The 70,878-nt window shown below is 30.8% G+C and overlaps 7 protein-coding genes across 11 annotated transcripts in view; 1 reads left to right on the top strand and 6 right to left on the bottom strand.

Moving 5' to 3' along the window:
* Positions 1 to 12,092: 12,092 nt before the first annotated feature.
* LOC137819272 (E3 ubiquitin-protein ligase MBR1) lies at positions 12,093 to 13,984 on the bottom strand. The gene is made up of 3 exons (XM_068623070.2): positions 12,623 to 13,984; positions 12,352 to 12,510; positions 12,093 to 12,255 (listed from the first exon to the last, which is right to left on the bottom strand). The coding sequence occupies exons 1-3, from the start codon at positions 12,908 to 12,910 to the stop codon at positions 12,121 to 12,123; spliced, it is 582 nt and encodes a 193-aa protein (XP_068479171.1). The 5' UTR covers positions 12,911 to 13,984; the 3' UTR covers positions 12,093 to 12,120.
* A 92-nt stretch (positions 13,985 to 14,076) lies between these two features.
* On the bottom strand, positions 14,077 to 16,181 carry LOC137819270 (UPF0481 protein At3g47200). Of its 3 annotated transcripts, none has more exons than XM_068623067.2 (2): positions 15,813 to 16,181; positions 14,077 to 15,664 (listed from the first exon to the last, which is right to left on the bottom strand). In XM_068623067.2, the coding sequence occupies exon 2, from the start codon at positions 15,528 to 15,530 to the stop codon at positions 14,145 to 14,147; it is 1,386 nt and encodes a 461-aa protein (XP_068479168.1). In that variant the 5' UTR covers positions 15,531 to 15,664; positions 15,813 to 16,181; the 3' UTR covers positions 14,077 to 14,144. The 3 variants fall into 3 exon arrangements, with proteins under 3 accessions (XP_068479168.1, XP_068479170.1, XP_068479169.1); XM_068623069.2 differs by having other exon boundaries at positions 14,077 to 15,627; positions 15,813 to 16,016; XM_068623068.2 differs by having other exon boundaries at positions 14,077 to 15,627; positions 15,742 to 15,910.
* Positions 16,182 to 20,167: 3,986 nt separating this feature from the next.
* Positions 20,168 to 22,071, bottom strand: LOC137819525 (UPF0481 protein At3g47200). The gene is made up of 2 exons (XM_068623403.2): positions 21,836 to 22,071; positions 20,168 to 21,664 (listed from the first exon to the last, which is right to left on the bottom strand). The coding sequence occupies exon 2, from the start codon at positions 21,643 to 21,645 to the stop codon at positions 20,263 to 20,265; it is 1,383 nt and encodes a 460-aa protein (XP_068479504.1). The 5' UTR covers positions 21,646 to 21,664; positions 21,836 to 22,071; the 3' UTR covers positions 20,168 to 20,262.
* A 2,470-nt stretch (positions 22,072 to 24,541) lies between these two features.
* LOC137819662 (oxygen-evolving enhancer protein 3, chloroplastic) lies at positions 24,542 to 27,390 on the bottom strand. The gene is made up of 3 exons (XM_068623563.2): positions 26,941 to 27,390; positions 25,303 to 25,598; positions 24,542 to 24,752 (listed from the first exon to the last, which is right to left on the bottom strand). Exons 1-3 carry the CDS (start codon positions 27,215 to 27,217, stop codon positions 24,654 to 24,656), a joined length of 672 nt encoding a protein of 223 aa, XP_068479664.1. The 5' UTR covers positions 27,218 to 27,390; the 3' UTR covers positions 24,542 to 24,653.
* Positions 27,391 to 30,088: 2,698 nt separating this feature from the next.
* SHOT1 (Mitochondrial transcription termination factor family protein) lies at positions 30,089 to 33,491 on the bottom strand. 2 transcript variants are annotated; one of them, XM_068622665.2, is made up of 2 exons: positions 31,468 to 33,485; positions 30,089 to 30,519 (listed from the first exon to the last, which is right to left on the bottom strand). In XM_068622665.2, exon 1 carries the CDS (start codon positions 33,423 to 33,425, stop codon positions 31,785 to 31,787), a length of 1,641 nt encoding a protein of 546 aa, XP_068478766.1. In that variant the 5' UTR covers positions 33,426 to 33,485; the 3' UTR covers positions 30,089 to 30,519; positions 31,468 to 31,784. The 2 variants fall into 2 exon arrangements, with proteins under 2 accessions (XP_068478766.1, XP_090152583.1); XM_090296457.1 differs by having other exon boundaries at positions 30,283 to 30,519; positions 31,483 to 33,491.
* A 30,356-nt stretch (positions 33,492 to 63,847) lies between these two features.
* HAT3 (homeobox-leucine zipper protein 3) lies at positions 63,848 to 67,283 on the top strand. The gene is made up of 4 exons (XM_068621603.2): positions 63,848 to 64,283; positions 64,597 to 64,937; positions 65,723 to 65,802; positions 66,414 to 67,283. Exons 1-4 carry the CDS (start codon positions 64,124 to 64,126, stop codon positions 66,748 to 66,750), a joined length of 918 nt encoding a protein of 305 aa, XP_068477704.2. The 5' UTR covers positions 63,848 to 64,123; the 3' UTR covers positions 66,751 to 67,283.
* A 1,880-nt stretch (positions 67,284 to 69,163) lies between these two features.
* LOC137818283 (actin-related protein 2/3 complex subunit 5A) overlaps positions 69,164 to 70,878 on the bottom strand; it is a 3,589-nt gene continuing 1,874 nt past the window's right edge. Inside the window, exon 4 of one of the 2 annotated variants that reach the window (XM_090296565.1) lies at positions 69,164 to 69,485. In XM_090296565.1, the coding sequence (XP_090152691.1) occupies positions 69,470 to 69,485 (16 nt within the window). In that variant the 3' untranslated portion in view covers positions 69,164 to 69,469. The remainder of the gene's footprint in view (positions 69,486 to 70,878) is intronic. The other variant, XM_068621604.1, reaches the window with a different exon arrangement.

Genomic DNA, 70,878 nt, shown 5'->3' with positions numbered 1-70,878 from the left:
GCTATCATTAATGTGAGTATGTGATGTCTTATCATGATAACTATTGAAGAGCAAATAGAATGTCTTAGCATACCCAAGAATGTGACAGTAAGGTTTGCAATGGACTAATGAGGAGACGAGGTGAAAGGGGAAATTATATTTGACTTATCCTTTTACACTCATAACAAAATATTAATATTTATAATTAAAAAAATAAAAAATGTCCTTAATAAAAATATAAGCAAAATATAAAATATTAAAATAATTTTTAAAATTAAAAAAATTAAAAATAATTAAAATATTAATATTTAATGGGGTGTAGGGTGGAGCAATGGATGTCAAAAAATCATTTTCTAAGGAGAAAGGGTAATAATATTTTGACACCTTGCTACATTTTACACCCACAACAAAATATTAATATTTATAATAAAAAAATTTAAAAAAATAAAAAAATGTCCTTAATAAAAATATAAGCAAAATGTAAAATGTTAAAATAATTAGACGGAAAAATGATACAATGACAACCTTGCTCCACTGTACAACTCTCTTTCTTTACTTAAAATTTCAACTTTTGTATGAAATGACAAAAATACCCTTTTTTTTATATCATAAATAAAGAGTTGTATAGTGAAGCAAGTTGTCCATATATCATTGCTCTTATTAGACATTCATATTGGTATGCTCAATTTGAAAAAATTGGACACATGTATGATCGTTAAATTTTATTTTTATATCCTCCTGCTGGGAAATGATTTTACCATAAATCATGCTAACTTGTTTTTATTTTTAAAAAATATATTTCAAAATTTTGTTATTTTAGTTATGCTTTTGTCTTGAATTTTTTTTTATAAAATATTCTTGTTTATTTTGAATTATCACATTGTAATATGAAAATACAAGATATCTAATAATTTTAAATGTAGTCTCACAGTGTTAGATTTGCGCTTTTTTAAATTTGTTATTTCCAAGATTGTAAGAAAAGAATCCTTTTAAAAAAAATAGTGTAATCACCTTTTTATATTTTTTTTTTTGTTTTCAATCTTTAAAGAACTCTAACATATGAGCATATACTTATAGTATAATATCATAAGTGGAATAAAAATAAGTTATACATATCAATAATTTAAAAGTATAATTTATACTAATTGGTGATAATAAATTTCTTTGCCAAACTTATGATAATAATATGAAAGATTGACTTAAAAATTGATTTATTTTTAAATACTTAAGTAAATAAATTTAATTGAATTTGTCTTTACAATTCTAGTTTAAGTGTTTGGTTGGAATTAACAATATTTAAATTTAAGTTAAATTGTATTTTAATATTTTTTAATAAGTGTCATTTTAATTAGGATCCAAAATGTGAGAGGATTGAAAATCATTTTTAAATTAATCCAGTATTAAAAGAGAATTAAGTAGAAATTTGAATAAGTATATTTAACTAAATAAGAGTTTTTTTGTTTGAAACTCAGTCTCATAATTTTCTAATAAATTTTATTTTAATTAATCTTCATTATCTTTTACACTACAAGAAAAATCATAAAATAGAAATCAATTTTAGAGACCAAAAATAATTAGTTGTTATAGTGACTAAATTAGAGACTATTTTAGGGACTAAATAAATTTTTGGTTTCTAAATTAGTTTTTATTATTGTTAAATGGTTTCTAAATTGGTATCTAATTAGCAACCAAAGTTTTTGCTACCAAATTTAGAATCTAAATAATTGGTAGTTAAAACCTTGGTAGCTAATTAGATACTAATTTAAAAACTATCTAACAATAATAGAAAAACTAATTTAGAAACCAATATTTTTTTTAGTTTCTAAAATAGTTTCTAATTTAGTTACTATTGCAACTAATTATTTTAGTTTCTAAAAGTTGGCTTCTATTTGATGATTTTTTTTAGTGTTATCTTTATTTTAAAATTAATATTCATCTTATATCTTTATTTCAATTCCTTTTTTATACAAAATTCTTACTCAAATGTAACGAAATAGACACATATATATTAAGTATTATAATAATTTTTTTATAAGAGAATTAAGGATTATAATTTAGAATTGCAGATTTATCTTCTATGTCTCAGTTGCATATTTTGGAATTACAATATTTCTTATAATTAGCGTATATAATTAATAGTTAATTCTTATTAGGCAACTGATTAAGCAACAAAAAATTGCCGCTATCCATAAAGGGTATGCTATTGGAGTGAACTCTGTGACTTAAAAGGTTAAGAGTTTAGAAGCAATTGTGAAATTCGTGCTTAAGCAACAAAACCATATTTGAATGAGGGGGATATAGAACATATAATGTCACGGGTTTTAAGGAAAGAAAATAGCACTAGTACAAAATATCACTATAACGACGCTATATAAAGACGGTTTAGTTAAACCCATCGTTAAAAAAAACGGTGTCAAACTTGTAATTATAAAGCAAACGGAAGCATTTATAACGACGGTTTTTGGGAGGACCTGTCGTTACTTTAAGGTTCAGCAGAAATAAGGACGGTTATGGAAAGGAAACGTCGTTGCTTTTTAAGGTTTCAAAAATTTCACGCATTCATTTTTTAGAGTTTCAAAATTTCGCGCACTCATTTGGCAGCAAACTTCATTTTCGCTCCTCCTTCACTCTTACACACTTCACTTTTTTCCCGTCTTCACTCCTTGCCACTACAATAACGTCTGTGCTCCTCACTCATTGTGCCGGTGGATTTTGTTCGTCACTGTAAACCCAGCGCCGCGACCCAACACCACCGACCAACTCCCATCTTCACTTTGCTACGCTCATCGCGCCCGCACCACGAACCAGTTGCCACCGCGCCACCAACTAACTCACCAACGCCGCATGCCGCACCAGTGACGTCGCGTGTTGCCCTAGTCGTCATCGTGCCGCCACGAATCAGTTGTCACTACATCACGAAGTAGCTCACCAACGTCGCGTGTTGCCTTAGCCGCAGCTGCGGCGCCACGAACAAGCTTCCACCGCGTCACGAACTAGCTCACCAATCGCGTCTCGCCAGACTCCTCCGCGTGCCGCACCAGCCGTGCCGCATGTTGCCCTAGCTGCCACCGCATCCCGCATCCTCCACCGTATGTTGCCCTAGTCGCCATTATCCAGCGCCCGCTTTAATTAGTGAGAAAGATTTATGATCGATTGAAGAAATGTAGAAATTTTGAGAGATTTCCTAAATCTAATTAGTTGTAATGATTTCAATTTCTACTATTTTGGTATACAATAAAAATACTTACAACATTTATATAAATATTGTGTTTTAAAGCAGTTTGAAAATGTTGCATATAGAGTAATTTTATAAATTAAGATGTATTTCATAAATTTTCACATTAAAAAAGTGTTGTCCAAAAATACTTACAACATTTATATAAATATTGTCTAAAAAGACAGACAAGTAAATAAGTGTTGCCTAACCATTATAAAAAAAACCGTTGCCTATTTTATCAATATGCAACACTGAAAATGTGTTACCTATCTATCAATATGCAACACTAAAAATGTGTTGCCTAAAAGACAAACAACATGTAAATAAGTGTTGCCTAAAACAAGATAGACAACATGTAAATAAGTGTTGTCTTTACCAATGACAACATTTAAAAAAATGTTGCCTAAACAATAGGCAACACTGAAAATGAATTGCCTAAACATTATGAGAAAAAGCGTTGCCTAAAATTTTTTCCGAAAAATGTTGCATATTCTACCAGTATAAGGCAACATTTGTAATAAGGCAACGACTGCAAAAAAACGTTGCCTACACCGAAGCTCATGGCTGCTTATTCCATGCCTGAAAAAGTGTTGTTAAAGCGTTGTCTAAAGTTAAGGCAACGGTTTTCCTACTTTAGGCAACGTTTTTTAGGCATTGTCCAAGATAAAAAAAAATAAATTGGTGTAGTGGCTCAAAGAATTGAGATTGGCGATTCTCTAAATAAAGGAAAAATTGAATAATTAAGATGAGTGGGTGAGATGGGCCTGTAGAGAATAAAGAGAAAACAAAGATGAAAAGAATGTTTGAAGCGTTTTCAATTTCAAGTGAGATGAATGTGACGGCACGGTCTAGTGTTTCTTAAGACTCATCAAAATAACAAACGTCAAAGACGTGAGAGCATCGACGAAAACAACACGTGGGGGGAAAATGAGACTCATTACCAAAAGGATCTAGAGAAGACAATAGTACAACTTACAATGGAAAACAAAGCAATGGGATGCACGAGCTCTATTTAAAGATTCTCTAAACAAAGGGAAAATTGAAGAAAGCGTTATGATGTGTACAACCTCAAATCATTTTCATAAAATGTTTATACAACAATTACAAACAAAATTTATCCTAAAATGCAATATATGAGTGTGATGTAACAAGATGTAATCATATACATATATTTTCCATTGAATTCATAATCAAAATTAAGAGTGTTGCACGCTCTTGTAACCTCTTATTCATCCAATCCAATCATCATAAAAACTCATTTTTTCCATTATATAAATTAGAAATTTAAATTAATTGAGTCATATACTTCTTTTACAAAGTCCTACATTATCGTCTCTGAGAATTACTTACTTCATACGCAAACTAGTTTTGAGACCTAGACGATATTAACTCAACTAGACGGTCTATGAATAAAGTTACAATTTTGATAACGGTCATAAAGTTAGAGTTCTGATGATAACAAACTTTTTTAAAAAAATTCATATACTTAAATATGTTAATGATAGTATTAATATTTGTTTTATGTATATGCATTTCTAAAATCTTAGTTGACGACTAGACATACAATATTTATGAAAGGATTAATTAAAACAATTCATCCCTTTATTATTGTGTTTTTCCTATCTTTTCTTTTCATTTTATAAAAGTTTTAATGCAAAACACATTAAACTTGTTAATTAGACATAGAAATGTTTTTCCGACCTTTTCACCATCCTTAAATTTGTAAAAATATTTATACCTTTAGTTTCTGTCTATATAAAAATTATATTTTTTCAATAATTTAAAGTTTTTTTTTTCTTTTATGGTATTAAACAAAATACTAATTAAAACTTAATTTTTTTATTTGGACGTACATCACACTGCCACCATTGAATAGCAACAAAAATAACAAAAAGTGAACTTTTGAAATTATGTCTTAAGCTTTTACTTGTATACTTAATATTTTTAATCATCTACCTCTTACTATCAATACATAGTTTAAAAAAATTTATTCTTAAATATTTGTTTGTTTAATGATGACTTTTTACGGCAAATGCACCGTGTTTTTCAGAAGTAATAATTGTTCCTAAGGACAGATATCGATCCCACAAGGAACAACGAATTATCAAGTAAAATATTCGCTAAATATAACAAGAAAACAATAAAAAAGTGTTGAATTGAGTGTGTTGGCAATGATCAATAAGAAAAAAACAAAGAATTAGTCGCTTTAATTGGAAAATTAGGGATTAGGTTCATCTCTCTCACTCACATGTATTTTGATTAGCATGTCAATATTAGGTTCTTTGATTGAAATTGATGCCCGTAGAAAATTCATTTATATTGATCTCTCGCATATAAAATTCTTAAGAATGTTTCCTAAATATCGATCTCTCGCATACTTATAAAAACAACTTAGAAATCACAATCAGACGTTAATGGCAATTAACATTTCAAGTCTATCTCTAACACTCAAATATGTTAAGTATTGATGTTTAGGTCTGAACCCTAAAAATACCTCTCGGTCAGATTTAAGATTCTCAATTTGTCACGGAAAGTTAAAAGTAAAACAACAATACCAATAATCAATCAAGAACTGAATATTAATATATAAGATATTACCTCAATACATCAGAGTTTGAGCAAATTACTTCCAATCCCAAATGATAAAATTAGCCACGCATACTTCTAGCACCTTCCATTCTTCCAATTGAGTTACAATTCACTCTATAGTGTTTTCCTCTCAATCTGGCACACTAGGGTTGAGCTTCTAGCCCTCTATTTATCCTAGTTTTCTAGGGTTAGGTTGCTTCCTATGTCGGGCTAATGGGCTAAATAATAAAATATAAAAAAAGGCTCAATCTTTCTTTGATTTTTTCCATTCTGAGACCTTCCAGCTTTCTCTTTTTGGCTCAAATTACTCTCTTTTACTCTAAATCTTCAATCCTCCTTGGAAATCTGCAATTAACACCAAATTTGGGAATAAAATACTCTTATTCAAATAAAGATTATAAAAAATATAAAAAGATATAAATTCATAAATTAGGGATTATTTTATATGTAAACTAGCAATAAATCATCATAAGTGTCTATATTTTAATATTAAATATTACTGAAATTAGACACTTATCACTCTCCCCAACTTAGAATTTTGCTGGTCCTCAAGCAAAGTAAATGAATATATTTGAATTTAAATATCAAACAGCTCAATTCACTAAACAACAAACAACAGATCAAATTAGAAACTTATGATGCTTCCAAATTCAAATATAGAAAAATATAGAGACAATCAACTTCTAGGATCAAATCAAAACAAACAAATGACAATTCATCAAGGAATATCTTCTCATATTCTCACAGGTAAGTGTTTCTCTCTATTTTCACTAAATCATAACAAATCACGATTGCTTTTCATTTCATCTTCAAATCACAAACATATTAGAAACATGAATCTTGAGGTCTTTTCCAGGGTTGTAATGAGGCTGGGCTTCCAAAAAATATTGGTTTTTCAAATAACAAAATGCACATCTTAAAGAAGAATAACATACCTACAATCCAATTTATAGAGAACATATATGTTATCTAATCACCGCTTTCTTTCAAGATCACATTTTTCCTCATTTTCTTTCTAACTTTTCATGATTTTCATGATGATTTTTTTTTCTTTTCTATTTCTTTTTCTTCTTCTATTTTTTTTTTCAATAATAGGAAAATATTATTTCTATTTTCAACTTTTTGAGCTTTCACAATCATAACCAACCATTCTCTTTTCTATATGTATTGCATCTATGTTCTCCTTCCTTAAACATGCAAAAGGGTAGGAAAATATATCATTAAAGGTTAAGGTGCAATATTAACAAAAATTTCTTGGCCCAAAGGGGATTTATAAAAAAAATGGAATTATAATATAAAGGTTGGCTTTTTGGCCCTGACTCCTAATTAACACAAACAAATGCCTCAATCATCTTCATGCTATTTTATGATGCAACAAAAATAAAAATTAAGCAACCACAACTGTCAATTCATCAGTAAAATTCTCAAAACTGTTTAAGGTTCACACACTCACTTGGTTTAATTGGTCTCATTCCTTTTTTTTCTTGTCATTATCTGTCATAATCAATCATCTTGTTAAATTTTCATGTATCATAATTTTAACTACATTTCAATAGGGATTCAATCATATTTTCTTTTCTAACATGTGTCTAATTCATCTCACTATTTAATATTTAAACACAAATTCTTTTTTTCACAATTCAAAATTAATATTCTAGTTCTTTTTTATTTGAAAAAATAAACTAGAAAATAAACAAATTAAAACTGAAATTTATTCAAGAAAGATAATTCAAAACCTAAAACTAAGAACTAACAAAAACAACAAATTTATTCAAAATACAAAATAAGCAATTAAAACAAACTAAACAAATAAGCAAATAAACAGAAAACAAAATAACCGAAAAATAAAATAAATAAAATAAGACAAAATTCAAATAACTGAAAAGAAAAGAGAATTAGAAAGATAAAACCATATTTTTGCTCAATCCTCTCTTCTTAAGAAGTCATCCAGCTTTTTGTTAAAATCTTTATCTACCGTTTTGTTAAACCCCTGAATAATAGAACCTGTCCCCAGGTCAAAATACATAACCTGCAAAATCATTAGGAGACATATAAGATTTTTTTTTTTATATTATTTAATTATTTAATTTTTTTGTTTAATGAAATGAACAAATGTAATAAAACAACATAAAACTAAAATGTGGACTGGGTTGCCTCCCAGTAAGCGCTCATTGACGCTTGTTTATTTCAAGATGGACAACTCTCTTTGTTGTATGCATTCTTCCTCGTTACAAGAACATCTTCAACCACACCATAAGGATCTTTGATGGATCTTTTTGCCCACTGCATCTTGGTGGGTTGAACCTCCAAATCGCCTAAATACAGTGCAGCCTTGTCCACAGATAAAGCACCTATAGACACAGGAAGATTAAAACCTCCTAAGTTCTTGGAATTTTGAAGCAAGTCCTTTTGAGTCATGACACTACATCTAGCCTCCAGCTCTCTATTTCTCTCTTCAATATAGCTCCTATTCTTCAGAAATCTCTCAAATGTTGAATCTTGCTTCAGATTTCCTGCAAAATAATTCCTAGGGAGCAATTTGTCAAAGAATTTTCTTTCTTTCTTTTTTTTAAAGGAGGATGAGGATATGATAATTCTTTTTCAAGAACACTTCTCTCCTTATTTTTAATTTTTTCTTCCTCACTTCTTTTCATTTCTCTCTCTAACTCCTCAGTCTCATCTTCTTTTTCAGCTATTACATTATTGCAATGCTCTTTTGGGTTGGTTTGGTTGTCAACTGAAAACTAGCCACTCTGTATTTCTTCAAATTGTTTGACCACTTTTCCCATTTGGATCTCTATATTCCTGATCGTTGCCATGCTATTTTCTTCCATTATCACAAGCTTTGTTAGGGCTTCTTCAACTTTACTCATTCTTTCAAGCATGGATGGATCCTCAACTTCAGGTGAATTGTTCAGATAAGAATAGTGACCATTAGGATGATCACCTCCACAAAAATCACACATGATTGATTGACTCTGGCTTTGAGATGAATGCACAACATATAATTGTTGCGGCAATTTAGTCATTTGTGCGGTTAGTTGCTCAATCTGTTGTGTCAAAATTTTATTTTGAGCCAAGAGTGCATTTTCTAACAACCCTTCCTTTTGAGTATTTTGTCTATCATGTTGGGATTGATAATCAATTGACGCCAATGCAGCAATAATCCTTGTCGCTGGTTCTACATCAAAAGCCATCATTGTGCTGCCAACTGCAGCATCTAGGAGCATCTTTGTGTCAGATCTGAGACCGGAGAGAAATATGCTCAATTGAGCAATATCTTCAAACCCATGATTTGGGCATTTTCTAAGTATCATTTTAAATCTTTCCCATGTCTCACAAAATGATTCATCTTCTCCTTGTCTGATCACAGAAATTTCAGACTTTGCTTTGATGTAGAGAGAAATTGGAAAAAATCTTTGCCGAAATTTTTCCTCTACATCTTTCCAACTAGTGAGACTCTGATTTGGAAGTGATCTGAGTCAATCCTTAGCCTTTCCTACCAATGACAAATAAAACAAGCGCATATAAACATTTTCAATATCACGTGATTGAAAGCCCATTGTTCCCACCAATTCATAAAATGTAGACAAATGTGAACATGGAGATAATGCTTTGGTCCTTGGTACATGACATAATCTCCAAGTGTCCTTTTAAGAGGTGGTGTTTGTTCTTCTGTCATATTGTTTTCATCCTAAAACATATTAGTGGAGAAAAAAAAAACAGAGTATATATATTTTTTTTAAAATATCAAAATAAAAATAAAAATAAATTTGAAGATAAAAATGAAAACAAATTAAAATAAATCTGCAAAAGAAAATAAAAATAACACAAAAACAAAATAAAATAAAACACTAAAATAACCCTAAGAGAAAAATAACAAAAATATACAGAAAAATAAATAAAAACTTACATAAAATAAAAACTAAAAACAAGAGAAAAGAAAATAAATAAATATAAAATATAAAAAAAAAACTTAAAAATACAATATACTAACGTACTTAAAATAACAAATAAATAATATGAATAAAATAAAATAAAATAAAATAAAAACAAAATAAAACAGAAGATTATAATTGTAAAAAACTAACCAACTTACTTAAAAGATACTACCTAACGTAAAAATAAAAACTAAAACTAGTAATGATAAATAATTAAAACAAATAAATAAAAACTACCTAAACCTAAATAAAACTACATAACTAAACCTAAAAAAACTAAAATAAAATCAAAAGAAAATAAAAAAAAATTAAAATAAATTAAAATAAAATAAAAATAAGATAAAAATAAAAATAAAAACAAACTAAAACAAATAACGTAAAGAAAATAAACAATTAAAAACAACAACTTTCTTTTTAAAAAAAGCAAATCTATTAAAATCAAATCAAATCTAAAATAAACAAAATCAAAACAAATCAAAACAATTAAAATATTTACAATATTTAGGAAATTATACTCAACAACTCAACCATGTTCCCCGGTAGCGACGCCAAAAACTTGATGACTTTTTACGGCAACTGCACCGCGTTTGTCAGAAGTAATAATTGTCCCTATGGATGGATATCAATATCAAAAGGAACAATGAATTATAACAAGAAAACAATAAAAAAAGTGTTGAATTGAGTGTGTTGGCAATGATCAATAAGAAAACAAACAAAGAATTTGTCGCTTCAATTGGAAAAATAGGGATTAGGTTCATCTCTCTCGCTCACATAATTTTGATTAACATGTCAATTAGGTTCTTTGATTGAAATTGATTCCCGTAGAAAATTCATTTATATCGATCTCTCGCATACTTATAAAAACAACTTAAAAATCACAATGAGACACGTTAATGGCAATTAACATTTAAAGTCTATGTCTAACACTCAAAGTTAAGTTAAGTATTGATGTTTAGGTCTGAACCCTAAAAATGTCTCTCGGTCATATTTAAAATTCTCAATTTGTCACGAAAAGTTAAAAGTAAAACAACAATACCAATAATCAATCGAGAACTGAATATTAATATATAAGATATCACATCAATACATAAGAGTTTGAGCAGATTACTCCTAATCCCAAAGCATAGAATTGGCCACGCATACTTCTAGCACCTACCATCCTTACAATTGGGTTACAATTCACTCTATGGTGTTTTCCTCTTAATCTGGCACACTAGGGTTGAGCCTCTGGCCCTCTATTTATCCTAGTTTTTTAGGTTAGGTTGCTTCCTATGTCGGGTTAATGGGCTAAATAATAAAACATAAAAAAAACAATCTTTCTTTGTATCTTTTTTCATTCTCGGACCTTCCAGCTTTCTCTTTTTTCTCAAATTATTCTCATTTACTCTAAATCTTCAATCCTCCTTGGAAATCTGCAATTAACACCAAATTTATTTGGAATAAAATACTCTTATTCAAATAAGGTTATAAATGTAAAAAGGTATAAATTCATAAATTAGGGATTATTTTATATGTAAACTAGCAATAAATCCTCATAAATGTCTATATTTTAATATGAAATATTACTGAAATTAGACACTTATCATTTAAGCTAATATTTTTAAACTTGATTTCTTTTAATATCAATATATTTAAAAAAAATTAATAGTTTAAAGTAATTTTAACTATGAAAAAAAAAATTAATGAAAAAAAATGTAAAAGTCTCACCCATATTCATCCATTGAGAATAACTTCCAACATTATTAGTAAAGTGGAAAGCTAATGTAATTCCGAAAATACTAGTTCTAATTCCAAATTATTATTTTTTTTAAAAATAGACCTTATAAAACTTATAAGACTTAAATTAATATCTAGATAGAAAGGGTAGACTAATGACTTTTTTAAAAAAAGTTTATTCTTATATATTTGTTTGTTTAAGTTAATATTCTTCAATATTTGTTTGTTTACGTATTTCTTTGTTTAAGTTAATATTCTAAAATATTTATTTGTTTAAATTAATATTTTTTGTATATTTGTTTTTTAAAATAATATTCTTAGATATTTGATTGTTTAAGTTAATATTCTTAAACATAATTTCTTTAAATGTCAATACTTTATTTTAGAAGTTAATATTTTAAAATAATATTATATTATAATTTAAATTCAATATATAGTTTATAAAAAAAACGTGAAAGCTTCTTTCCATATTGATCTACTAAAAATAACTTGAATTAAATATGTTAATGATAAATATTTTATTGTCCCATTTGGGAATGTAACCAGATGTGTATTAACTATTGTAACAATGAGTTTATTCAATATTGCACCAATGTTTGGTATGTACTACTTTATACACAACAAAATATGAAGGAGGAAAGAATGGTGCATGCATGAACAATGAATTTATTTTCGCTTCTATCCAATAACCAATACTTTTGATTTGCACAGGGGACAAACATTTTTCTCTTGTAACCATCTCCTTATACAATCTGCATGGTATTCATGTCCGCATTGAAGAATTCCAATCTCCTCTTTGTTCTTATATTCATCCTGTGAAATCATATCATGCATAAGTATTCCAATTAATAGCAGAAAGATGAAAACATGTTTCTAATAGTACATACTATAAAATAATGCATTTGATACCTGACATATTATGCAAAGATTAATTTCTTGTTCCTCAGAAGTTGAGCCCTCCAAATTATTAGGTAGTAGATAAGTTTTTGTCCGCATTTGTCTTGCAATAATTTCTTCTGACGAACCCCTCTTTACGTTGTCAATCCGTTGACCTAAAGTAAGAAGATCCTGTTGTGGAATTCCAAAAGAATTAGAAAATTAAAGTTTTCATAGTCACTTAGACCTCATAGTGAATCAACATTCATAGCAAAATACATCAGACGATACATAATAGACTTGCCTCATGTGACATGTTGTTAATGTCCAATTGCATATGAATATGATGGTAACGGAATGAAACAACTTCCGGAAGAAAGGCCATAGAAGAAAGATCATGTATGTTGTCTCTACGAGCATGAAAGTTGGAGTGAACTCTAGGAGGATGATTGTGCATGTTGTCTCTACGAGAATGAGAGTGAGCTCTGATCTCTTGCACTTGCACAGGCGGTGCATGATGATGGTAGTGTCGATTGGCAAATCTGTGACCCCTTCTACTTTCACTTGTAAAGTGATATCTTTGGCGATTCATTCTTGAATTCTCTAATGAACTTACATCAAAAGACCGAATTCATTCACCATGTCAAGAATTTAAAGAAAATAGCACATAATTGCATGGAATAAAAAAAACAAATATATTAAAAGCATATACAAATATGACCAAGAAAAAAAAAGTGTTCACGTGTGAATGTTAAAAGTAAGTCCAGAAAAAAAAAAACATCATCATCTGATCAATCATCTGATCAAACAAGATCAAACAAAATTGAAGAGAACAAAACCAAAACCTTACCTCGTTATCAAGTGACAGTTTTTCCTAAGTTTCCAAATCTGAATTCTCTTTTGAACAAAAGGCAGATGAAACCAGGATCTAAATAAGGAAATTTTCAAGTAGATCTACTGTAACATGAATTGCTTATGAAGAGTAATCATAGATGATAAAAGAAGGAAATCTTTACTCTAAAAGATATTTTAATTTTTAAAATCTAATTTTAGATATTTAGGTTATCTCATCTTGATATGATATTATTTGGAAATCTATTATATCAAGTTAAACAGAAAAATATCTTCTATTAAAGTTAATTTAATCTTTAAAATCTAATTTTATATATTTTAGCGTTCATTAGTTCTTCTATCATTAAAAATTTTATTTATCACATATACTAATTTTTATTATTAAATGAGTAGATTAAATGAGTAGGGATGAAATCCGGAAAGATATATTAGCTCTTTATATTATATTATTTATCTAAAGAAATCCACCTTCTGAGATTCTGTTTAATAAATTGATTTATGTGAAACTAATTTATATATACTTGAGATTCTGTTTAGTAAATTGATTTATGATAATTGATTTATGATACTTCTGTTTAGTAAATTGATTTATGTGAAACTAATTTATATATATTGAGATTCTGTTTAATAAATTGATTTATAAATTGACTTATGTGAAACTAATTTATATATAAGGTGATAATTATTCCTCACTTATTCCCTACACAAGAGGCCATCTATACAATGATTTAATATTTCGAATGAGAACTCACGATACTTTTAATATAATTAAGCGCAGTAGTGTTGTGGTCCATTGCCTCTCCATGCACTCCAACTGTTTGCATTTATAACATTTGCAGAAATCTAATCGGATTAATTGAGGAAAAAGAAATTGATCTCATAATTGGCACATATAAACTGCTAGTGAAAGAAAAACAAGCATACCTTTCAAACTCAGTAGTTAGCATTTGTGTGGCAAATTAATCATATCACTGTTAATATTTTGGTTGAAACACACCAATAACCCTTAGAAAGTTTACTACAGCAAACAAGAACACAGAAATTCCCACAATAGTTGAACTGAATCTCCAAGGATCACGGAAGTAGACAGATATTAACACACCCATGTAGTGTTTCCAACAGCAGTTGTAGTGTTCATTGAGTTTCCTTGTGATTTCGCCATAATAATTTGAAGTCGCCACAACATGCCTGCAAAGACCATTTATCATAGTTGCTAACTCATTGTGGCTTCCAAGTTCATGCACAATTATTTCCTTGTCCACCAAAAGTTCCACATCATCTTGAGTGTGAATTAAAGAGTCAATTAGAGTCACATAGTTGCATATGAAAGGCTGGTCTGAATAGTGGCACTGCTCCAAAGCAATGAGGTTCCTTAGTATACATTCTGTCACCTGGTCTACTTTCAAGTGGGGTATTTGCAATCGACATTTGAAACATTTGGTGAATGGTAAGCAACCAAAACACAGGAACCAGCTGAGGATTGGACATTTCTCAAACTTTATATCCAAATAGCTCCTACCTTCAACTGTTTCAAAACTAACACCTGCTTCATTCAACTTTGTTGCAGTCCTGAGAACACATTCTACAGCACAAGGAGTGAAATGTTGTGATGAATTCATATTAACCTGGATTTCTCTAGGAAGGTAGGTGTATCTGATCAAATCAGTGAAGTTAATGCAAGATTTACAATTCTTGATCATCTCCACCTTTTGACTGGACTTGTGTGGATAATAGTCTTCAAAGTAGTTAAAGGCAAGTTCAGTGAACTTGAGACAGTTTTCCTTGGTGCCACCATCTCCAAGGATGACCCTTGTGTACAATTCCTCCAACACAAACATGGGAAGCTGATTTTCTAACAGTGACAAGTCACGTTGAGTCATCTTGCAAATCCATGATGTGGTGAACATCAAATCATTCTTCTGCTCAGATTTGTTTGTTTTTCTCAAAAACAGTTCCATGATGAAGACCGAGTCTATAAGGATCATGTCCACAAAATTTTCATTCTTGTGGACTTCTGGCTTGGAGTAAGAGTTACCTATCTTTTCTTTGCTCTCTTCAAGGAAGACTTTATATTGTGACAAAGCTAAACACTGCTTGTGAGATAGACGTTTCCAGAAGGCATGAAAATACCTTTGCTTCAGTTTATCCTGCTTTAGCTCTGGCTTCTCACTGTGAAGAGGGCCTATTGAGATGAAATATGGAGTATAGGCTTCCACATTCAGTTTCAGGAGATGGGGAGGAACCTTGTAGATGCAACATTGATCATGCACCTCAGGCTCAGTCTGTTCAGGAATGTTAACTATGTGCTGAATCTGAGGTTTATTTTCAGGTAATGCAGTAAAACTAGTAGTAGAAGTCATTGAAACACAACTTAGCAAGAAAAAACCGAGGTTGTAGAAACCTTCAAACCTTGATTTTGGTCTGAACTCCTTGAATGCTTTCAGTTTTCAAAATGGCCTGCACTTCACATGCATTTGAGAAAAGATGGAAAAAACTGTAATTTGGTGAGAAAAACAACAAAAATTTGAACTTGAAACACACTTTCACATAAGAATCTAGACTTAAAAACACCTGTTTCACAATGATGCTAACACAAAAATCTTTTTCCACTGTCAAATGAGTCCTAGAGTTAAAACACAAACCTTGGTTGTTCTGGTAACCTGGAATAGAAAGTGTTTTACAGCTTGCAAGGCCTAAAAGTTAGAAAGATAAAACCTTCCTGTAACTTTCAGACTGTGCTACCTTGATATTTGAGCTATGATGCTGTGTTTGTCTGTTGGCACTAATGCATGTGCATTTGTTTTCAACAGGGTAGGAATTCTTACATAATGGGAATGTGTTTAATTATAGTAACTCAGATTAGTGCAACTTAATTATAACTAATGATGGCACAAGTGTGGTTGGTCCACCATAGATAGTTTTCATAACAAGTGGGTGGTCTTTCCTACTTGCTATTTTGTTACTATTTATTGACTAATTGAACAACTCTAGTTCACTTTGCACAATTAATTCATTCAAAAATTTACTAATACTCTTCTTAAACACAAAATCATCAAGTTAACAAGTTGAGTCATGTGTGGTTAACTTCCAAATTATACTTAAAAATGATGAACTGAGAGAGGCTTCTAGAGAAAATGAAATGCTCTGACAATATGCAGTGTTAGTTTGTTTTTATCTTTTTGGTAATTGGGTAAGGCTGATAAATAGGGTAATCTCTTGTCTCCATTTTCAAAGTAGATGACTTCCTTAGCTGGCCACAGAGTAGTAGGTAAGGGTACACTTTCTTTCTTTTAGGTCTCTAATATTGATATAATAATATATAAGAATATAAGAATTTGTAGGTATTATTATTATTATTATTTAAGTGAAAGAGTATCTTAAACTATCATATAATTTTAAAATTTGATGGACAACAAACAAATGATGATTTAAAAAAAATAAAAAACTACAGTCAAATTTCAAAGTTTAGAAAGATGTGCAAACATATGTTACCTTTATTTGAAATTAATGCATTTTATGTTCAATAAAAGTTAGTACATTATAAAGCAATTCCATAAAGCTGTTTTTGAAAAGGACAAGCAAAACAAAAAGGTAGAAAAGGATAAAATGTTATTAAAAATTATGAAACAAATATCAATAAATAAAAATTAATTTTAAAAAATATATAAATTATTATATTAATTAAATTAGATATTATTTTATAAGTTATTGATATTTAAATTAGTTTTATTATTAATAAATAATTTTTATATTAATATTTAATTAGTTATGAAAGTTTTAATTATTAATTATTTAATTTTAACGATAAAAACTAAAATTTTTAATAATTAATTAGATATTAATTTAAAAATTATTTATTAATAATAAAAAAATTAAATATTAATAATTTATTTATTTTTTAAAATAATATCTAATTTAATTAATATAATAATTAATTATTTTTTATTTTTAAAATTAATTTCTATTTAATAAAATTTAACCTGATATATGAAAGTTCATTTTGACATATAATTTTATTATTAAAAATAATAAAAATTTCATTAAAGTTGAAATTGCTATATTTCCCTATACCAATTTGAAGATTATAACATATTTTTATTATTAGAAACTAATTACATTTTATAATTACATACACAATAATTGTATGTCATTAGGGCCATGCATACCTCAATACGGTAGAAAAGTATACTATACTATATTTTATTGCTAATTTAAATTGATCTTAAAATTTTTAATCAATTTAGTTAAAATTTGATAGTAATAATTTGTTTCCTTGTAAAATGAATATTAATAAAAAAATTAAAATTATATAAAAATTATTAAAAAATAAATAAAAAATAAAAATAATTAATTTGTATATTGATCAAATTAAATATTATTTTAAAAAATAAAAAAATTATTGATATTGAAATTAATTTCTATTATTAATAAATAATTTTAAATTTAATATTTAATTAGTCAATAAAGTTTTAGTTACTAATTTTATAATTTAAATAATTAATAACTAATTAAATATTAATTTAAAAATTATTTATCAATAATAAAGACTAATTTAAAAATTAATATTTTTAATTTTTAAAATAATAATGTGATAACTAATCATATTTAGTCTTTAAAATTATTTCTGTTTAATAATTTATTAATAATAAATATAAAATTATAAAAAAAAATATTCTTTAAATCCGTGTAATGGTATGAAATGCTATCAATAAAAAATTTAAATAATATTTTTACTTTTATAAATTAATTACTTTATTTGATACATTTTAAATCTTAACCAATAATACTAAAAACATCCTCCTACTTTAATTGAAATTAATTTTAAAATGATTCCATTTATGTTTAATGTTATATTTAAAAATATAAATATATACTTCAAATATATTTATAAATAAAATAATTTTAAATATGTTTCAGTTTCAAATTAATTTTCCAATTCAGAATCAATTTTCCAATATATATTAATTTAAATATGTAAATATTTTAAAATCATATTAACTAATATATTAAAATAAATTAAAAATATTGCATTTATTTTCATACTCAAAATATATTATTTTATTTCTTTCTAAACTTTAAATATAAAAAATATCTACTATTCAAATAAAATTTACACAAATTCTTAAAAAACTAACCCAAAACATATCAATAATCTTTAATATAACACAATTTTAATATTTTTTCTTTCTATCGTATTAATCCAATTTACTACAAAATTTCGTACCACTTTTTATTTAAATTTATTAACTTTCTTTATATTCAAACAACTTTATTGTCCACTCCTTTTCTTTATCCGTTCTTTCATTTTTTTTTCAACCAAACTCTGATTCAAATAAAACATAAGAGATTGAGATTGTTTTAAAAAGAACATTCCATGATGATTTCAGTTAAATCTTTTAATAAATTATGAGTATCCAATAAAAAAATAGCAAGATTCGAGTTTCTTGGTAAGAAATTATTCGTATCATATATCAATTCTTTTTTAGAATAAACAATCGAGTACACATATATTTAGATCTTAAAAAAAACTACACATTACTAAGGTTATGATATCAACTAGTGCCTACCTACTGGCAATGAAAAATGAAACCAACTATTAATAAAAAAATTAAAAGGAAAAGAAAACTTAGACCTTTACATTATTGTTTTTAGAAATGATATTTTGATAACTCCACAATTAAATCCACCTATCCTTGTGAGAGATTTAAAGAGTAATTACTATCCTACCGGACCCAGAATTGATTGTGATTTCTTTTCTTTTATTTTTATTGTGTTCAGACTTCGATTCTTAGTCTAAGTATAATGGTAGAATATTCTTCTACGTTTAATTGAATATTTGATTTAATTGAATATTTGATATATTTGGTATGTGAGTACAATCAATAATCGTAGAAGATTCTCCGACATTCAATTCAATATTTGATATGTTTATTTATATAATATGTAATAGACTATATAATTAATGGATCTATTTAGTGTGTATAATCATAAAAATGGATTACCTTAAGTGTTTTAAGTTTATAATGAATTATATAATTAATATTTAATATGTATAATCTTGAAAACGGAATTAGTTTATTTGTCATGTATTCTTTCTTAATATTTTTACATTAGCCGGGTGGACAACCTCCAAGTGACCAGTGCAATACTAATTTACAATGTTTCAAAAAATTTCCATTTCATTATATGACTCACATTTTAGTAAAATATTATTTCTTTTTTTATTTTTAGTAATTATAATCTGAAGCAATTTATGGTTGGATTATAATTTTTTTTTATTATATTTTTATTCTTTCTGTTTTTATTCTTTGAAAAAAAATTATTAAAATGGTGCAATTCATTTTGAAAATTAGACAAATGCATAAAAAATTTAAAAAATAACATTTCTGAGTCAAAATTGTCAAAATACTGTAGACAATATTAATTAAATTAATTAATTTACTACTTTAATTAAAATTATTAATTGGATTGAAAATTTCAGTTTAAATAAATTTCGAAGAAATTGAATATTAGATTCACAACCTATGAAGCTCAGACACTTCCTTTAAATGGTGTGTCGATGTCGGATACTCATATCGGACACCGACACTCGTATGACACTTGTAGGACACGCATCCGTGAAGTGTCTAATTCAAAAAGTATTTGTTGGATTTCTGATAATTCTAGTACGATTCTAACACAATTTTAAAAATGAAAAATACATTAATTTTCTAAAAACTCAAACTTATTGTATAAATTTTTATTATGATTATAAAAATAAGAAACAAATCTTTTTAAACCAGTCATGAAAAACATTTTTCTGATCCAAATAATAATCCAGAACATACTTGTGCACATAAATATTTATTATCAATTTATATAATTCATAATTATATAATATATAGATTCGTATCCCCGTATCCTACATTTTAGATATTATACGTATCTTCGTGTCCGTATTTATGCTACATAGGTCACGACTAATAAAATTTCATTATTATTTTAGTAAGAGTGACACGTTTATTCCCTTACAAATTAATCCATTATTGGTTAAACAGGGTTACAATGAAATGAAGTGATTACATCACAGATTACATGGACAAAAAGAGTTCACTATTTTGGATTATAGAAACCAGTAACACGAAGAAAGTTAACAATGGCAAATAAGAAGATAACAACTCCTACAACAGTTGAGCTTAGTCTCCAAGGGTCACGGAAATACACAGACCTTAACATACCCATATGACGCTTCCAACCACTATTGTAGTGATCATTGAGTTTCCCTGTGGTTTTGCCAAAATAGTCGCAATCCACCACCACATGCTTGCAAAGACCATTTATCATAGTTGCCAACTCATTGTGGCACCCAAGTTCATGGACAATGATTTCCTTGTCCACCAACAACTCCACATCCTCTTTCGTGTGAATCAGTAAATCAATCAGAGAAACATAGTTGCACATGAATGGTTGGTCTGGATAGTGGCACTGCTCCAAGGCAATGAGGTTCCTCAGCACACATTCTGTTGTTTGAAGCACTTTTAACTGAGGAATTTGGAAACGAGCTTTCACACATGTGGAGAATGGTAGACAACCTAGGCAAAGAAACCAGCTCAAAACTTCAATCTTCTCGAACTTTATGTCTAACAAACTCTTACACTTCACTTTCTCAAAGCTAACTCCTGCTTCATTCAACTTTGTTGCAGTCTTAAGAACACATTCGTTTTTGCTGCAAGGAGTGAAATGTTTTGATGGCATCCACTCCTTGGCATTAACTTTTTCTGGAAGGTAGAAACGCCTTACCAAGTCAGTGAAGTGGCTGCAAGATGAGAAGTTCTTGACAATGTCTCGATTTTGATCAGTTGTTGTGTTGTGTGGATAGTAATCTTCAAAGTAGTTAAATGCAAGCTCAAGAAAGCTATGATCGGTTACCTCGTAAACCCTTCTGCATAAATCTTCCAAGACAAAAATTGGAAGCTGGTTTTCAAGGAGTAACAGGTCTCTCTGGATGCCTTTGCAAATCCATGGTGTGGAGAACATGTAATCATTTTTCTGTTCAGATTTCTTGGATTTTCTCAGAAAGAGCTCCATGATGAAGACTGAGTCTAGCAAGATCATGTTCACAAACTCCTCTTTGCTGAGGCTAGTTGGCTCTGAATACCTGTCTTTTATGGTTTCAATGTTTTCATTGAGGAAGGCTTTGTAATTGACCAAAGCCTTTTTGTTTGTGACACGTTCCCAGAAAGCTAGAAAATACCTTTGCTTCTGCTTATGCATTGGCTCTAGTTCTGGTTTTTTGTTGTGGTGAAAGGGGCCAATTGAGATCAAAACTGGTTCATAGGCTTCCCCTTCATTCAACTTTCTGAGATTTGGAGGAACCTTGTAAATACAACACAGATCATGCAGTGCAGGCTGAATGTCTTTAGGAATGTCAATTATGTGTTCTATCTGGGGATCTGTCTCAGGTACTGCAATGTAGGTAGCAGCAGAAGAATCCATTGAAACAACTTCCTTTTTCCTAGAACATTTCAATCAAGATGAAACTGGTCAACCTAAGATAAAATCACTACTTACAGACACAACCTTGATTAACAGTAACAAAGGAAATCAAAAGGGGTTGTTAAAGCCAAAATCTTTGTTCCATTTTGATAATTAATTATGTTAACAAAGGTGAAACATGGGTAATTACCTGTGAGGGAAAGTGACGGTTGATTCAGCAGCAAGGCTTAGTTCAGAAAATTTACTTTCTTCCAAAATGGTACCTTCAGATATGCATGAAACTCTCTTCCTAATGTGTCTGAATTTGTTTCATTACCAAAGCTTTTGGAGATTAATTTATACTTGCAATTTATTTTGTCTGCATCGAACTATGTTGCATTTTCTATTCGATCCTGCATGATGCGTTCTTAAAATTCCCACTACTCTGTCACATTTTCCCACTTGCTGTGATGAATTCATTTAATATTCATTCAATTTTCAACATTTTGTCGTTTCTCTCTAAAGACATTTTCAATACGAGAAAAATATTAATATTTTGAGAGCATAGTCTAATGTGTAAAGCTGTAGATCTAAACTGTTGCCAAATTTATGTCAAGATAGAACTATCATCACATATTTAGATTTCTGAGTAATCTCTCACCCATATTTTTCCAATGAATTTTGTTCTTAACACTGTTCTTACACGAAAGGATGTGGTTATGTAAAGTTCGAATAAATTCACAAAAAATTATTAACATAAAAAAATTAATGTTAATGATGAAAATAATTAGTTATTATATTAATTAAATTAGATATTATTTTATTAATTAAAAAAATTATTGGTATTTAAAGTAATTTTTATTATTAATAAAAAAATTATAAAGTAGTTTGTAAATTGTTATCTAATCATTAGATACTAAGGTTTTAACTACTAACTACGGTATATTTTAAATTAGTCTTTATATTTTTATTAATAATATATATTACTTTAAATATCAATAGTTTTTTGGATCGACTTGTTGATGAAAACCAAACAAAAATCCAAATACAAAAGATTCTCAAACTCAAGTTAACAAGAGCTAGAAAAAATTATAGAATGAGTATAGGCAAGAGAATACCCTCTATAAAATTCATTTGTATTTACAAATTTATGGGTTTATGTTAAAATATTCAACAAGATATTTAAAATAGATAAAATATATGATTGATTAATGATTTAATATCAGTTAAGTGAGTACACCTGATCTTAGTTAAATACACATTCCTCTCTTAAACCTTTGATGTGCCTTTTAAGGACAAAAATGTGATAGAGCTCCGAGTTTCAAAGCGAACAATATCTTATATGTAATGATTGATTCTAATGATATTATCTCAACGCATTTAAAGTCGGAATAAATTTGAATCTTTTTCAAGTGAGAAAGTGTTGAAGGTATATAATGATGAGTAACATGAAAGTTTTTATAAAAAAAAAAGTGTTGAAGGTATAATAAAAAACAAATATATATTTAATACCAATTGTAAATGTTTTAATATATATATTAAAAAAATTATTAAAGAGAAACTATAATTAGATATCAACTTAGAAACTAGTTTATAATTTTTTTATTAATAACAGAAACTACTTTATATACCAATAACTTTTTAGTCTATAAAATAGTATTTAATTTTATTAATATTTTTTTTATCAGCAGATTTTGGTAATATAGTAACTAATTATTTTTTTTCCAAAATTAGTTTTTATTTAATTATTTTCTCGTATTATATATATATATATATACTATTTTCCCATTCTATAGACTTTATTTTTTTTTATAAAACCAAAACAATCAAATGATTTGTGACCAATAATATAGTACATTTGCATCATAAAGGTAAGCAAGAAGTTTTACATTGAATAATATTTGTTAACAAAAATATACAACAAAGGTATATACTTAATATCATAAACTTTTGAATTAAATATATTGTTATAATTCATACGGAGTTTATTCATTCCTTAATAACAAAATCTCTTCAATGTTTATCCTCGTCATACTTCATAAGTATATTAGTGCCAAACGTGAGTTTGAAAAGACTCACTTGAGAGAAGTTTTTTTCTTCTTCATTGCATTTAATATCAAATTCACTTGTTTGTTTGAATTATGCTTAACTAACACTATATTTAAACCCAAGTCATTTTCCACAAGTTCTTGAAGTGCCTAGAAAAATGTTCCACATGATAAAGTTTTTGAGTTTAAAATCTTCTTGAGATTTTTTTTCCAACCTGTAAGTTTTACTTTATGCAGTCAATGCAAATTAATTTCTATATATTTATAAAATTTTGCAACTTTGATTTGGAGAAGTATGAGATCACTCATGACTTGAGATGAGAGTGTCATGCACGTCTCATGAATTAAATATATCACCATTAAGTTTGCATGATGGAGACTAAATGATTTTATATTCTGGGTTTCATTTTCAATTACAGACACAGTTACTAAATTAATGACAGCAACCTTAACTTTATTTTGCAATGATGTTATGTATATAATAAAGAAGAATGATATGATTTATAATTAAGAAGAGAACATGCATGGTTTTCTTTTCAAAGGTTCACATTTCAAAATAGAAAACAGCTCTTTTTCCAACATACTAATACCATTTCTTTCAACTTTATTTTGTTTATTATAGGTTTTGAATGGCACTCACCAATTCATAGGTTAGTTTGTTTGAGTAAGTAGAAATAATATGATGATTCTTTATTATATGTTAAACATCATCTAAGAAGGACACTTTGAGCTTGTTGTTTGGTTTCTTTTCATGTTACTTTCATGATTTTTCTCCAATTTTGTTGTGTTCCTTCAAATTCCTTGTGTTCATTCAAATGAAAACATGTTTATGATATTCATTTTTTTATATTGAATGTTAAATATGCTTATTTATAGAAAATTTTCCCTCATCATTTGATTTTCATGTAATACCAGTCAACAAAGTGTCTGAGAAAATCATGGACAAAGCAGCTTACAGAAGAAAGCAAGAAACTAATCACATTAACCAAGCTTGGCAAGGACATCATTCAGAGTAGAAATAGCAACAGCATAGTACTTCTCTGCTTCTGGGCTGCTCTTAATTTTTGCTGCATGATCCAGCTGTTAAACAAAAATTAACAACTCTAATTAGCACTCTAAAACTACCAAAATCCTAAACTGATAAGCACAAAATTATGTTTTTCATACCATTTTTTCTCAATTTGAATTAGAGTTTCACCTATTTCATGCAAACATTTATTGTGTAGATTATCTAGAAGAAATTCTACTGCACAACAACATCAAAAGTACACAAAGATTTGCATCTAAGTTCTGCCCAATTGATGAAGAACAACTATTGCAGAACAACATCAAAAGTACACAAAGATCTGCATCTAAGTTCTGCCCAATTGATGAAGAACAACTATTGCAGAACAACATCAAAAGCACACAAAGATTTGCATCTAAGTTCTGCCTAATTGATGAAGAACAACAGACTTAATTATCTCTTTTTTTTCTCCCTTTAGATACAATCATGCTATTTTCTTATCAGAATTAGAAATTCACCTCGGTATAGTACACATTGATGTTTAAAGAACACTTTACTATGTAAATTATTAAAGTAAAACTTCAAATCTGATTGGAAAAACATTTATAGTATTTTTCAACTTACATTGCTGATATCCTGGAAGAGCTTGCCAGTGAGTTCCTTGAGTGATTTCTTCTCATCCTTAGGCTTTGCAGCAATGACAGTGTTGAGATCAAACCGCAGATACTCAGCTCTGAGACGCAAATCATTCTGAACATATGGCCAAGCTTTCTTTTCTATTAACTTCTTCACAGCAACAATTTCCTTAGCTGATTCCTTTGCCCTTTGTGCAGCCTCAGTAGGAGACAGTGGTTGAAGGAAGAACCTTTCTTTCAGTGGCAGATCAAGGTCTCTTGCTTCATCAGAGTTCAATGTTCCAGCTGCCATATTCCATAACACAGCCACCATGGTTATAATTATCTTCAAACACCATTCTTCATGTCACTTTAAGTGCCCCATTTTTTGTTTTGTTTTCCTTGTCTTTGCCTCTAACCCTTTATCATGAATGAAATCTACTAAAATCAAACTCAATTCTACCTCAAACATTTCTACCCCATTTCCATTTATTCATCACTCATCATCCACTTTAAGTCTAATTTAATCTTACAAAACTGACTAGATTAAGAAAAGACAAAATAAATACTAGAAATATAGAAAAGAGAACAGAGAAACAGTTAAGAATTAGAAAAAAAAAATATTAGCTTAAACTTATTTTATGTTCAAAACTTAAACTTATTCTGCTGTGGTACATACCATCTCACATAACCCCATTTCTAATTTTTGCTTTGCCTCTAACCCTGTTTTCATAAAATGAAACTTCCTAAAAACCAAACTCAATTCTACCTCTAAATTTCCCTACCCAAATTTGCATTTTTCATTCATCCTTTAATACAACATCCATGATCTATTAATAATTTCCACTTGACAAGTAAAGATCACAGCACACACACATTCATGCACATATACATGATATCAAGTTAGACTTAAAGGGAAAAAGAGTCAACTATTCAACTTATCTGAATGATCAAAACTATAAGCAAATTTGAACAAAATTCAAATATAAAGAAACAGCTGTTCTTTAACGTTTTGTGAAGAAATTGTTACATATATAAAAAAAAGGAGTTTAATATTCGTACATAATCTCTATACAGATATTTACACAGTTATCACTGTAAATATGTTTACAGTGTTAACTCATGACAATTCATCATGGATGAGTATATCTGGTAAGGTAGCTTTTGTAAAACTCTACAAACTTCCTATACACAACAATCTGTGTTTGAAGCAGTATGAAAAATACTATATTACAAAAACATCCTAGTCAGAGTTTAATGGCAATTCACTGTCACTGAATGAACTGATTAGAAATCAATATTAATACAACTTTTTAAGGTAAGTATTGTAAAAGTCTACAAACTTATTATACAGAATTGAATCTAGTGTTAAAAAACTTCACAGTATATGTATTATAGACTATGAACAAATGGGAGATAACTGTTGACATAACTTTTTTTCCTATGAACATGATCAAAATAGTATCTCAAACCTAATAACAAAAGACTAATATGTTCTGGAAAGGGTCAAACAATATGAAATGGGACTAATTGTTGATATAATTGGATGCAAAACAACCATTGTATACCCTTTGAAAACTTGTGATGAATGATAATTTCTTCAGAATGAATTGATTTATATATGGTGATGAGAGAAAGAGAGACTTACGCAATCCACCAGAAGGTGGGGGAGGAGGTCCAACTTTGATAGATTTGGCATCAGCAAGAACAGCTTGAACAAAGGAGCCAGTGGCCAAACCAGCAGCAACAAGAGAAAGCACTGCCCTACGGCTACTTTGTGCCTCACCACTCACTTGTTGTTGTTGTTGCTGTTGTGCTCTGACTGTGAACCCTGCACGTGTGACTGAGGCCACCCTGTTGCCATGCAAGCGTGTGGAGCCACTCACTTGAAGGCTTCCTGCCATTGATGCCATTGCTTGAGCCATTGTGTTTCCTTGATCCTTTGCTAGCCAAGTTCTTTCTTTCGCTTGTGCTTGGTTTTGTGGAATGTGACAAGAGTGAGTGTGAGTGTGTGAGTGAGAGAGAGAGAGAGAAGAGTGCAATATAGTTTGCTTTTTTTTGTGGTGATTGGTGTGTTTGTGATGATGAGTGGTTGTGTAGAGTGCCTTATCTAAACATTTTCCACTTGGATAACGTTGGATGTGGTTTTGGCCAATCATGGTCGATCATTTGTGGCTGCACCATGACATGCTGGATTCTGAGTCCTACGTGGACTCTTACCAATGTGACACTTGGATTCAGGGATTATTCAATATAAACTTATTTTATAAATAAAAAGGAAAATGTTATTTGAAAATTGCATATTTGAAGACATCCGATTACTTCACTAATGTAATTTTAAAATTATTTCATTTTAATAAAAAAAAATTCCTTTTAGTTGTAATATTATGCAGAATTGTAAACATATTATTATTCTAAAAAAATATATTTATATATTTCGAAAAATATTTGTAAAGTTGATACTCCAAATCAATCTTTCAATATTTTTAATTTATAAGAAAAATTATTAATACTAAACTAAAATCATATAAAATTTATCCATGAGAATTTCTCTTGTTAAAAGAATATGCTCAAATTTTTACACAAACATTTATCAACTCTAAAACTAGTTAATATTTATCCTTTTTTTAACATGTTTTTTTTTATTATCAGTAAAAGATTTATTAAATGTTATAAAATTACATGGGTCTCACTATTTAATGAATCTCACAAATTTGTAAATTTTAGTAAATATTATTAAAAAAAGTGTATCATTTAACAAGATTATATTAGGAGTGATACTCTTTACATGTGATTAGAAATGAGATAAGAAAAGAGACCAAAATGTGTAAATGTAATAATAATATGATAAAAAGAATTATAAAAGATATTATATAAAACTTTTTTAAAATGTAGAATTGTGGATAGTATCATTTTTTAACATAGTTTAACTATTAACTAGAATTTGTTAAAAAGGTAAAATTATATGAACTTAATAAATTTTAGTCATAATTTAATAATATATATAATCAACTTTAACTTGTAATTAGAAATCTATCAGACTGTATACAAATTTTAACCAATAATAAAAATATGTGTGAAAATAAACCTATTGAAGAATGTATTATCACTCTTTATTCTACCAATTATTTTTTTATTTCCATTTTTCTTTCACTTGTTGAAAGCTCAACGAATTGACTAATGTTGAAGTGAGAAAGAAAACAAATGTATTATAGATAAGTTAATGTACATCACTATCAATTTTAGATATTTTATTAGTGGCTCATAAGTATATATATATATATATATATATATATATATAATTTAGTAATTTACACATTTTAGATGGATTAATTATGTGCTACTATAATCACTTGTATACTTAAATATTTTTTGTTCATGTAAAATAAATGAGTTTTAATTTGAGTTCATATATTTTTTTCTAGTCCTTCTAAAATCATTGGTTGTTAGTTTTGATTTTGAGTATTTTATAACATCACTTAACTATTTATTTGCTGAAAAAAATATCATGTAATCATTTTAAGTGATGGAATACATTAGTGTTGTGATATAAAATTTATTTATCTATTTTAAAATAAATATTTGAAAATAAAAATAATAATTTGAAATTATGGAAGAGTGAAAATAAAATAAAAATATTTTATAGGAATTAAAACCAAAATTTACAAAGTTTATAAAGAATACATATAGTTAGTTCAAACTTTATAAAAATTAAAAACAAAAATTTTATTTATAGAAATAAAAATCAAAACTTCTAATTTTATACATATTAAAAATATATTTAACTCTTCGCTCATACTACTATATTAAATTGATAATATATAGTTATATCAACTATTACAAAAATATCTTAAATGGTATATATTTAAAGATACTCATCACATCATAAAGAAAAAACAATGTATTAAATTCATATATTACTTATATTGCACAAATATGATAGTTTAAAAAATTGAATTGAACTAACTAATTTGATAATATAGTAAGAAATCAGGTATTTTTAGAATCACTGAGTTTTAATAAAAAAAATCAGTGAAATTTCTTACAAAATTCGTTTGAATCACTAATTTAAAAAGGGAAAAATATGTTTTATTTACTAGTAATTTAAAAAAAAATATCCTTGTATTTTCAAATTGAGTTCTCTGACTTTTAAAATATATAATTTTAATCTTTCTTTTACACCCAAATTTAACGTTTAGTGATGATTTTTATGGTACTAAATCCACCTAATATTTTTTTAGTACTAATTAATCAAAATTTAAAGTATAAAACCAAAACCAAGTTTGACAAAAGATTAAAAACATATTTAACTATTTAAAAAAATAATATAAAAATATTGATATTTTCTTATTAAATTTTAAAAAAATGTAACTATTTTCTGTAATTGTTTCCATGACTAGGAAATTTGAGACAACAGAGACAAATGTGAAATGAGATAGATAATGTGATAAGGAAAATAAGAAATTAGTTTAAAAAAACATGTACAAGAATAATATAAAATTTTCTTTTATATACTTTTATTTTCTTTACCTTGACTTGTTGATAGTTTATCCAATAGAGCAATGTTGAAGTAGTCCAATTCACTAGAGAAACAAGACAATAATGTTATGAAGATGCTATTATGATGTATCCCTATCAATTATAGATATTTTTCCTCCATTGTTGTTGCTGCTACATTTAATTAAGTTTACATTCTTAGCCAGTAATATCAACAAAAAGATCTTGTGTTTGTCTGCATAATGACTAAGATGGTTTATCTAAAGAACTTTAGAACAATTATTTCACACTTACACAGCTTCTCAATGATCAATTCTCATATAAATTCATAATTCTTTTAACAAAAATGTAGAGAACAAGAATTAAAATATCAACAATCACCCTAATAAGTTACCAACTTACCACCATGACATGTGTAAAATTTTTTAGTAATATAAGTCCTGAATCAACAGTGATAAAAGTTGCAGTGTAGTTCAATCTGGCAGATACTAGTTTAAATCAATTCCAGATACATTTTCTGTGAAAATTTTACAGAACTCTTGTATGAAAGCTAATATACAAGATGCCTCCTGCATAAAAAAAAACTAAACAAGACCCACCAAATCATTAGAAGAGCTAGTAATGGTCCCACCCATGAGCATTGAGAAATGTAGAAACAGAATGGCTTACATTACATACACTTGCATTCATGAACAATCTTCCAATTTTATAATGCTGAAGACCAGTATTGCTCCAAGTATAACATGCAGACAAATGAAGACCAATATTGCTTTAGTATAATATGCAGCAGAGCTTGGAATTACATAATATTACTTTCCATCATTTGTGATTATGGTCTTCCACAAAGGGTTTTATTGATTTTCAACCCAAAGGGCCCATTACCATGTATTACATACTTTGGAAGGAAACTTATTGGTTCCCAGTAGATACTTGGACTTACTGAAAAGAAACTTCTAAATATTTAGATTTCCTCATTTTGCTACAGTAAAATATCTATACATTTTGTTTGGTCACTCTTTTATCAACTCTTTGAACTAGGATCCAAGAGAGAATGAGAAGAGTGGAAGACACTATTCATAAGCAACATTGAATCCAAGAGGAAGAGAAATGAATAATTAAAATTATGCATTAGGAAAGAGGTATATTTTCAGTTTGTTAGTGTTAACAAGTATATTGGGAAATAATTAGAATAATCTGATCCTTTAATTCAGAAATGGTAAAACCTTAAGAGTGCATATAGATGTGTCTCTGATATCTAACAATATATCCTTGGCAATAGGTAACCATAAGCTTGGTTTTGTTCAATTTTATAAGAGTTTTTCCGCCACTAGTTCTCACTGCATTCATTTTCATTACAATGTTTTCTGAGCACATGTTTAAGACATTCAAAACAAGCACCAAGTCCAAGAATCTTAGTATCTGAAAATGCTTAGGGATATGACCCATTGGCAATGTCTAAGAAGCTTTTAAAATGTAATAAAGTATTACATTTGGGTGCATCTTCTCAGTTATCTAGTATATGAGCCAACCTCTAGCCTTTTACCATCTCACCAAAGTTACACTTGATCTTTCTGAACAATTCATCATATATACAATTTTAAAATGAAAAAAAAAAAAGAATGAGTTCATTTGAAAATATCAAATCAATAAGGTCATGCTAAAAAGTACAAGTACTTACAAGTGGTCAACCAACCTCTAATAACTGTTAACAGAATTTGTGATTTATCTCATAAGTCAGAACAAAGAGGAGGTCATTGGAAATGAAGAAACCATGGTAAGAAATTTGCAGTTCATTCTTAATTTCTGACTATCATTGCGAAGCAAATAAACCACTGTCGCAAATTCTCCAACAATATCGAACGGTTTGTCTTCAACTCCAAAGCAAAATATGGGAAGTAACCAAATTTAAGAATCTGTACAACTTCATTTGTAATAACTGCTGGAGTTTCATAGACAATTGTTAAGAAAATCATAGTCAACAACACTGGCAAAATCTCAGAGATAAAATTGCTCAAACCAATGTTTTGGAGCTGCAGGGTGGATTTTAAAAGCACGGGCAACAAAATTCCTGTTGCTTGTTGCAACCATGCTTGCAATGGAATATCTTTTGGAAGACAGACCCTTTTCCATAATCCACGAATGGAACCTATGCCTAGGCTTAATGCGATTCTCTAAGTCAAAGCACAAGAATGATGGAAAAGTGACCAAATTCTCCAATGAGTGTCCCATTTCCTGACACAAGAAATTAATCTTTTGCTCCAAACTTTCAGGGTTTTGGCTAAGAATCTTGGGATGAATTGTGATCATCTTACACACCTTTGAAAACTCAATACCAAGATGTAGAAGGCAATCAAATCTCCTTTGTAACTCATCACTTGTTCCATGCATATAAGAGAAAATATTCATGGTCAGAGCATTTTCTCCAAAGCCAATGGCATGCAAGAAGTTCAACTTACTCATATTGTGAGTTGGAGTTCTTGACACCTGAATAGTCTTCAAAAAATCTAGATAACCTTTATCTCGTACAACATTGGGATTGCTCGCGACAAAACTAACCAACAAACTATGATTCCCATCCTTAATCTTCTCAAAGAACCACTCATGTAAACCCAAAGCTCTCATCACATTTGGCAGATTACACATCTTGACTGTCCCCAACACATGAGCCGAATCCCTCCTAACAATATCAACACCATTGGAACTGATTCCAAAGTGTTTCAACAGCTTCATCACATTGACCATCCCCGTCTTCAATTCAAGCTCCAACAATTCCGGTCCATTTACAATCAAGCGTGCCACGTCCTCTTTCTTTGCACCAAACCTACAAAAATACTCAATTGCTTGAACCAACTCCTCTTCCCCGTGCTCAACAATAACACCTACCCCAACACCATTGTTCCCTCCAATGAACTCCCCTATGTTCTTCCCTCCATTCAATTCATAAAACAACCTTATCTTCCTACACACCCCAACCCAATCATCCACACCATTCCCCTTCTCTTCAACACACCCAGCCAAACCAAACTTCCCAAAAAGCAACCTCAGATCACAAAACAAAGCCTCAACCTCAACACCCTTCTGGCCATCAAACACAAAGGGGAAAGCCAGGCATATCCCCACAACCTGCATATTGCAAAAACCATACTTTTTGAACCCACAAAGCCTACCCTTCAACTCAGAAGCGCCCCAGTTGAACACACACCCACTCTCCACATACAGCACCCCAAGCTTGTCCCAGGGAAACCCAAATTCGCTGAGAACACAAGCAGCATCCAAAAGGGTCCCATCTTCTGAAAAGAAGAACTTGTTCTGGGGAAACAAAGAGGGGAACTTGGAGGGGTGTATGCCAATGCTCTCAAAGAAGAATTCAAATTCGTTGATGGGGTTGTACCTGAGGAACTTGTTGAGGTTGTGGGGATAGTGGGGAGGGGAGAAAGAAGTGAGCTTGGTGATGAGGTTAATGAGGGCAGTGTTGGAATTCTTGGAGATTTGATCAGCGAAGGCGTAAGGAATGCAGCGCGTGGCGTGGAGATAATCAGTGAGAGACTTCTGGCCCTGTGCTATGGCGAACTTCTTGTACTTCCAAGGGATCTTTGATAGCTTTGAGCTGTTGCAAACATGGCGGTGGAGAGACATGTTTGCTCCAAACCCAGGGTTTGGTTTCTTTCTCTCTTCAACTCATCTTTCTTAATAATAGTAAAATGGAACAAAAAACACCTTATTATAAATTCATGGACTAACCATTTAAAATACTTTTACATTATTATTTAATAATTACAAATTGTTCTTCATACAATTTTGTGAGTTTTACAATTTGGTTTAATTTAACAAATTAATATTTTTCACATTTTTGAAAACTAAATACTGCTTGAGAATCAACTTAATTAAAATTTACTCATTTTTAAATATGATTTTTTTTATAAATATTTAAAATGATATATATATATATATGTAGTTTGTGTGTTTTTTAATTTAAAAAAAGAAAATAAATATTATTAAATAAGAATAAATAAATATTCAAAATATTAGTTGACTACACTAATTTGACCAAAGAAATGTTAATATATATGAATGAGTTATTCTAAATGGGCCAACTCAACCCAAAATTGGTTCACGGGCCTGCCAAATGTATATTTCTTCCTTAGGTGTGTAAGTATAAAAAACATTCTAAATTATTTTGAATCTGAATTATGTAATTTAAAATTCAAAAATATATTTTAAATTTTAGAATCTATAAATATATTTTAAATTATATAATTTAAAATATATTTTAAATTTAAAAAATATATTATAGATACAAAAATTTATTTTAGATTGTATAATTTAAGATATATTTTCAAATTTAAAAAAATATCTTCAATATTAAATTATTTATAATACATAATACATTATGTATTATGTAACCTAAAAACTTGACCATTAGCTGGTTATTCTTGCAATAAATAATGAAAAAATATCAACATTCCAAATTTTTGACAAAATCTTTAATATAATATATTATAAATAATAAATTCTAATTATTTTTATTCACAATATCATTTACATATTTTTTTTTACTCATAATTTCATTATAATCACTAGTCTTATATTTACAATTCTTAAAATAGACTAATCATATTAACAATTATTAAAATGCACTAATCTTATATTAATAATTGTTAAAATGGATTATTTAACTGATTCAACCCATTATAGATTGGTAATTTAAAGTGGGCAAATTCTTCATGCACCTTCTATACCTTTTCTCTACACTTTATATATTCTTTTTAATTCCAACAATATATTTCAGAGTATGGTAGAGAGTATGGTAGAGAGTGTGGTGTTTTCTTCTTTATTTTCAATTTTCAATTTTCAAGTTGTTTTTTCCTTTTCCTTTAGGACTTCTAAATGAATAAAACAAAATTGCTCATTTTCTAAAAATCATATTTTAACATGCAACAAAAAATATGGATGCAATTTGCTTTAGAATCATTGTGTTTCAAAGTTGTGTGATGATGTTGTTGGTTCAAAAGTATGGCAACACTCAATTCCACCTTTCAAAATCATCATTAACATATCCTTATCCAGGTGGGGATAAAAGTTTGATGTTCCTTCCTACCCCATTGAGAATAGGACAAAAATTTATCCTCCCCTATTCTTTGTATAATTTTATATTATTTATTAACTAAATTTTGGATCAAATAATACACATGTTCAAATTATGATGGTGTTATTTATCTTTGAGATATGTCATATATTAATAATCTCTTCCACGATAACTAACATGAATAATGACTTTAACGTGTATTGAACTTTAACTTTTACTTCATTGATAATGTAACTGAAATTAATTTTCATATGACCACTCTCAAATGCATGTTTTCCTTGTCCCCTACTTTGTTTTGCTTCACGTGCATCCATTCTTGTTGTATACTATTTAAAAATTACATCATTGCAAGGTGAATAAATGCAACTAAACTATCAGAACAAAAATTCATGTTTAAATTCATATTAAACAACCTAGAAAAAAATCAACAAGATGCAAAAATACAAAACTAAAAAAAAAACAGTAATTAAAAGGAGTTTAGGGTTTTTCAGTAGTCCTAAGGTGTGTTTATAATTTTGTAGCATGTGTGGATTCAGTATCTTTAGGATGTTTCAGTGTGTGTGCGCAAATGTGTTTAAATTTTTATCTTTATTTTTAACATGTTTCACTCTTAAAATGTGTTTCAATATTTGCAGGTTTGTCCTCATCTACAAATCTCTATTTATTTAAGTTTATCACTGTTTATATCTCACAAAGTGTGTTTTTAGTTAATTATTTATAGGTTTACTAACTTTCGTCTAGTTTTAGGATTTTTTTCTACTTGTCTGTTGCGACTTAAAAGGCTCTCCAATGAAGTTGCGACCATATAAAGTAGGTGAAAGATTTTTGTGTAAGGTAGGTGAAAGTGTTTGTGTACATATGTAGTTAGATTTATTATTTTTTACCTATTTTAAACCCTAAACCGTAAACCCTAAATGCATATAACTCTATCTGTTGTGACTAAAAATACTTTTAATACAATGTACGATTTTTGTGAAAAATAGGTGAAAGTCAGTGAAGTTTCTATATAAGGTAGGTGAAGGTCATTGAGTATTTGTGTCATCTGCATTTAGGTTTTACAGTGTGTACTTAAAACATTATTATTAAATGGTTCCTTAATGGGTAGACTGTGTTTAGGTTTTATATGTTTATTTATAGTCATTGTTCGACCTATTTAGATTTTATAGTGTGTAATTAAAGTAAGTGTAGGATTTTTAAGTGTTTATGACTAATTGTACACAAGGTTTGTTAGTGTGTGATTAAAAGAAGTTTAGGGTTTTTCATTAGTCCTAATGTGTGTTTATAATTTTTGAGTGTGTGTGGATTCAGTGTCTTTATGATGTTCCAGTGTTTGTGTGTGCAAATGTGTTTAAATTTTTATCTTTATTTTTAATGTGTTTCACTCTTAAAATATGTCTCAATATTTGCAGGTTTGTCCTCATCTATGAATATTTATTTATTTAAGTTTATCACTATTTATATCTCACAAAGTATGTTTTAGTTAATTATTTGTGTGTTTCTTAATGTTTTTATTCAAATAGTCAGTATTTATGTGTAAGGAATTTAAAAATTTTATAATTTAACTACATTGAAGCATGCAATTCTTTTTATATATTATATGTATCTACCAATTAAATTTTAAATTAAAAAATGTTAAAAAAAATCAACAAAAATATAATACAGGAAAAAAAGTATCAAGATTAAATGATAATTTAGTTTAAATTTTTATTTTTTTACTATAATTTTTTACATAATTATTTTTTTTATGAAATGCATATCTTCAAAATTTTCTCATAAATATTCATTTTATTATTAATTTACATATTTTTTAAAATATGAAATTGTATGAACTTAATCATTAAAAATTATAAACTAAATATTATAGATTTACAAAGTGGTCATTATAAATTATATTTAAAAATATTATTATAATAATTTATTATTAGTTTTAAAATATTACAAAAATTTAACAAAGTTTAAAAAATTGAAGACTAAATTTTTGTAAGTCTATTTTCAAGATTATGGATAAGTGGACTATACGGCGCTGTAGAAGGTAGGTTAAAATAATCGAGCTTTTGAAAATCTCTCTAGTGGAGGGTGTGTATGGCGATGTGAAAACTAGGTTAAAGTAGTTGAGCTTTTGAAAAGCTCTATAGTGCAGTGCAGTGTATAGTGGCATAGAAACTAGGTTAAAATAATTGAGCTTTTGAAAAACTCTACAGTACAGTGTAGTGTATGGCGGCGTAGAAACTAGGTTAAAGTAATCGAGCTTTTGAAAAATCCTGCAGTGCAATGCAGTGTATAACGGCGTGGAAACTAGGTTAAAGTAATTGAGCTTTTGAAAACTCTATAGTGCAGTGTAGTGTATGGCGGCGTGAAAACTAGGTTAAAGTAGTTAACTCTCCGTGTAAGATAGGTTGCTTGTGCGGATACATATTTAGGTTTACTAACTTTTGTCTAGTTTTGGGATTTTTTTTTTTACCTGCCTGTTGCGACTTAAAAGACTCTACAATGAAGTTGCGACCATGTAAAGTAGGTGAAAGGTTTTTGTATAAGGTAGGTTAAAGTGTTTGTGTGCATATGTAGGTAGGCTTATTATTTTTGACGCACTTTTTAGTGTTTTTGTTTCAATAACTCTATCTATTGTGACTGAAAAGACTTTTAATACCGTGTACGATTTTTGTGTAAAACAGGTGAAAGTTAGTGAAGTTTCTATATAAGGTAGGTGAAGGTCATTGAGTATTTGTGTCATCTGCATTTAAGTTTTATAGCGTGTACTTAAATCATTATTAAGGTTTTTAAATGGTTCCTGAATGGTTAGACTGTGTTTATGGTTTATTTGTTTTTTTTATAGTCATTGTTCAACCTATTTAAATTTTATAGTGTGTAATTAAAGTAAGTGTAGGATTTTTAAATGTTTATGACTAATTGTACGCCAGGTTTGTTAGTGTGTGATTAAAAGGGGAGTTTAGGATTTTTCATTAGTCCTAAGATGCGTTTTAATTTTTGAGTGTGTGTGGATTCAGTGTCTTTAGGATGTGAGTGTTTCTGTGTGACAAAAAGTGTTTAAATTTTTATGTTTTTAATGTGTTTCACTCTTAAAATGTGTCTCAATGTTTGCAGGTTTGTCCTCATCTACGAATCTCGATTTATTTATGTTTATCACTGTCACAAAGTATGATTTTAGTTAATTATTTGTGTGTTTCACAATGATTTTATTCAAAGAGTCAGTATTTATATGTAAGGAATTCAAATAATATATAATTTAACTATATAGAAACATGTAATTCTTTTTATATATTATATGTATCTAGCAATTAAATTTTAAATTAAAAAATGTTAAAAAAAAGTCAATCAAAATATAATACACCAAAAAAAAATATCAAGATTAAATGATAATAAAGTTTAAATTTTCATTTTTTTACTATAATTTTTGACATAATTATTTTTTTTATGAAATGTATATCTTCAAAATTTTCTCATAAATGTTTAGGTTATTATTAATTTACATATTTTATAAAATTTGAAATTATATGAACTTAATCATTAAAAATTATAAACTAAATATTATAGATTTACAAAGTGGTCATTATAAATTATATTTAAAAATATTTTTATAATAATTCATTATTAATTTTAAAATATTAAAATATTTAAAAAAATTTAAAAAATTGAAGACTCTAATTATTTTATGTGTATTTTCAAGATTATAGATATATGGCATTGTGGAAGGTAGGTTAAAATAATCGAGTTTGTGAAAAGCTTTGCAGTAGAGGGAGTGTATGACGTTGTGGAAACTAGGTTAAAGTAGTTGAGCTTTTGAAAAGCTCTACAGTGCAGTGTAGTGTATGACAGTGTGAAAACTAGGTTGAAATAATTGAGCTTTCGAAAAACTCTACAATGCAGTGCAATGTATGGCGACGTGGAAACTATATTAAAATAATTGAGCTTTTGATAAATTCTACAGTGCAGTGTAGTGTATGGTGGCGTGAAAACTAGGTTAAAGTAATTGAGCTTTTAAAAAACCTGCAGTGCAGTGTATGACGGCGTGGAAACTAGGTTAAAGTTATTGAATTTTTAAGAAAATCTACAGTGCAGTGCAGTGTATAGGGGCGTGGAAACTAGGTTAAAGTAGGTATAAGGTAGGTTTCTTGTGCGGATACATATTTAGGTTTACTAACTTTTGTCTAGTTTTAGAATTTTTTTTTCTACCTGCCTGTTACAACTTAAAAGGCTCTACAATGAAGTTACGACCATGTAAAGTAGGTGAAAGGTTTTTTGTGTAAGGTAGGTGAAAGTGTTTGTTTGCATATGTAGTTAGGTTTATTATTTTTGACGCATTTTTTAGGGTTTTTGTTTTGATAACTTTGCCTGTTATGACTAAAAAGATTTTTAGTATAATGTACGGTTTTTGTGTAAAATAGGTGAAAGTTAGTGAAGTTTTTGTATAAGGTAGGTGAAGGTCATTGAGTGTTTGTGTCATTTGCATTTAGGTTTTATAGCGTGTAGTTAAATCATTATTAGGGTTTTTAAATGGTTCTTGAATGGTTAGACTTTACTTAGGATTTAATTGTTTATTTATAGTCAATGTTTGACCTATTTAGATTTTATAGTGTGTAATTAAAGTAAGGGTAGGATTTTTAAGTGTTTTTGACTAATTGTACGCAAGGTTTGTTAGTGTGTGATTAAAAGAAGTTTAGGATTTTTCATTAGTCATAAGGTGTGTTTATAATTTTTGAATGTGTGTGGATTCAGTGTCTTTATGATGTTTCAGTGTTTGTGTGTACAAATGTGTTTAAATTTTCATCTTTATTTTTAATGTGTTTCACTCTTAAAATGTGTCTCAATATTTGCAGCTTTGTCTTCATTTACGAATCTCTAATTATTTAAGTTTATTATTGTTTCTCACAAATTATGTTTTTAATTAAAAAAAAATTGTATTTCTCAATTTGTTTATTCAAATAGTCTGTATGTGTAAGGAAAACAACTAATTTATAATTTAACTATATTAAAGCATGTAATTCTTTTTTATATATTATATGTATCTAGGAATTAAATTTTAAATTAAAAAATGTTAAAAAAAGTCAACCAAAATATAATACACGAAAAAAATATCAAGATTAAATGATAATAAAGTTTAAATTTTTAATTTTTTACTATAATTTTTTACATAATTATTTTTATTATGAAATGCATATCTTTAAAAAATTCTCTTAAACATTGACTAAATTATTAATTTACATATTTTTTTTTAATTTGAAATTATATGAACATAATCATTAAAAATTATAAACTAATCATTATAAATTTACAAAGTGTCATTATAAATTATATTTATAAAATATTATTATAATAATTCATTATTAGTTTTAAAACATTATAAAATTTAACGAATTTTAAAAAATTAAAGACTCTATTTTTTTTAAGTTTATTTTCAAGATTATGGATAAGTGGAGTATACGACATTGTGGAAAGTAGGTTAAAATAATCGAGCTTTTGAAAAGCTCTGCAAAGGAGTGAGTGTATGATGACGTGGAAACTAGGTTAAAGTAGTTTAGCTTTTGAAAAGCTCTACAATGCAGTGCAGTGTATGACGACGTGAAAACTAGGTTAAAGTAGTTAACTCTCTGTGTAAGGTAGGTTGCTTGTGCGAATACATATTTAGGTTTACTAACTTTTTTCTACCTGTCTGTTGTGACTGAAAAGACTCTACAATGAAGTTGCGACCATGTAAAGTAAGTGAAATGTTTTTGTGTAAGGTAGGTAAAAGTGTTTGTGTGCATATGCAGGTAGGTTTATTATTTTTTACGCATTTTTTATGATTTTTGTTTCAATAACTCTGTCTGTTGTTGATCCAACTGCTCACTTCTTGCATTTTAATTTGATAAATGCTCCTATCCAGGTTAATGTTATTTGGAATTGTGTTTGGATTGCTGTAGTTAGTGAATTGTGGAAGCACAGGAATAAACATATTTTCCAAGGAGGGGTGATCGACCTTTCGGAAATGTTCACTTTGGCACAATTAAAGGCTTGGTCTTGGGTAACATCTAAAATTGTTTCTGCTAGTTTTACTTACTCTGAGTGGTGCATTGATCATGTGGCTTGTATGTTTTCAATTAAGTGAGCTTTTATAAGAGGTACTTTTTCGGTTGGGTTGTTTGTTATTCTATATTTTAGAAGGTTTGGTTGTTTAGAAGAGATGAGGGTATTTTCTTGTTGATAAAAAAAAAAACGATTGTTGTGTAACATAGGTGAAAGTGAGTGAAGTTTCTGTATAAGGAAGGTGAAGAACATTATTAGGATTTTTAAATGATTTCTGAATGGTTAAACTGTGTTTATGGTTTATTTGTTTATTTATAGTCATTGTTCGACCTATTTAGATTTTATATTGTGTAATTAAAGTAAGTGTAGGATTTTTAAGTGTTTAAGTGTTCTCTTAAAATATGTCTCAATATTTGTTGGTTTGTCTTGATCTATGAATCTCTATTTATTTAAGTTTATATCTCACAAAATATGTTTTTAGTTAATTATTTGTGTGTTTCTCAATTTTTTATTCAAATAGTCAGTATTTATGTGTAAGGAATTCAAATAATTTATAGTTTAACTATATAGAAGCATGCAATTCTTTTTATATATTATATGTCGCCCTGGTAGATTTTGTTTAATGCTAAATTTTTTAGTACATTTTTTTTAATTCTAATTCTCATCTAAATTTACTTGTTCAATTATAATTCAACCAGACAAATTCATAAATTCAGAGAATCAAATTATATATATTGATAAAAAAAAGTATATTACAAACACTAATAACATATATCTTTACCTATATTCCTATCTATCTATCTAATTCCTACACTATTGATTAGCTATCCTAGAGTTATAAAAATCAAGTAAATATGTGGCCCAAGCATGTGTCACACAATCTATGGCAGAAGAAGGCAGTGCTTGCTCATCCATAAATAACTGCATTACAAAATAAGGTTCACATTGTTCCGGTCGGTTGACCTGGGACGTCTTTGTGCGCAACCTTGCCCGTCAGCTAGGGACACCTTCCCTCTGGCTACCTGTGGGTACCTGCAAAGAAGGACAAAAGGGCGCCCTAGCGGCCGTTTGCACTCCGACGCTCAAGTCAGCTAGCGAGAAACACCAAAACTCTACACCTCCGTATCGAAGCACCGTGAATGGCACTCTGAAGGTGGTAAACGAAACTGTGTATTGTATATCTTTTCTCCCTCTGGCAAACAACCTCTCTTTAGTCCCTTGTATAGAGAGATTATTAATATATGACATATCTCAAAGATAAATAACACCATCATAATTCAAACATGTGTATTATTTGATCCAAAATTTAGTTAATAAATAATATAAAATTATACAGAGAATAGGGGAGGGTAAATTTTTGTCCTATTCTCAATGGGGTAGGAAGGAACATCGAACTTTTATCCCGACATGGATAAGGATATGTTAATGATGATTTTGAAATAAACAATGGCATGCCACTATACACATATATGTCAGATTTGTTAGAATTTATAATTGGGGATTAGGAGCTCAATATAAATATAATTCATTTTCTTATGATGTAAGTATCTTTACCTATATTTCAATTTAGTTTATGTTAAATTATTTTTTATTGTGCCTTAACTAAAAACTTGTAGGTATTTGCATGAAGTTTCTATCAATGAAAAGAATGAAGATGTCTATGGATTCTTAGATCCCTCGTATACTAATCCCACTAGAATAAAGAAATTCGAAACCCAGTCATACATCAGTAACACCTTGGAAAAAGAGGGAAAAAAATTTACATATGCCCTTACATTAATGAGTAAGCTTAATTATAAGTCGTAAATTATTATTATTTCATATTTTAAATATTTACTAATTTTTTCATGGATGATATAAGGGTCATTGGTAGTTACTTGTCTTATCCATGATCGATAAGACTAATGTGTGGTTTTGTTCCCTACACAAGAGGTCATCCATACATCAGAAGAATATGATTGATACGTAAGTAGACCTATAAACTTAACTTTGTATGTTAGTAATTAAGCATCTACTAACGCGGTTTTTTGTATTAATCAGTTCATGGCATTTACATAACATCCTCAAAGTTCGATCTAATTCAAATTATCAAAATCTAAAGTGGATGACAATAAAGGTTTGTATTTTTTGTCTTTCTCTTTTCATTGTTTATCAATATTAACTTTTACTTTCTATTGAATTATAGTGTAATGGACAATCGAGAAGCTATGAGTGTGGCTATTACGTTATGCAATGGATGATTACCAGTGTCAGACTATGCCTTAAAAGTGATTGGAGCAGGTAACATGATGATAAATTATTTTTATAATTTTTTAACATATATGTATCTTGACAGTAATTTATGTGTGTTCCGGCCGGTTGACCTGGGAGGTCTTTGTGCGCAACCTTGCCCGTCAGCTAGGGACACCTTCCCTCTGGCTACCTGTGGGTACCTGCAAAGAAGGACAAAAGGACGCCCTAGCGGCCGTTTGCACTCCGACGCTCAAGTCAGCTAGCGAGAAACACCAAAACTCTACACCTCCGTATCGGAGCACCGTGAATGGCACTCTGAAGGTGGTAAACGAAACTAGGTATTGTATATCTTTTCTCCCTCTGGCAAACAACCTCTCTCTAGTCCCTTGTCCGTAGCCTCAAGACTCGAGCAAGAAACTAGAGTGTACTCTGGGAAAGTCTGCCAAAAGTTCGAACCCCGTTTCCAACATTCCAGGTTCTATTTAAACTGCTCAAGCATTTAAAGCGTCTTAAAGCGCATTTAATTATGAAACGTTCAGCGCCTTTAAGACGTTTAAACCGCTTGGAGCATTTAAAGTACCTTAAACGCTCGAAACGTAAACTTTATTAAATAGCTTTAATTACCTTGTACCTGACAAATTGATGTTTCTGTTTTGACTTGGCTGCTATTACACGTGGAGGGCCTCACAGCACCGTGACCCCACTTGGGGGTATTTCCTCGTGTGAGTCCTCCTACCTGGGAGTGCATCTGCGCAAGGGGTGACTTTTTGGGTGCCAACTCCTGCCCCCAAACATCTAGTCACTCACTTTGAGAGCGTATCTACCTTCCTCTCGTACCCTGCACCTGGCTACCCCTGGGCGTGACCCTTCTCATGAGTCGTAACTATCCCAAGGGCTTCTCTGGGGCGACAGGGGCACTTCACGAGTCAGATTGCTCTCCACTGGCGCTATGACTATGGCCTTGAAGCCACCTTTCTCTTTTCTTTAATGCTACCCCGGGTTATCGGGGCTTGAGGCCTTCCCACGGTGTCACTCCCTCCATGGTCTTTCCTACCCATGGGTATCGGGGAGCAACGCTGTGGTTGCCTTGCTCTTGTGACATTCTACCTTGGCGACGCCCTACCTTGGCGACGTCTTATCTTGGCGACACTTCCTCTTGGCGACGCCCTGCCTTGACGATGCTTGCACTGGGCGTCGCCTCACCTAGGCGACGCCTTATGTTGACTTTGACCTCGACATTGACTTTGTCAACGCCCAGATACAGAACGGTACACAAGCCCCCCAGTCTTAAGCTGATGACTTGTTTTCTGCGAAAAGACTAAAGCCTCGCCCACGCCATCCACGTGGCACCCTGGTGACGTGTCATTCTTGCTGACGTGACACTCCTCCAACTATTGACGTGACACTCTCTAAACCCTTGGGGTGCTCTTAATGGCTGATTGGACATCCTCTGACACGGGGAAAGCCACCTCTTGGGGCCTCTTGACGCCCTACCTTGACAAGGGGAGAGCGCAAGAGACTCTTGAGGCTGACCGCGTGATGAACCACGTGGCGCCTCTTGACGCCCTACCTTGACAAGGGGAGAGCGCAAGAGACTCTTGAGGCTGACCGCGTGATGAACCACGTGGCGAGCGATTAAGCGAGGCCCCAAGAGGTGGCTTTCCCCGTGTCAGAGGATGTCCAATCAGCCATTAAGAGCACCCCAAGGGTTTAGAGAGTGTCACGTCAATAGTTGGAGGAGTGTCACGTCAGCAAGAATGACACGTCACCAGGGTGCCACGTGGATGGCGTGGGCGAGGCTTTAGTCTTTTCGCAGAAAACAAGTCATCAGCTTAAGACTGGGGGGCTTGTGTACCGTTCTGTATCTGGGCGTTGACAAAGTCAATGTCGAGGTCAAAGTCAACATAAGGCGTCGCCTAGGTGAGGCGACGCCCAGTGCAAGCATCGTCAAGGCAGGGCGTCGCCAAGAGGAAGTGTCGCCAAGATAAGACGTCGCCAAGGTAGGGCGTCGCCAAGGTAGAATGTCACAAGAGCAAGGCAACCACAGCGTTGCTCCCCGATACCCATGGGTAGGAAAGACCATGGAGGGAGTGACACCGTGGGAAGGCCTCAAGCCCCGATAACCCGGGGTAGCATTAAAGAAAAGAGAAAGGTGGCTTCAAGGCCATAGTCATAGCGCCAGTGGAGAGCAATCTGACTCGTGAAGTGCCCCTGTCGCCCCAGAGAAGCCCTTGGGATAGTTACGACTCATGAGAAGGGTCACGCCCAGGGGTAGCCAGGTGCAGGGTACGAGAGGAAGGTAGATACGCTCTCAAAGTGAGTGACTAGATGTTTGGGGGCAGGAGTTGGCACCCAAAAAGTCACCCCTTGCGCAGATGCACTCCCAGGTAGGAGGACTCACACGAGGAAATACCCCCAAGTGGGGTCACGGTGCTGTGAGGCCCTCCACGTGTAATAGCAGCCAAGTCAAAACAGAAACATCAATTTGTCAGGTACAAGGTAATTAAAGCTATTTAATAAAGTTTACGTTTCGAGCGTTTAAGGTACTTTAAATGCTCCAAGCGGTTTAAACGTCTTAAAGGCGCTGAACGTTTCATAATTAAATGCGCTTTAAGACGCTTTAAATGCTTGAGCAGTTTAAATAGAACCTGGAATGTTGGAAACGGGGTTCGAACTTTTGGCAGACTTTCCCAGAGTACACTCTAGTTTCTTGCTCGAGTCTTGAGGCTACGGACAAGGGACTAGAGAGAGGTTGTTTGCCAGAGGGAGAAAAGATATACAATACCTAGTTTCGTTTACCACCTTCAGAGTGCCATTCACGGTGCTCCGATACGGAGGTGTAGAGTTTTGGTGTTTCTCGCTAGCTGACTTGAGCGTCGGAGTGCAAACGGCCGCTAGGGCGTCCTTTTGTCCTTCTTTGCAGGTACCCACAGGTAGCCAGAGGGAAGGTGTCCCTAGCTGACGGGCAAGGTTGCGCACAAAGACCTCCCAGGTCAACCGGCCGGAACACACATAAATTACTGTCAAGATACATATATGTTAAAAAATTATAAAAATAATTTATCATCATGTTACCTGCTCCAATCACTTTTAAGGCATAGTCTGACACTGGTAATCATCCATTGCATAACGTAATAGCCACACTCATAGCTTCTCGATTGTCCATTACACTATAATTCAATAGAAAGTAAAAGTTAATATTGATAAACAATGAAAAGAGAAAGACAAAAAATACAAACCTTTATTGTCATCCACTTTAGATTTTGATAATTTGAATTAGATCGAACTTTGAGGATGTTATGTAAATGCCATGAACTGATTAATACAAAAAACCGCGTTAGTAGATGCTTAATTACTAACATACAAAGTTAAGTTTATAGGTCTACTTACGTATCAATCATATTCTTCTGATGTATGGATGACCTCTTGTGTAGGGAACAAAACCACACATTAGTCTTATCGATCATGGATAAGACAAGTAACTACCAATGACCCTTATATCATCCATGAAAAAATTAGTAAATATTTAAAATATGAAATAATAATAATTTACGACTTATAATTAAGCTTACTCATTAATGTAAGGGCATATGTAAATTTTTTTCCCTCTTTTTCCAAGGTGTTACTGATGTATGACTGGGTTTCGAATTTCTTTATTCTAGTGGGATTAGTATACGAGGGATCTAAGAATCCATAGACATCTTCATTCTTTTCATTGATAGAAACTTCATGCAAATACCTACAAGTTTTTAGTTAAGGCACAATAAAAAATAATTTAACATAAACTAAATTGAAATATAGGTAAAGATACTTACATCATAAGAAAATGAATTATATTTATATTGAGCTCCTAATCCCCAATTATAAATTCTAACAAATCTGACATATATGTGTATAGTGGCATGCCATTGTTTATTTCAAAATCATCATTAACATATCCTTATCCATGTCGGGATAAAAGTTCGATGTTCCTTCCTACCCCATTGAGAATAGGACAAAAATTTACCCTCCCCTATTCTCTGTATAATTTTATATTATTTATTAACTAAATTTTGGATCAAATAATACACATGTTTGAATTATGATGGTGTTATTTATCTTTGAGATATGTCATATATTAATAATCTCTTCCACGATAGCTAACATGAATAATGATTTTAAAGTGTATTGAACTTTAACTTTAACTTTTACTTCGTTGATAATGTAATTGAAATTAATTTTGATATGACCACTCTCAAATGCATGCTTTCCCTGTCCACTACTCGGTTTTGCTTCAAGTGCATCCATTCATGTTGTATAGTATTTGAAAATTACATCATTGCAAGGTGAATAAATGCAACTAAACTTACAAAACAAAAATTCATGTTTAAATTCATATTAAACAACCTAGAAAAAAATCAACAAGATGCAAAAATGCAAAACTTAAAAACAAAACAGTAAGATTCAAAAATGGAGTATTAAATTAAAAAAAAAAATTATCTTCACAATGGGAAGTGTAGAATACAACAAATCTTTTTGTCAACCCTGTCACACATGCTTAAATGGTGATTAAGCTTGTTGTGACAACCTTTTCTATATGGATGATATGGCGTATGAGAAATTATGCTAGATTTTAGGATAAGATTGAGGTTTCTAAGGCTATTTCGGTAATTAAAGATTTAACTTGTCTAGTGGGAAATCCGTCTAAAGCTTCAATGAAGAATGATATGTTGGATTTCAACGTGATTAAGTTTTTTGGTATTAAGAATCGTAGTGGGAAAGTTATGCGTCCTCTTTCTGTTAGATGGGAATTTCATTCACCAGGCTGGGTTAAAATTAACACTGATGGGGCTGCTAGGGGGTATCCTGGTCTTGCTACTTGTGGAGGTGTTTTTCGTGGGAGTATGGGAGAATTTATTGGTGCTTTTTCAGCGTTTCTTGAAGTTCAGATTGCTTTGGTTGCTGAGTTTTATGGATTTATACATGCTATGGAGGAAGCTCAAAAGATGAGACTTACTAAAGCTTGGCTTGAATGTGATTCTGCCTTGGTTTGTGCTGCTTTTACTGCTAGGGCTAATGTTCCGTGGATGCTTCGTAATCGATGGAATACTTATCTTAATTTCTGTGGGACAATCAGGTTTAGGGTTACTCATATTTTTCGTGAGGGGAATGCATGTGCTGATAAGTTGGCTAATTTAGGGTTCATTCATAGAGAATCATTTCATTGGTATAATAGACTTCCATCTAGTCTGTTCTTAGAATTCTTTATGAATAGGTATAGTCTACCTATGTATCGTTTTTGTTAACATGTGAGTTTTGGTCTAGTGCCCCCATATTTTTGTATTTTCTTTCTTTTTCTTTTTTTTAATAATACTTTTTTTCATGTGATGGCAGATGATTGTTGTTACTTGAGGTGTCAGCCTAGCTGAGATGTCAAGTTACATAGTGATGCCTAACATGAAAACTTTTATAAAAAAAAAAAATATTCTCTCAAACGTTGTCGTTGAAAAATAATGAAAATGTTACGATTGGAAGGAAGATATGGGGTGCGAAATTGCAACTAATGTTATTTAAAAATTTTAAAAAAGTTAAAATTAACTTTTTACAATTAATATAAAGATGTATGAAAAAGTACGAAGGAGGTAGAGGGAAAATTTTCCATTAGTGTGCTAATATGATCCACTCTACTTATTAGTAACCTTAAAAAAATTGAGATTGACCCATGCAACGATTAATTAAAAAAATTGTAATTATTTTTGTGACGATTAGAGGTAGTACATGCACCGATTGACTCTGGGAAATTGAAAATGTTTGAATAGAAGAGAAAAGAAACCATGAATTGAGAGATTTTGTATTTTTTAGAGAAAAAAAGAAAGGGAAGGAGATAACGAACTCAAAACTCAATATATATATACCCACAAACAAATATTTAAAGTAAATATGTAATGTTTTATAAATATTTAAAATTTTATATATATATATATATATATATATATATATATATAGTTTGTGTGTTTTTTAATTTAACAAAAGGAAAATGAATATTATTAAATAAGAATAAATAAATATTCAAAATTTTATTTGACTACACTAACTTGACCAAAGAAATCTTAATATGGATGAGTTATTCTCAATGGGCCAAATCAACCCAAAATTGGTTAACAACAATTTTTTATCATTATTATTCTCAAATACAAACTAACAGTTTTTACCAACAATTAAATCATATATTATCAATAGATCAAGATTGCTAATTATGAAACATTAAAAACTCACAATTAAAACTTTAAAACAACTCAAATTACGTAATTATGGAACCAAAAAGTATATCTAAGCCATCTTATAAGAATTAATAAATCCTTTTAAAAGAGAAAATGGCTTACAAAACGTATTCAAAGACAAAATCTTAAATATAATATATCATAAATAATAAATTCTAACTATTTTTATTCACAATATCATTTACATATATTTTTTTACTCACAATTTGATTTTAATCACTAGTCTTATATTAACACTAGTTAAAATAGACTAATCTTATATTAACAATTGTTAAAATAGAGTATTTAACCAATTCAGTCCATTATAGATTGGTAATATGGTGTATTAAAATGATTAAGCTTACTAGTAAGCTTTAAAATAATGAGATTCCCTCCAATTTTTTAACTGTATTAAGTTGTTGTTAAGGTAGTAAATGAGACTTTAAAATAATAAAAGTTGGTTTTCCGAGGCATGAGTAATCACTATTCGTAAGGACTTATCCGCAGTATATTGTGCAAGTCTACCAGGATACAACAGGATTTTCCGGTAATTTCTGAGGATCAGAACTAGCAAGTTACTCTTTAAAAGAGTAAGAACCCAATATAATATTAAAATAAAATAAAGTAAATGAGGAGAGAGAAAGTGGAAAAAGGTGAGGGGAAGAAGATGGTCACGATGGTGGATTTGAAGAAGATGAAGAGGTGAGTGTGTGAGATGCATTTTTTGAAGTGGGTGGAGCTCTCTTTATATAGGGAGAGGAACCAACCAATTTCACAACCGATTTGAATCTTCTCAAACCGCATTTGAACGTTTCAGCTTCTTAACTGCAACAACGTTCTTTAACCTCCGAAAGACCAGGCATAGCAGGGGCGGAACGACTTCTCCACTGCAACCACATTTCTGAAAGACTAGTGCAAGGGTGAAAACGACTTCTCAACTCCACACTTGTTTCACCCATGTCTTTCATCTCAAACTTAGATCCAAGAAACAATTTTGTTTGAAAAACTATATCATTGCATGTACCAAAAATTAGCATGTCATCCACATACAAACATATAATGACATATTCACCATTTTCAGATCTAGAATACACACATTTATCAGCATCATTGGTAGAAAAACCTTCATAAAGTAAAACATTATCTAGTTTTTCATGCCATTATTTTGGTGCTTGTTTCCAACCATACAAAGATTTTAAAAATTTGCATACTTTTTCCTTTTGACCTGGAACTACACAACCTTCAGGTTGAGTCATATAAATTTCCTCTTCTAATTCACCATTCAGAAAGGCTATTTTAACATCCATTTGGTGAATTACTAACTTATGGATATATGCTAAGGCTAGCAACACACGGATAGAGGAAATCCTAGTAACAGGGGCAAAAGTATCAAAGTAATCTATGTTATGTTTTGAGTAAAACCTTTAGCAACTAATCTTGCCTTATATTTCTATATGGATCCATCAGAATGTTTATCATCAGGAGCATTAGTAGCTTCTAAAAAACTTATTGGATCATTCTCAACTAGATAAGTATAAAAGTCATCTCCAAAAGATGTTTCCTTTCTTTGTCTTTTACTTCTCCTAAGATCCTCACTCAAGGCATCACTAGTGTTAGAATATATGGCCTTAAACAAGAGGGGGAAATTGTTTAAGAAAGATTTTAGTAAACTTTTAAGCTTAGAATGAAAATTCTTTTAGAAAACCTTGATTAAGGATTCAGTTTTTCAAAACAAAAAGCAAAAGCACAAAGCTGGAAAAACAATCGGTTGTTTTAACGAAACAAACGGTTATTTATACCAGTTTTTAAATGACAAAACTGAATTTAAAGAGATAGGGATAGAGAAATTGTACACAGTTGTTTATACTGGTTCACTCCAAATCCAGAGCTACATCCAGTCTTCTCAGAAACCCTGAGGATATCCACTAAGCAACCACACCTTGATCACTTACATAACAACCAAGAGAATGACCTTGAACACCTCAAGAAACACACTCTCCTTGGCCAACACTAAGATTGTTGATCTTGAACACCTCAAGAACACACAGCCAATCTCAGCAAACACAAAAACGAAATTGTTCAACAGAGTACAAAGATTACACTTGTTACAGATGAATATCTGAAATCAATACAAGTAGAATCCTATTCCAGCACCATGATCAATCACAAACTCTTAGCAATCTCAGCTCTTTGAAAAACTCTTTAGAAAAACTTTGTTAAAAGATTCTTAATTCTCAAATCTTTTTTTCTTAATATATTCAAAGATGTAGTTTGTTATCAAATCTTAACAAACTCTTAAATTGCATTAAAAGATTGGTCAAAACATTTAATGATTGGAGCGTATACAGTTAAAGCATTTAAAGCTCAGTCAAACACAAAACAGTTTTTCTGTTATGATTCCAAAACAAACAATCGGTTGTTTCCTCGAATCAATCGGTTGTTTTGGTACTTAACAGTTTCAACCATTCAAAAACAGTTTTCAATCTTTCTCAAAACACCTAAGTATAAACAATCGGTTGTTTCTACAAAATAATCGGTTATTTCAACTTAGTTTGAAAAACATTTTACTTTCATAAAGATTGAGATGCTAATTGCTTGAGGTTAGGTCAAAGGGTGGATTACAACATATAAACTACCCCAGAACAAAGCTTAAACCAGCACAACAACATCAAGCAAAGCAGAGGCTTCAACATCCTTCAAAGGATTTGGATTCTTCAAAACATTGAACACCACTTGGTTCAACAATCTCCCCCTATTTGATGAAGACAAATCTCTAGTACTTGTGTTTGATCTGATTAAATCTGAAGTAGTTCCTACAAAAAAAACATTTATACTGTCCAAAGCTTTTTACAGCAGTAAGACAGTTTATTACACATTCAAGGTATTAAACATAATAAACAATCGGTTGTTAATACGAAACAATCGGTTGTTTCTATCAGCAGCAGCAGAAAACACTTTTATATCAGAGATTTTAACATTTTATGCAATACCAGACAAAGATATACAAGAACCAATAATTCTCCCCCTATTTGTCTTCACAAATAGACTTTAACATGTACCAAAAACAGGTTTAAGAGAGATTATTAAGATCAAGAATACCTAACTCATTTCTTAAGAAGAAAAACCTCTCTTTTGGTAAAGGTTTTGTGAAGATGTCAGCTAACTGCAATTTGGTCTCGACAAACTTCACTTCACAGTTCCCATTTTGTACATGATCTCTGATGAAATGATGTCTTATCTCAATATGTTTGGTCCTTGAGTGTTGAATCTGATTTTTGGTGAGATTGATTGCACTTGTGTTATCACACATCAAGGGAACCTTGCTGATTTGTAAACCAAAATCTGCAAGTTGTTGCTTGAGCCATAGAATCTGTGCACAGCAGCTACCAGCAGCTATATATTCAGCCTCAGCAGTAGAAAGAGCAACACATGGTTACTTCTTGCTATGCCATGAGATTAGGCTTGAGCCAAGAAGGTGACAAGTGCCACTTGTGCTTTTTCTATCTAGCTTGCAACCTGCAAAGTCAGAATCTGAATAACCAATTAAATGTATTGGAGAGTGAGAAGGATACCATAGTCCTACAAATGATGTTCCTTTGAGATATTTCAAAATTCTTTTTGCAGATTTGAAGTGTGACTCTTTAGGATTTGCTTGACATCTTGCACATAGACACACTGCAAACATGATGTCCAGCCTACTAACTGTTAGATAAAGCAAGGATCCAATCAAACCTCTGTATTTTGTTTGATCTATACTCTTTCCAGCAGCATCCGCATCCATGTAACAGCTTGATGGCATTGGAGTGTTTGCTTCTTTGCAATTCTCCATTTCAAATTTCTTGAGAATCTCCTTGCAATATTTTGATTGACTTAAGAAGATCCCATCCTTTGTTTGCTTAACCTGCAATCCAAGAAAGAAAGATAGTTCTCCCATCATAGACATTTCAAACTCACCTTTCATTGCAGCTACAAATTCTTCACACAATCTATCTTGTGTAGCACCAAAGATGATGTCATCAACATAGATTTGCACAAGAATTATTTCTGCATTTGACTTCTTGATGAAGAGAGTCTTGTCTACCATTCCTCTTTCATAACCATGAGATAGCAGAAAGTTGCTAAGCCTCTCATACCACTGCCTTGGAGCTTGTTTCAGTCCATACAAAGCTTTCTTCAACTTGAAGACATGGTTGGGATACTTGTGATCTTCAAAACCCAGTGGTTGATCTACATAGACTTCCTCATTGATGTAGCCATTCAAGAAGGCACTATTTACATCCATTTGGAAGAGTTTAAAACCACTCATACATGCAAAGGCCAGCAGCAACCTTACAACCTCCAATCTAGCCACAGGAGCAAAGGTTTCACCATAGTCTATGCCCTCTTCTTGATTGTAGCCTTTGGCAACTAGCCTTGCTTTGTTCCTCGTGATCACTCCATCCTCATCTAGCTTGTTCCTGAAAACCCATTTCGAACCAATAATATTCATTTCATTAGTTTTAGGGACAAGAAACCATACCTCATTCCTTTCAAACTGATTTAGCTCTTCATGCATAGCTTCAACCCACTTCTCATCCTTGAGAGCTTCCTCAATTGACTTTGGTTCAATTTGAGAGACAAAAGTTATGTGCCTGCAGTAGTTTGAGATGGAGCTACGTGTGGAGACACCTTCCTTTATCTGCCCTATGATGTTATCCACTGACAGATCTATAGGAATCCTCCACTCTTTGGGCAGCTCACTCTGTTGCAGAATTTCAATCGGTTGTTTCTGCGAATCAACTGGTTGTTTTTCTGCACAGATTTCCAGCTTCTCCAAACTGATGCTATGTTCATCTTCCTCAGCACTGATCTTTGGGATCTAACTAATTCTGTGATCTACCTCATCAAAGACAACGTGAACTGATTCTTCTACAGTCATCAACCTTTTGTTGTAGACTCTATATGCATGGCTTGTGAGTGAAAATACCAAGGTCAGCTTTTTCATCAAACTTTCCCAAGCTTTCCTTTCCATTGTTGAGAGCAAAACAGCTACAACCAAAGACTTTAAGGTGACTGATGTTGGGCTTCCTTCCATTGAAAAGTTCATATGGAGTTTTCTTCAAAATGGGCCTTATAAGTACCCTATTCATCACATAACAAGAGGTGCTCACTGCATCTGCCCAAAAATACTTAGGAAGTGATGATTCACTAAGCATTGTTCTTGCAAGCTCTTCAAGAGACCTGTTCTTCCTCTCTACAACTCCATTTTGATGTGGTGTTCTTGGAGCAGAGAAATTATGTAGAATCCCCAACTTTTCACAGAACTTGACAAACTTCCCATTTTGAAATTCTCCTCCATGGTCACTCCTTATAGAACCTATGTTACTGCTCTTTGTGTTTTGTAGTCTTCTTGCTAGTTTTTTGAATGCAGCAAAGGCATCACTCTTTGATTCCAAGAACAAGGTCCAAGTGTACCTAGAGAAATCATCAACAATAACAAGAGCATAATAATTTCCACCAAGACTCATAGTTCTAGAGGGTCCAAAGAGATCCATGTGAAGAAGTTCAAGAGGTCTCAAGGAAGAGACAACATTTTTGGTTTTAAAAGAACTTTTCACTTGTTTCCCTTTTTGGCATGCTTCACAAATGTGATCCCTCTCAAACTTGAGTTTTGGCAGCCCAATCACAAGATCTTTTGATATTAGCTTATTCAAATGATTCATGTGAATATGAGCAATTCTTCTATGCTAAAGCCAAGATTCATCTTGCTTGGATAGAAGACATCCAATTGAACATGGTGAAGAGATATCTAGAAGATACACATTATTAATTCTCTTACATACCAACATTACCTCTTTGGTGTTGGGTAGACAGATTTCACATGTGTTTGTCTTGAACATCACTTGATACCCCTTGTCACAGAGTTGGCTAATGCTTAGCAGATTATGCTTTAGGCCTTCAACAAAGAGCACATCATGGATTACCAAGTTGTCCTCATCTCCTATGGATCCTCTTCCAAGAATTCTTCCTTTATTGTTGTCTCCATAGGTGACATGACCCTCTTGCTTGAAGGATATTCTCAGAAACTTTGATTTGTCCCCTGTCATATGCTTGGAGCATCCACTGTCCAAGTACCAAAGTTGCTTACTCTCCTCCAAGATTTCCTACAAAAGAGATTTTCAAGTACAAAGGTTGAAGCAATTGGCCATAATTTTCAGAGTTTGAAGAGTTTGATGAACTTACACTACTTGAGTCATCCTCTTTTCTGCCCATGAAGCAAAGATTTAGGCTTTTCTTATTTTGTCTTCTCTTTCTTCTTGCTTGACTTTTTGTCATTGCTTCCTTTGGTTCATGAGCAGCCTTGAGTGTCTCCCACATTTCCTTAGCAGTTTTGCACTTTGATATCCTGAAAAATTCATTAGTATCTAGTGCAGAAGCTATAATGTTTTGAGCAGATCTATCAAGCTGAGCCATCTTACATTCATCATCTGTCCATTTGGACAAAGGTTTTGCAATGAAAAAATTATCCTTTTTGAACTTTGGAATGTAAGGACCATTCTCAATTGATTCCCAAATTCTTTGATCAATAGATTCAATAAAGATTTTCATTCTTGCTTCCCAAAACTTATAATTCAATCCATAAGAAAAAGGTGGTTTGTAGATTGAAGCACCCTCCTCAAAAGATAGTTTTCCAGCCATAAAATTTTTTTTAGATCAACTTGAATAACTTTCAAAAACCAAGCTCTGATACCAATTGTTAGAATATATGGCCTTAAGCGAGAGGGGGGTGAATTGTTTAAGAAAGATTTTAGTAAACTTTTAAGCTTAGAATGAAAATTCTTTTAGAAAACCTTGATTAAGGATTCAGTTTTTCAAAACAAAAAGCAAAAGCACAAAGCTGGAAAAACAATCGGTTGTTTTAACGAAACAATCGGTTGTTTATACCAGTTTTTAAATGACAAAACTGAATTTAAAGAGATAGGGATAGAGAAATTGTACACAGTTGTTTATACTGGTTCACTCCAAATCCAGAGCTACATCCAGTCTTCTCAGAAACCCTGAGGATATCCACTAAGCAACCATACCTTGATCACTTACACAACAACCAAGAGAATGACCTTAAACACCTCAAGAAACACTCTCCTTGGCCAACACTAAGATTGTTGATCTTGAACACGTCAAGAACACACAACCAATCTTAGCAAACACAGAAACAAAATTGTTCAACAGAGTACAAAGATTACACTTGTTACAGATGAATATCTGAAATCAATACAAGTAGAATCCTATTCCAACACCTTGATCAATCACAAACTCTTAGCAATCTCAGCTCTTTGAAAAACTCTTTAGAAAAACTTTGTCAAAAGATTCTTAATTCTCAAATTTGTTTTTCTTAATATATTCAAAGATGTAGTTTGTTATCAAATCTTAACAAACTCTTACATTGCATTAAAAGATTGGTCAAAGCATTTAATGACTGGAGCGTATACAGTTAAAGCATTTAAAACTCAGTCAAACACAAAATAGTTTTTCTGTTATGATTCCAAAACAAACAGTCGGTTGTTTCCTCGAATCAATCGGTTTTTTTGGTACTTAACAGTTTCAACCATTCAAAAACAGTTTTCAATCTTTCTCAAAACACCTAAGTATAAACAATCGGTTGTTTCGACAAAACAATCGATTATTTCAACTTAGTTTGAAAAACATTTTACTTTCATAAAGATTGAGATGCTAATTGCTTGAGATTTAGTCAAAGGGTGGATTACAACATATAAACTACCCCAGAACAAAGCTTAAACCAGCACAGCAACATCAAGCAAAGCAGAGGCTTCAACATCCTTCAAAGGATTTGGATTCTTCAAAACATTGAACACCACTTGGTTCAACAACTAGCACTATTTATAGGTTGTTCAGATGTATCACTACTCTTTAGAGGAAAGATGTGTTCAAAGAACTCAACGTTTTTCGTCTCTACTATAGTGTTACATTCAATTATATCACTATTAAGAACTAAAAACCTATAGGCAGCACTATGTTCTGCATATCCTAAGAACGTACAATAAGATGTTTTATAGCCTATTTTTCTTTTCTTAGGATCAGGTAACATCACTTTAGCTAAACACCCCCATACTCTTAGGTATTTCAGATTAGGTTGATAACCTTTCCACAACTCATATGGTGTTTTACCAGTTTTCCTATGTGGTATCCTATTTTGCAAAAAATACGCAGTAAACAAAGATTCACCCCATAAATTATCAGGAGCATTAGAACTAATAAGCATGACATTCATCATTTCTTTAAGAGTCCTATTTTTCCTTCAGCTACTCCATTAGACTTAGGTGAATACAGTGGGGTTACTTCATGAATAATACCTTCTTTTACATAATAATCATTAAATAAAACATATTCACCACCTATATCTGATCTAATTCTTTTAATTTTCTTATTCAGTTGATTTTCTACTTCCGCTTTATAAGTTAAGAACATGTCAAAAGCTTCATCCTTATGTTTAATTAAATATACTTTGGTGTATCTAGAAAAATCATCTATAAAAGTTACAAAATAATTTTTACCACCTCTAGACATGGTTTGTTTTAAATCAGCAAGGTCGGTATGAATTAAACCAATAATTTCAGTTTGACGTTCTACAAAGTGACATGTTTTCTTCGTTATTTTAGATTCTACGCATACATCACATTTACTATTTTGTTTGTCATGCATGTTGATTAATACTAGTCGTTGCAATTTCATAACATACGAAGAATTCACATGTGCTAATCTAGCATGCCATATATCATAGGAGTCAACAATATAAGCAGAAGATTCATATTCATTCATATCTTCAGAAATGTTCAATAGAAAACGACCTTGATCACAATATCCCTTTCCCACAAAAACATTGTTTTTTGTCATAACAATCTTGTCAGATTCAAATGACACTTTAACCCCAACTTTGCTTAGCAATGCCACAAAGATCAAATTAACTCTAATTGATGGCACATGTAGCACATCACTCAAAGCCAGAGTTTTACCAGATGTGAGCTTCAGAAGAACTTTTCCTTTTCCTAGGACATGAGTTGTCCTGGAGTCATCGAGATAAATTTGTTCTTCTCCATCCCCCACACTTGTGTAGGAGGTAAACACATTTTTGTTTGCACAGATGTGTCTGGTAGCCCCAGAGTCTACCATCCATTTGCTCACATTTGTAACAAGATTTACTTGTGAAACGACTGCCACAATAGTATCTTCCCCTTCGGCTAGATTTGCATTAGGAGGATAGTCGTTTTTGGCCCTATGTCTGCACTGAGGTGCATGATGACCTCGCTTTCCACAAACAAAGCAATTACCCTTTTTCTTGAAAGTGGGGTTAGTTCCACTGGGACGAAAGAATTTTTTATATTTCTTTTTATGATCAAATTTTCCTCGTACCTTTTGGAGGCAGTTTGTCTTTTACCACATTTGTTTTGGCAGACAAAGTTTTGGCCTTTACAGCAGCGCACTCCTTCCTGTTTGTGTCTTCGATGATGATGTGGGTGATCAGGTATGATAGTGACATTTGTTTGTGTCTGTGCTTCAGTTGTTGCTTGTAATCCATCCAAGATTGCGGAAGCTTTTCGATCAAGAGTTCGGTCACGAATTCATCCGGCAAGGTTATGCTTTTAGTTTTGATATCTTCAATCAGCTTGTGATATTCATTTATCTGGATTTTGATATCTTTGCCTTCGATCATCTCCCAGCGGTAGTAGTTTGCAATTACGAACCTTTGTCTGACGATGTCTTCGGCCGTATATTTGAGGATAAGAGAATCTCAAATATCTTTTGCATTCTTATAAGAAGTATAGACATCGAACAGATCGTTAGATAACACACTGAGTAAGGTGTGATGACATACCTTATTTGCATGGATCCAATCATCAACTTGTTTCGCAGTCGTGGTTGAGTTGGGTTTGGAAGTTGTAAATGCAAGAGCAACTCCGTACATGTCCAATAAGGTGGACACGCGTTCTTGCCAACGTCGGAAATTCTGACCGGTGAAGACTTCAATTTTTAAGACATCCGAAAATAGTTTCGCAAAAGTGGTTTGCGTTGCGGAAACAATATTTGACGTTCCCGGAGCAGCGTTGTTGTTGTCCGTATTTTCAGCCATAAGTCCTTACGATTGTAGTAAATGAGGCTTTAAAACAAAAGAAATTGGTTTCCCGAGGCGTGAGTAATCACTGTCCATAAGGACTTATTCGCGGTGTATTGCGCAAGTCCCCCAAGATACAACAGGATTTTCCCAGTAATTTCTGAGGATCAAAACTAGCAAGTTACTCTTCAAAAGAGTAAGAACCCAATAGAACTCTATATAATATTAAAATAAAATAAAGTAAATGAGGAGAGAGAAAGTGGGAAAAGGTGAGGGGAAGAAGATGGTCACGGTGGTGGATTTGAAGAAAATGAAGAGGTGAGTGTGTGAGATGCATTTTTTGAAGTGGGTGGAGCTCTCTTTATATAGGGAGAGGAACCAACCAATTTCACAACCGATTTGAATCTTCTCAATCCGCATTTGAGCATTTCAGCTTCTCAACTGCAACAACGTTCTTTAACCTCCGAAAGACCAGGCATAGCAGGGGCGGAACGACTTCTCCACTGCAGCCACATTTCCGAAAGACCAGTGCAAGGGCGGAAACGCCTTCTCAACTTCCGAAAGACCAGGTAAGGTGAAGCAGAAAGTGCACTTGCAACGGTAACATTTCAGTTTTGGATTTTGCAAAAATATCTTTACACATTAAATCTATATACATTTGATTTTAGGATTTTTTCGCATGCCCTGTTTGGATTTTGCAAAAATATCTCTACGCATTAGATCTATATGCATTTGATTTGAGGGTTTTCTCGCATACCCTGTTTGGATTTTGCAAAAATATCTCTACGCATTAGATCTATATGCATTTGATTTTAGGGTTTTCTCGCATACCCTGTTTTTATTTGCAATACCTGATTCTATTTTACAATAGTTAATTGTATGAGTTATTTTTTATCATTAGTTGACTCACTAAATATTCAACTCGAATGAATCAAATTCTTAGTGATATAGTTTCTAATTCATTAGGAGGATACTAAAGTATTAAATAAAATAAAAGATAAAAAATCGAATAAACATCAAAATTCATCACAAATTCAAGATATTACACACAAACAACATTAAATAATATTTGATACATTAACATGTCATTATTACTTGTTAATCTAGCCAGTATTAAGTTTATAATGAGATACGACCTCACATTTAGTTTATAATCTATTATCCATAACTTATTACTATAATCAATTATTTTAAAAAAATATTCATTTATAATAATCAATTATTCACTTAAAATATTATTTTTAAATAAAAGTTTTCATGTTAGGCATTACTATGAAACTTGACATCTTAGCTATGTTGACACCTTAAGTAACAACAATCATTTGCCATCACATTAAAAAAAAGATTATTAAAAAAAATACAAAAATATGGGGTATTAGACCAAAATCTATATGTTAACAAAAATGATACATGGATAGATTATATTTATTCATAAATAATTCTAAAAACAGACTAGATGGTAGCCTATTATACCAATGAAAAGATTCTCTATGAATAAATCCTAAATTAGCCAACTTATCACCACACACATTTCCTTCACGAAAAAAAAAATGAATAACCCTAAATCTGATTTTTCCCACAGTAATTAAGGCAAGTATTTCATCGATTAAGAAGCATCCAAGGAACATTAGTCCTAGCAGTAAACGCAACATAAATCAAATCATAATCACATTCCAACCAAACATTAGTAAGCTCCGTCTTTTGAGTTTCCTCCATAGCATATATAACCCCATAAAATTCAACAACCAGAGCAGTATAATCTTCAAGAAATACAAAAAGAACTCCAATAAACTCTTCCACACTCCGATGAAAATACCTCCACAAATAGATATTTAAATTTTTTTATAACTCAAAAAAGTTGTAAAGACTTTAAAATAATCAATTATTCTCATAATTTAATTAGTTAATACTTTTAGAAGTTTACAAAACACGATTAACAAACAAGGTTTAATAAATTTTATTAGGTTGTCTTCAAAATAAATATAAAGCTAGTTTGAACAAATTTAAGCAGGAATTTACAAGATAATTTTTTATTTTATTAATGATTTTTTTTCTATTTTATGATTTAAATAAAATAAAACTATAAATATATATAAATAATATAAACACCTAGTAGTTTAGCTTAATTTTTTTTTCTAATTAGTAACTAAAAAATAACTGTTATTTAATATTTAAATAATCAGTTTCAAAGATTGATTTTAGTGACTGAAAATTTAATCACCAAATAAGTCACTAATTTAAAAAAAAAGAATTGAGAAGTCATATTGATTACAACAAAATACAAAGTTTATTTTTACCAAAACTAACAAAATTGTTGTTAATTAATTTAAGTGTTAATTTTATAATTATCCAAGATTTGTGTTATCTAAATTTGCACATAAGTATAAATTTTATATATAATTTTTTATAAAAACTTTCATTTTAAGTATAAAATATAAAATATTCTACTTTAATAAATCTTATATACTTTAATACAATATTTTATAACTTCCACACTATTTAATAACTAGATTACACTATGATTAACTTTCTAATATCATCATGGTCACTATTGGATTCCAAATTGCACAAAAGATAATTATCACACATAAAACATAACATGCAGACTGATTTATCATTTACTCAAATTTAAAACATGATGACCAAAAATTAAGATTTAACACTATTAAATTTAAATTTTTAAGATGTTATAAAAGTTATTAAAAGATGTGTTTGAAAAGTTATTTTATTTAAAAAATTGTCCTTATGACAAAAATATTAAAAAAATTATTAGAATATTGTTACTCTTCATAATATATTTCCAATATTTGAGTGCCTCAATAGAAAAAATATGTTATATCAAAATCCTTATTTTAAGGTAGTGAACTATTATAATAATTAATTTAAAACTAAAAAAAAATTAGGTGATATAATATTTTAAAAAAATATTAAAAGATATATTAGTATAATATTAATTATGTAACTCTTCTGGTTTCACTTTCACTATTTAGTCACAGTGGGACCCATTTTGAATGATGGCACACAAACATCTATCATCTATCATCATCATGATCATGTTCATGATGAGATCATAATTCCAAAGTGAAACCAAATCTTTTTCTCACTCTTCTCATCTACAAATTCAACGGTCAACCATGAAAAATTTCACTTTTTCTTCTCACTTCAACAGAAAACACAAACAAACCACATGACTATCATAAATAAACAGGTAAAGTAATAGCAAATTTTTTTATTCTTAATATAAATAATTGATCATAATAAATTTTAGGATTTTTTTATTATTATTTGTTGCATGGATAGTGTATATTTTTATGTTAAAATAATATAGTTGCTATTTGAATTAAAATTAACATTTAAATAATTTTATAAGAAATATCATTTAAAAAATTAGAATCTTTATTTTTATTTTAATAATCAAACTAACATTATTTATCAAATTAAACGTTTCTTTAAATTAAAAATAACTAATATCATTTCTAAGTTTTTCTTATTTTAATATTAGATTTCAATTCTATCCTTTTAAATTATATATATATATATATATATATATATATATTAATACGAACAGGTATATATTGACAATATACTACATTTTTACACACCGTTATTAATTGAAAAATATTTTTTATAAAATAAATTATATATTTTTAGTACAAATATGTTAAACATTGTACATTTTATTTATATTAATAGTTGAAAATTAATTCTATTATAAATTAATTTTGAAAATTGTAAATTTATTTATATTACTAATTAATTGTAAGCAATTTAAAGTATTTGACTCCATTATAAAAAAAATATAAAAAAGCTCTTAATCGAGATGAAAAAACACAGAAGTTTTAATATTTAATTTTATTTAATGAATATTATTTTCATATTCTATTTAACAAGAAAAATTAAAAAAAAATTGATACAAGATTAATAAAATTAAGTAAATTTTTTTAAACAATGTATAAATTTAATATCCTATTGACAATACACTCTTTTCAAAACAATTATTATAAAAGCTAATAAATTGGATATAAATAGTAATGCATGATTAAACAAATCTACATAAAATATCTTAACTAGCATTGCAACTGAAACCATAAAATTAATCTTGGTCAACTTAAAAAAATATACAAATCTTAAATTAGGTAAGTTACTTCTCTTCTAATTACCCTTGAACCTTGTGCAATAAATGAATTTCCCAACTCTAACAAACAACACTTGAATGCATCATTGTAATTTTTTTTCACCACAACACAACCATGGTTAAAAAACAACCACATTTTTCACATTTTCATGGTATATCTAGGTACCTAAACTTTGAAATTCATCGTATGACAAGGTTGCTTTGTAGTACTAGTACCAGCCATGTCATATGATGATTGAACCAATTTGGCTCTCTGACACAACTCATCATTAAGTCTATTGTGCCTATTTACTCTTTCTCAACTTTCTCTTTCACTCCTCTCCTCTAGTATCCATCTATCTACATCTCTCTTTATATATATATATATATATATATATATATGTATATGTTTCTGTGTTCTTCTTTTTACTGTTCTTCAAAAAGCTTCCCTCACTGTCACCAAAGCCTACCCCATTTTGCTAATCTCTTCTACATAGTCCAAAATCAAACAAAAGTCTTCACTTTGACACAACAATGGGTGAAAAAGATGATGGGTTGGGGTTAAGGTTGAGTTTGAGATGGGGAGAAAATGATGATAATAACATGAATCAACAACACCCTTTCAACATGCACAAGCCTCCTCAACCTGTTCCAAACCAAAGGACTTCTTTCAATAATTTGTTCCATTTCCATGGTAAAGTTTTTACTCACAATCTCTCCATTTTTTTCAATTCATTTCTTCATCCTTTTAACTTGTTCCCTTTCCATGGCTTCTAGATTCCTCCCAATGTTTTTTTTTTTTTAAAACATTTCTTTTTTCTTCTTTCATATGCATGCTTTGCTGAAACAAGAAACCCATTTTTCATGGGCCGAAGAACACTCTCCCTTTGATTTTTTGTTTCATATTTTACAAAAAAAAAGCATGCAATGAGGAACAGGTTTTTATTTTTATTTTTTTATATTTGATATTTAATTTGTGTAAATTAAGAATTTTTGTCATTATTCAGGAGCTTCTCATGTAACAAATCGGAACTCCGAGCCGCCACCGTTTTTCTTTGGAATAGATGTTAACTTGCCGCCGCCACCAACACCAACACCGTCGGTGGTACCATGCGAAGAGGACAATCTTGTGTCTTCGCCGAACAGCGCAGTATCAAGCATCAGCGGGAAGAGGAGCGAAAGAGAGGAGAATGAGAGAGGGTCGTGTTCGCATGGAAGTGAAGATGAGGATGGCGGAGGGTTCGGTGGTGAAGGCGATGGCGACATGTCAAGGAAGAAACTGAGGTTGTCGAAGGAACAGGCCTTGGTGCTGGAAGAAACATTCAAGGAACACAACACTCTGAATCCGGTCAGTCAAAGATAATGAAATTTTTGTAATTTCAATTGCAATGATAATACCTATTTGGAGTAACCAAACTCCTAACTACAAAACTTAGGTACTGTTTCTTTAAGTAATTTTGATGTTTTTTGATTTAGAATTGGAGTTTGTGCAATGTGCTACAAAAAAGTGTTTTTGTCACAGTCAAAATGACATGAAACTGAACAACTTGAGGCTGAAATTATGGTGGCGGTGACATAAAACCAAAAGCATTACATTGCGGCCAAAATGTGGTCTCAGTGATGCAAAATGAAAAATCTTTCGGCTGAAATTAGGGTACGGTGACATGAAACTAAACGCCTTGCAGCTGGAATTGTGGTCATGATGACACAAAACCAGAAACTTTTTGACAGAAATTGCAGTTATGGTGACATAAAACAAAAAAGAAGTCAAACACCTTGCGGCTGAAATTGTGGTTGCGGTCATCTTCTTAAAACCTTGCATAAATTCTTCAAATAAGTGAAGAACAACTCTTATTTGCATACATTTACTTCTTAATCTCAAGTGGATTGACTCTAGTATACCACTTTGTGATAAATCATTCTGGTTTTCTTATTTTTTACAAAATGACAATAAAGTTATTGAAAGAAGTGATTAGAATTGTAAGATCAGTTGCTAAATCAAACTTTTTTTATAATTTCAGGATAGGATGAAGTTTATTCTAAATTATATTTTTTGAATAATAGTTTTCATTTGTGTTGGATGTATGATTCAATATTGACACTTAGTCTTAAAATTATTTTTGTTATTTGTAGAAACAAAAGCAAGCTTTGGCAAAGCAGTTGAATCTGAGTCCTAGACAGGTTGAGGTGTGGTTTCAAAACAGAAGAGCAAGGTGAGGATTCTCATCCAAGGGGCATATTGACACTTTTATATATGATCACTGAATGATAAATATTGTGTGACATTGTTTATTGTCTGTATTTAAACAACTTTCTGTAACATGTATGCCCCACTGTTGTTATCTATTTAGAAAGTTTCCTAGATTCATATCAATGCCATTCTTCTTTAACTAACAGTAACTTCAAGACAACTCCAACATTCATAATGAAATTTGACCAATTTGAGAGTGATCAATAACAACATTTGTGAGACATGAAAAGATATAAGGTTGTAGATGGTTTAGATTTTAATTGTTTTTGAAATAAAACTCGGGCACGGGTAAATAGTGTGTATGCTTGGGCCCACAACACACAGAAACATGTAGTATGTTCGGTGAAGATGAATTTTGAAGTAAAATTTTGAAATCTTTGATGTTCATTTGAGTGCATTAATTTTTTCATTAGTTAAAGGAAGTACACAAATTTCCAATTTTGCGAACTAGTAAACTAAAGTGTGATGATTGACAATGAAAATAGATTTGGCTTTGTTGTTGTGTGGTGCTACTTTGTCTTGCATTGTCTAATGAAAAAAAGGAAAGTGATGCCAATGCTTTTGGTGTAATAGGACCAAGCTGAAGCAGACTGAAGTGGACTGTGAATACTTAAAGAGATGTTGTGAGAATCTAACTGAGGAGAATAGGAGGCTACAGAAGGAAGTGCAAGAGCTAAGAGCATTGAAGTTTTCTCCACAGCTCTACATGCACATGAATCCTCCAACCACTCTTACAATGTGTCCTTCCTGTGAGCGTGTTGCTGTCTCATCTGCATCCTCCTCCTCATCAGCTGCCATGCCTTCTGTGCCACCTCCAGCTAATCACAACCCATTAGGCCCTACCATCCAGCGGCCAGTGCCGGTCAACCCTTGGGCAGCAATGTCAATTCAACGCCCCTGCCGTAATTGATCAATCCTGGCTGCTGAGGTGGTAGGGTAATGATCACGATGGAAACTAAGACATTTTTAGGTGTTAGACAGAAATGAATCAACAAAAATAGTTATGTTAGATGTTGGTTACTCACTAGGTCTTGAGGTTGGAAAATTTGATTTGCTTCCTTGTTTTTTGTTGCACTTTCCTTTTTTATTTATATTTCAAAAATTAATTTCTAGAATGGATAATACTATTCCAGAAATTACTTTTTGGATTGTATAAATACAGTTCTGAAAATACATTCCAAAAACTAGTTTCCAGAATGTAAAAAAAAGTGGGAATTGTGAAGAGAAAAAAGGGAGGCAAATGGAATCATCATGGTTTTTGCTATGAACTCTTTTTGTCTAGGCTTATTTTATTTTGAGCCTGGATAGAACATGCTTTAGTGAACTTTAGGATTAGTAAAGTTTGGATATGTTAAAGTTGTTAGTGTTTTCATATGCTGAATAGTTTTGTTAACCTTGGAAAGATGGAAAGGGGATTGGAATAATGTGTTTTATTTTATTTTATCTGTTTCTTTTCATAGGATTTGTGATGCCACATGGTGAGATGAGAGGTGGGATTTTGTGCAAGGCAGGGGAGGGGGACAGAATCAAAGGGATTCTCATGAAGGGATAATGAGGGTGGTCTCAATTATAAATGATTTTCTCTATCTTTTGCTCTGATTCTCATCTTTTTTGGTCTAATATGCTTGGGACATGGGGTTGGGTGAGTCAGATTGTGGGACTCAACTTTGGCTCTTTGTGGACACTTCATTCTCCTTAAGATGTGGATTTGCAATACCCTTTTTCCAGAAGTGAACAACAAACACCAAAGGTAAAAAAAAATGTGTGGTTACGCACTAGTGAGTGGTGACAGAACTTGTATCATCATCACGGGTGTGTCAAAGTTTTTCAAAGGGAAGTAACTAACAAGCATGATTAAAGGTAGCATCATGGGCCACATCATGCCCATGACTACAACTTTTATGTTGTAACTTTAGCCAATGCTGTGTTTGAGTGTTTTCCTTTTTTGCATTTGACTTTGGTTTTTGGTTTTATTATCAAATTTGTATACAAAGAATTTGTCTATCTATGTGGTGCTGTGTGAAATTTGATCCACTAACAACCCTTTAACTGTTTCTTCCACTCTATTTCTTGTTTCCTGATAAAAGATAATATTACCTCACATATAGTAACATAAAACTTATTTAGCAGTTGCCACATGTTCACTTTTGTTCACCTTTATTTTCTTTCTCTGCTGAGGTTACACAATTCTTTAAGCATGCAAAGCACTAACAAAAAAAGTGTGTTCTAGACATCTTAGATTACATTGACATAGATTATAATTAAAAGAATTATAATGAGTTTGTTGATAATCAAGTTTAATCTAGTAAGTTGTTTGAGTGTTTTTTAACAAATGATTATATATAGTAAATCACCAAAAAAAGGGTAGTTGATTATTGTTGTATTAAAAGAAAAACTATTTTTGAATTAAAAGTGACTGATAAAAAAAGACTATCTTTTAAAATACAGCTGAAATGGAGAAATCAATTCTTTTCCAAAACACTCTCGGGGGATTCTAAGTGTAATTAATATAGTATTTTTATACTCTTTATTTCTTCTGAATTAATCTCGTTCATGTTATTATTTAAGTGAAAGTGATACAATGTTAGTGTTACGTAAAAGTCAGGTAGATATTATTTTCTGACGTAAGCTGCAATTAAACATTTAAAAAATTAATTTAGAGTATAAGCAAAATCAAGGAATGAATTTGCCAACTTACAAAATACACTTAGAATAAAAGTTAACCAAAGTAAAAAAAAATAAAAAATCAATATGCAACTTCCAGGTCCAAATCAAACTGGATAAAATAAAACCTTCACCATTGATAAGTCTGGTGCCACCCTATCTATATTGAAAAATTTAGTAAAACAGTTTTTAAATACACTCTTTTTAATCCATACTTTCTATTGGGTAAAATTCATGAATCTCACTAAATGTGTAAGTTATATTTTTCATTTTTGTAGATTTCATTCTCGAATTAATGAGATTCTCATACATTTTAGCCAATAAAAAAATGTGTTAAAGGGTCCTAGCATGAAGTTAATGAGATTCACGAGTATTTTTTCTGGAACTAGGTACATATTTAGATAATACAGGGTTCTGAAGGAAAAAGTTGACCAATGACATCAAAATTCATTTTAAATTTCAACCTATGGTATGAGTTTAATGTCTGGACATATCTCATTCTATTTGAAAGAATGTTTTACCATCAAAATGTATTGAAGTTCTCCAAAAGTAAGTCAAAACTCTATAGGTCAGGGGAAAGTGTGTTTTGTGAGAATGCTAGAGGTAAGTCATGAAGTTAGAAGCTCCTGTAAAAGTGTTTGAGGTTTAAGATTATACAATGAGCATTGAAAAGGTAAAAGTCATATTACTTTGAATCCAATAATTCAAGATTAATATATTTCCCTGATACTTCACTACATTGACTGCTGTAGTCTTTCATGGACAAAAGAAAAATAAAAAACACCCGAGGAAAAGAACAAAAAATTCAAATATAAAGGTAGTTCAGAAATCAAACTGTATTTACAGTATCAGTCAGGAAACGTAGGATGCAACCAAGTCCTGCTTTCTCTGTCAATTTTTCATGAATTCGAAGACATTGATCACATGTTGGACGATCTCCAGTAGCTAAGCCTCTATACAAGTACCTAAGGCAGATAACCTCTTAGGACAGAAAATGGTGCAAGAATATCATTAGTTATCTACTACTTACAATCATATTGTTAAATACCAGTAGTTATCTACTACAGTTAACTATAATATTGTTAAAAGAAGACTCATTAATGCCTTAACTTTCTTAAAAATCTGAAAGAACAGAAGAAAGTGTTGTTTCAAAGAATTTCTGTTGTGGGAATATCTTAGGTGGAGTTCTTTTTGCTAAGCAAGTTGTAGAGGACATTAGGTATTGGAAAGGGAGAGATTTAGTTACCTTTGAGGTTACAGTTAATGAACCGAGAAGGTAGAAATTAGTTTCAAGTAAAGAGAACCGTGGCAGGTTGCAGTGCTGAACTTATTGCCCTTTATGTTCACTGAGGTGATGAATGTCTTCAGTCATTAACTAATGAAAGGTTGGAAGTGAGGTTCTGTTAAAGGCCTTTTGGTGGAACTAGAGGAAGGTGATGACAGGTGTTAAAGTTCTCAGTTGAATCGGCACATTCGGTTTGGTTTTAAAAACAATAGATAGAGGCATCCCTTTGTGGTCTGCAGACAAACATGCTATCCCTTTTCCTCTAGTAGAAAACAGATATTTTCAGAAATGTTGTGTTTTGTTGTAGGTTTCAAACTTTACAGGAAGTTCATGATCTGCATATTAGTACGGCTAAAAGCAGTCTGATATGCATATTGCTGTTGATTGATTGAGATTTTAAAATGGCCTTTGGAAGATCACTTAAGGAATGATTTTTATGTATTTCCTATATATTATATCTTTTTAAAATTCCTGAGGGTGGCAAAAATTATGGATCACTTAATTTTGGTCATGCAGGAGATTCTAGGAGGGATCATCATGTTAACTTGGAGATATAGTTGTGTGAATGACATTAACTACAAAGCAAGAGTATTTCTACCTGAAATCTAAGAAAATCACAAATGAATTTGAAAGAAATCTGGAGTTTGCTTCAATGAGGGTTGACAAAAAACTATTCACGAGTGAGAGTGATGTTGAATGGATACAATAATCCTGTTGATCCTGAGCAGATACTTGACGTTGACAAAATTATCAATGAGGATCCTAAAATTGTGACTTTTAACATAGACCTCATGCATAACCAACGAAAAAGAATTTTATAGTAAAAATCTCCTCTAATCTGTGGTTGTATTAATATATACAGCGAAGCACAGATTGGAGTCTGATAAATTTGGAATAACATTAACACAGATTGAGAGATTCAAATACACATTTGGCATAGAGTACAGAGTCTTAAATTCAAATTTATATTGGATTTATTAATTAAAGTGTAAATAGATTTGAAAGTTTGTGTCCAGGATCTTGAGGCCTAACTATTGTCTCACTACACACAGGGTTTGTAAGAGATCTGACAGCCAGAGAAAGAAAATA

This window comes from Phaseolus vulgaris, chromosome 10, assembly GCF_051622355.1.
Source record: "Phaseolus vulgaris cultivar YP4 chromosome 10, ASM5162235v1, whole genome shotgun sequence".
In the NCBI taxonomy this organism is placed as follows: domain Eukaryota; kingdom Viridiplantae; phylum Streptophyta; class Magnoliopsida; order Fabales; family Fabaceae; genus Phaseolus; species Phaseolus vulgaris.
This window is presented reverse-complemented; position numbering and strand designations above follow the sequence as displayed.

Excerpts from the sequence above, each read along its gene's own strand:
- LOC137819272 (XM_068623070.2), bottom strand. The coding sequence starts at position 12,910 with ATGAATCGCCAAAGATATCACTTTACAAGTGAAAGTAGAAGGGGTCAC. Across the intron at positions 12,511-12,622 it reads TTAACAACATGTCACATGAG|GATCTTCTTACTTTAGGTCA; the intron begins GCAAGTCTATTA and ends ATTCCACAACAG. Across the intron at positions 12,256-12,351 it reads ATCTTTGCATAATATGTCAG|GATGAATATAAGAACAAAGA; the intron begins GTATCAAATGCA and ends ATGATTTCACAG.
- LOC137819270 (XM_068623067.2), bottom strand. The coding sequence starts at position 15,530 with ATGACTTCTACTACTAGTTTTACTGCATTACCTGAAAATAAACCTCAG.
- LOC137819525 (XM_068623403.2), bottom strand. The coding sequence starts at position 21,645 with ATGGATTCTTCTGCTGCTACCTACATTGCAGTACCTGAGACAGATCCC.
- LOC137819662 (XM_068623563.2), bottom strand. The coding sequence starts at position 27,217 with ATGGCTCAAGCAATGGCATCAATGGCAGGAAGCCTTCAAGTGAGTGGC. Across the intron at positions 25,599-26,940 it reads CCCACCTTCTGGTGGATTGC|CTGGAACATTGAACTCTGAT; the intron begins GTAAGTCTCTCT and ends GGAATATGGCAG. Across the intron at positions 24,753-25,302 it reads TCTTCCAGGATATCAGCAAT|CTGGATCATGCAGCAAAAAT; the intron begins GTAAGTTGAAAA and ends TTTGTTTAACAG.
- SHOT1 (XM_090296457.1), bottom strand. The coding sequence starts at position 33,425 with ATGTCTCTCCACCGCCATGTTTGCAACAGCTCAAAGCTATCAAAGATC.
- HAT3 (XM_068621603.2), top strand. The coding sequence starts at position 64,124 with ATGGGTGAAAAAGATGATGGGTTGGGGTTAAGGTTGAGTTTGAGATGG. Across the intron at positions 64,284-64,596 it reads TAATTTGTTCCATTTCCATG|GAGCTTCTCATGTAACAAAT; the intron begins GTAAAGTTTTTA and ends GTCATTATTCAG. Across the intron at positions 64,938-65,722 it reads AACACAACACTCTGAATCCG|AAACAAAAGCAAGCTTTGGC; the intron begins GTCAGTCAAAGA and ends TGTTATTTGTAG.